Source organism: Poecile atricapillus, chromosome 2 (genome assembly GCF_030490865.1).
Source record: "Poecile atricapillus isolate bPoeAtr1 chromosome 2, bPoeAtr1.hap1, whole genome shotgun sequence".
NCBI lineage: Eukaryota > Metazoa > Chordata > Aves > Passeriformes > Paridae > Poecile > Poecile atricapillus.
In genome coordinates this window covers 128,803,140-128,870,760 of record NC_081250.1, presented here as the reverse complement: position 1 = coordinate 128,870,760, position 67,621 = coordinate 128,803,140, and the positions used below count along the sequence as shown (strand labels likewise).

The 67,621-nt window shown below is 39.1% G+C and overlaps 2 protein-coding genes across 2 annotated transcripts in view; one reads left to right on the top strand and one right to left on the bottom strand.

Annotated features, from left to right (window-relative positions):
• The window catches only part of C2H8orf88 (chromosome 2 C8orf88 homolog), a 10,039-nt gene extending 3,823 nt beyond the window's left edge, over positions 1 to 6,216 (top strand). The window contains exons 4-6 of the mRNA XM_058831148.1: positions 767 to 851; positions 4,297 to 4,403; positions 6,106 to 6,216. Of these exons, the coding sequence (XP_058687131.1) occupies positions 767 to 851; positions 4,297 to 4,403; positions 6,106 to 6,144 (231 nt within the window). The 3' untranslated portion in view covers positions 6,145 to 6,216. The remainder of the gene's footprint in view (positions 1 to 766; positions 852 to 4,296; positions 4,404 to 6,105) is intronic.
• Positions 6,217 to 7,624: 1,408 nt separating this feature from the next.
• Positions 7,625 to 62,958, bottom strand: NECAB1 (N-terminal EF-hand calcium binding protein 1). The gene is given in 13 exon segments (XM_058831147.1): positions 7,625 to 7,718; positions 11,500 to 11,577; positions 13,551 to 13,666; positions 14,996 to 15,049; positions 19,175 to 19,251; positions 21,652 to 21,764; positions 22,977 to 23,113; positions 35,794 to 35,853; positions 35,856 to 35,893; positions 38,261 to 38,286; positions 50,746 to 50,854; positions 60,170 to 60,235; positions 62,940 to 62,958. Coding segments are annotated over 13 exon segments (915 nt in total). The 3' UTR covers positions 7,625 to 7,696.
• Positions 62,959 to 67,621: the final 4,663 nt, after the last annotated feature.

Below are 67,621 nucleotides of genomic sequence, written 5' to 3'. Positions count from 1 at the left end.
TATTCAGTTTCATCAGTGTTTAGCTACATGTAGCTGCATATTACATTTGTTTGATATAAGTATAGATGTATTTTTTATATTTTTTAAATGTCTTCTTTAATATTGTATATGGAAAAGAAATTTTAATAATAGTTTTGACCATGAACTGTTTCATGGGTACCCCAAATATCATCTGAATAGTCTCCTGTCTTGATGAGCAATTTTCAGTTCTTTCCCACTTCCCATCTGACTCAGAGTGATGTTAATATTCCTCAAACCTGTACTGCCTTTTCAGAGCTAAGACAAGCTCTTGAGGATAAACTGCTTTTCAACTTTCCAAAACATGTTCTTCAAGGTTTTGGCAACTGGAAAAAACTTGGCATTATACTGTGGATATTGGGTCTTGGTGCTTATGAAGCAAACCTTTTTGCTAAGTGGGAGAATCCAAGTCCATCCTTTGGTCTTAAGGAAAGTCCTTCCTGCTTGTATTATTCCCGAATGTAGCTTGTGACTGTGTTCTAGGTGGGATAATAGAAAAGGAGGGGATAAATGTGTTTATTTTAAAAACCAGCTGTAGCACTGTAAAATTCTGTGTAAAAAATGTCTCTCCAGTATGTTCAGATGTATTGTTTCATCAAACTATTTCCTTATTGTTTGCAATCAAGAGTTATATTCTACAGGTTCAAATTAATCTGTGCTACAACTGTTACTTTTAACTAAGAAACATATATCCTTGTTTTAATATGCTTTAAGGAAATAAGCTTCATCACTTTCCTTCCTATTTTAGTCATCTGAAATGACTGAAGTGAAAATCTTAACTCAAACTGTGATGCTCTGTCAACCAAAACAACATGAATCAGGAGCAAAAAAAGGTAAAATACTGCATGGGGAGCTGTGTCAGGATTGTATTTTCTGGATGGAAGACAACTGAACTTTGAAGTGATGTGGGCTGCACTTTATGGTTTCTGATCAGCTAGCACATTGATATTTTGGAGAATATGAAACTTTTCTACTTTTCACATAACATTCTAGGGAGTGTAAAAGGTGTAAAATTTGACCATAACTGTGGTGGAAAACTGGTAGACTTGCTTTCATATTGGGGTATAACTGTCTTAAAAAAACCCAAACAAAACAAACAAAACAAACAAATAAAAAACCACAACCAACCCCCTGAGAAAACAGACCCCAAACATAAAAAAAATTCTTCACACAAAATCCTGGGTTTGTACAGATCACCTGTGTGTGTAGAAGTATGGATTTGATTTGCATCCTTTAGCCTGTTGCAGGGCTTAGTTGTAGCATACAGACGAATGTAATCAAGTTAAGAACTCAGCATTTTGGCTTTCTTGTAAAATAATAGTATTTGGGTGGTTAGATATTAATTAAATTTTTATTATTATTAATTTGGTTTATTGTTAATTTTTATTATTATCCTGAATGATTTGTTTTCGTGTCAGTACTGTCCTTAAGGTTAGCTTCTAATGCCTTTCTCTCTGTGATGCCTGCCACTGTACTCGTAGAGAATTGGTAGTTTAACCAAGTCAAAATTTTACTCCTTTTTTTCTTCATTAAGGGATAATCTCAGATTTCAAATGCATTCTCACAGTACTTCCTGCTTCTTACCTAATTCTTCATTCTTAAATATATCACAGAAACTGCATCAGTGACCCAGGTTAGGTCACCAGTTTATTGAGAGTTTCTTTATTTTGTCCATGTCTGCCTGTAATCAGGCATCCATCTGTAATCTCCAGTCCTTAAGTAATCTCTGAAGATGTGGTTTGTTCTTTTGCTCTTCGTACTCAAAATTTGAAAGAATTATATTAAGTTTTAATGAGGCTTTTGTATTTTTGTCAGTCTTAGGTTCCCATCTCTCAGGCTCTCGAGCATTAGTTCTGTTCTGTTATGTGTTACTGACTTGAAAATAAGTCTTCCATGTATCTCCTTTCGAACTCAGGTTCATTTCTTCTATTTTTGATCTTGATAAATAGAAGAGAGTTCTGGTTTTTGGATCTAGTTAGGTGACAGACTTGTCAAGTTCTATTTGTCTGGTGGTGTCTTTCTGATGCTTTCTCATAAATTCTGCTTGTGGTGGGTAGAGATTGTTTTGTTGTACAAGATCTTAAGCAGGTTCTCATCAGATCCTAGTCTCTTGCATAAGCCGTCTCTTCGGATCGTTTTCAGTGGTTAATTGCTCCGTGATGCCTCCCTGAGTCTATTCCACAATTCTCTGCACTGCTGAACTTTTTATCACACTTTTTTTCAAAGGGCTTTTGTTTGTTTGCTGATTGTTGTAATATTTCCTTCAGAGTTACACAGCTTTAGAGGTCCTACAATTCAGCTACTGCTTACAAACAAGTATTTTGTTTTCTTCTTTTCCTAGCACAGTAAAATTTCTTCTAGAACTCTGTTTATGTTCAGCTGTACTTCAAGTTCCAGATAATAATTTCCATTTGATATCTCTTCAGTGGTATTGTGCTTTGAATTATCTGTCTCTGCAGTTCTTAAGTGCAGCATGGGGTTCCCATGGGCCCACTTCTTGAGCTTTTCCAGGTCTCTCTGGATGATATCCTGTCCTTCAGGTGTGTCAACCACACCACTCATCTTGGTGTTACCTGCAAGTTTGCTGAGAATGCAGTTCATCCCACTGTCTGTCATTGATGAAGACACTCAACAGTACTGGTCCAAATTAGAAACTCTGAGGGATACCACTCATCATTCACTGATCTACATCCAGACATGACCACTACTCCTTGGATCATAATATGGTTGGGGTTGAAGAGGCCTAAAACATCATCAGGTTCTACCCCCTGCCATGGGCAGGGACACCTGCCATGTTACTCAAAGCCCCACCCAGCATGATGCTGAACACTCCCAGGGATTGGGCATCCATAACTTCTTTGTGCAGCCTTTTCAAGTGCCTTACCATCCTCACAGTAAAGAATTTCATTTTCATATCTAACCTAAACCTGCTGTCCCTCAGCTTAAGGCCATTCCCCCTTTTCCTATCACTACATGCCTCTGAAAAGTTCCCCTCTCTATCCTTCTTGTAGGCCTCCATTAGATACTGGAAGGCTGCCCCAAAGTCTCCCAAAAGCCTTCTCTTCTCCAGGCTGACCAACTATCTAAGCCTGTCTTCATAGGATAGGTGTTTCAACCTTGTGATCAACTTAGGGACTCTGCTCTGGACTTGTTCCAACATGAGATCAGGTGCAACTATGCAACCAGTTCCTCACCCCGTGAACAGTCCCCCAATCTAATCCACATCTCTCCAATTTAGAGAGAAGGATGTTGTGGGGCATTGTGTCAGAGGCCTTACAGAAGTCATCATCTTCATAGGTTTTTTAATAAAGGAGAGGAAACTACAAGCCATAAGTTTTACAGTATTCTTTATTCTTTAAACTGTTTTTTTCAAAGTTACTCACATGCCCTCCCTTAGGTTCACAAGTTACTGCATTGTTTGTGTTCAAAGGCAGGAGAAAATTCATGTCATAGTTGGTATCAGCCTCTTTCTTTTCAACATTTTGCAGTATGAGAAACAAAAACTGTTGTCCATCAAGTGACAATCTTGTAGGAATCCCATCATTCCTCAAGGAATAAGTTTTGTCGTCATCAAGGACCAGAGATAAAGTTTGTTCCTTCTTTGCCTAATTCCTTTTCTCTTGCTTCTTCTCTTGTTTGAGAATATCAGTTTAAATACAGACTTTGCTAGAAATACTATATCGGAAGCTGTGACATAGTAGAAATAGTGCTATAAGCTCAAATGAGAAACCTACATGTTCTGAGCAAAGGCTCTGACTGTTGATTCAGTGTAATCCCTCAAAAGTATTTCACTGCTATAAATCTGTTTGCCATTTTACATGCAGCAGATCTCATCATTCCTTCTAGGTGTTGAAAGACATTTAACTTACTAGCTCCAAGAAAGGAGACAGTTATCTGTTATCTGTCCCTCTGAAATAGGTGCCACTTTGGAGTGAGTTATAAACATGTTTTCTTGTGGGTTTCAAGACCAGTTTGTGGTGTTTCTGCTAATTAGAACAAGATATAGGGAGTCTGTCTGGTGTATGGTTGGATTCACCTTTTTTCTTCTTTTGTGTAGATTGTGTCAGTTTGATACAGTTAAAGTGAAATGCTCTGTAATTTACTTCAAATTTTCCTGATGCAAGATAAGACCTAAATCACTCCTGTTTTTAAAACTGATTTTTAAATTCCACGTGTAGTATTTCTACCATTTTATAAGTAACCAAATAATTTTTCTGAATTCCCAATCTTAATCCCTTAAACAAGAATGTTGAACTTAGTGATTTTGTGTATTCACAGAAAGGATCCAATACAGCAGAGATTTCCTTCTGAAGCTTTCAAATGTTTCTCTCTCTCAGAAGAAACCAGAGTTTCTTCCTGATCACCCAATTGTACTTGAAAAGCCAGTAAGTGCATTTTTTTGTAGTAAATGAAGTTATAAAATCATCCATGGAGGTTTTGATAAGCCATTTGAAAGGAAACATTTTCCTTCAAACTGGCCTGCTGAAAACCTTCAAAGGACAGATTGTTCAGTTCAGCACAACTTTTGTATGTAACTTCGCTGCTTGGTATTTAACATCTTACCCTGGGTACTCCTTTACCATATAAAGGAAAAGGGGTTTTGTTTACAGGAAGAAGATCAGATATACTTCCACGTTTTCAAAAGAAAAGAGAGCAATCTTGATAAATTTTCAGCACGGTAAAAGTCTTAATCCATGTTTGAATTGTTTATGCATCAGTGTCCACTACAAAACCATTAATGAGCTCATTGCAGTTTGTATTATCGTTATCTTTGGTCTTTGGTTTTGGGGAGAAATTAATACAAGTGAATGATGAATGTGAAGGATATCCATGTGTGCTACCTTAATTTTTGTGATGAAAGAATCCTAAAATACTTCATACACTAAGAGAAAACTGGATCACATTCTAGATTCCAAGTGTGGGAAAGTCTTCTGCGTAAACATCATATCAAATTAGGCTACATACTAGGTTGCTTTTGAGATCATTGAGATGTAGTCCTGTTAGAAATAGGATTCCTGTTATGGAAAAGTGTGTCCACACAATGATTGTGTAGGCCACATTTGGAGGCATTTTTAAACTTTTAAAATTTCTGTCCTTTGAAGAAACAAAAATTAACTATCATAGGACCATAATCAGCTTTCCCTGATCTTGCTTTTTGTCTTTCTATTTACCCTCAAGATGAAAGCTTTATTTGTTTGAAAACCTGATTTCAGATTCAGAAGTCTTAGCTCTTTAATTTCCTAATTTCCTAAGGAAATTTCCTAATTTCCTTTTAAAGTTTAATTTCCTTTAATTTCCTAACTTTCCCCCTCTCCTACCACCTGTATTTCTAAGAGTGGCAAATTTTGATGATCTGTTTGCTTTCAGATGTTTACATTCCTAGGAAAAGGGAGGGTCCCTACAGAAATCAGTGAGATCACCTAGTTCCTCCAAAATTCCAGCCTGTTGACTGATCACATCATCTATTTTCCTGCACAGAAACCAGAGGGATTGATGAGATGCATGTGTAAATTAAATGAATTATGCTTGAAAGTGTCAGAAGGTGGCCTGCAAATAAATTTCTAATGATAGACAATCATACAGCATCAGTGAGCTTGTATTTTGGAGCGGGTGGTTTTCAACAGTTTGCTGCTGAACTGGGTATTCAGGCAGTTCATGCTTAAGACTTTCCTAGTTCTGAATTTTTGAAGCCACTGCTGAAATATGTGCCCATTTATGAGTAAAAGTTGTATTTTCAGATGAAGAAAACTTCCTAGAATGACTTGTACCAGGGAGATGCAGTTTTTACAGTTGATGGACTGTGGACTGCATTTGTCCCACAGGACACTGGGGTTTTTTGAGATGTGGCGATCAGGGCTACCAGTACTTAGCTCAGCATTTGAACATATGTTACTGTGTTGACACACAATAAGAAAATTTTAGATGAAGTCTCTGTGATTAATGAAAATAGAACTGTTTGGCATAATTAAAAAAAAAACTCAATTGTGGAATGTACATGGAGTAGAAAAGAGTTACAAGCAAACTGAAATGAAAACTTGAAGTGATCTATTATAGCTGAAGTAATTTGAGGGTTGGTTTGTCTTACAGGTAAAGAACAAACCTTTCATTGACATCTGTAAGAAGTGACATGTTGTTTGGAGGATCCGAAGTCCATAAATGAGGGAGCTACATTTGATGTAGGTCTTCAAGATTTTTGCAGGTACTTGGGTGCCTGCAGATGGAAGTACGACCCTGTGAAACGTATGAAAATGCCTGTTTCTTCCTGTAATTGCCTGAATGCTTTAAGAGACAAACCTTTAATTTGTAATACCTGAAATGGTAATATGATTAAAGTGAAAATAAATAATTTTACATATTGGTATGGCAGAATTTTGTCATTGAATTGTTTCTGTTATGTAGCCATATATTTGCTTAACCATAAATTCTAAATAAACACTTGACTGGCACTTTTTGCTTGCTCCCAACTCCCTTCCTCAGAAGTAAATATGGAACAGTGAATACTGGCTGTGTCAAATCTCAGATGTCTTAGGGTATCTACTCCTTCGTTTTTGGGGTTTGTTTGATGAAACTTGATTTGCTACTTCTTAATTTGAAATCTTCATCTTGACACAAGATATTCCTTAATATTTTGTGGATACTTTTGAAGGTATGAAGTCTCTTACTAGTAATAGTTTCACTAACAAGAGAAATTTTCTCTCATCCTGGATCAGAACAGGAGACCTGCCTAAGCATTGCATTCCTTAAATTGGAAGGGTCTCATAAGGATCATCAAAGTCCAACTCCTGGCCTTGTATAGTGCCATCCCCAAGAATCACACCATGTGCCTGAGAGCATTGTCCAAATGCTTCTTGAACTCTTGGTGCTGTGACCGCTTCCCTGGGGAGCCTGTTCCAATGTCCAACCACCCTCTAGGTGAAGAACTTTTCCCTGATAATCCAACTTGCCTGCTCCCCTGACACAGTTTGATGCCATTCCCTTGGGTCACTCGTCATTGTCACCAAAGAGAAGAGATGGGTACCCATCCTTTCTCTTCTCCTCATGAGGACATTGCAGACTGCAGTAAGATCTCCCCTCGGTCTCCTCCAGGCTGAACCAACCAAGTGACCTCAGCTGCACCTTGTATGGCTTCCCCTGTAGGCCCTTCATCATCCTCATGGCCCTTCTTTGGACACTTAAATAGCTTTATCTCTCTTGTATACTGTTGTGCCCAGAACTGCCCCCAGCACTCAAGCTGAGGCTGCCCCAGTGCTGAGCAGGGCAGGACAATCCCCTCCCTTGCCCAGCTGGCCACGCTGTGCCTGATGTACCCCAGGACAGGAGACCACAGCAGCATTAAGTAATGGTTGTTTATTAATGCAGTAATAAAACCTTTCACAAATATTTAGTCATACATTCATAACATACTTTTCTGTGACAGTTTGAACTGTTACAAAAATAAATAGTTTTTCATATTTGTCTTTCAGTTTTTAGAATGCATCATTTCACTGAACTAGTCACAAGAAGAAAAGGGAATAAATGTACAATTTTCCAGATTTTAGAATGGATAAAGTTGAAAAGATCCCATCCATAATAACAAACATTATCACATCATAAATTCACCTGTACACTGCAATATGAATGTTAGTGTAATGAAAGATAATACAACATTAACGTTACTTGGAGCCACGGCTTCTAGTTGTTATTGGGGACCCACCACGATGCTGAAAGAGCAGAATTTATTTGTTTGTTAACATAAATTTCACTTCTTTTTTTACTTTTGGTAAAAATTCTAAATAAAATACCTATAATGTGTATAATGAAACATTCATTTATATATGCAGCTAATACTGGTGAGAAAAAAATACTCAGAATACTGGGAGAACTGGGTGTAAGTGGTGGGAAGGTGGCTTTATCACAAGAATTATATCTCCTTTAGATAATATCCAAAGAAACATTAACGTGTTACAGGTATGGCTGCATAGAATTAAATGCCCAGACCCCTGAGAGCAAACTAAATAAATCCTCAGTCCTGTGCTGCTGCGTGTGTCAGTTCTTAAGACAAGTACTATGTTCCCTGGGTGGTTATGTTAGCTTTAATGACTTGCTTTCCTGGTGACATTATTCAAATCTGATGGGTCTTTTATACAACTCTAGGAATTAATAGCTTTTTGTCCTCAAAAGTAAGAGAATTGATGGACTTGTAAAATGTCATTCACATAAAAAGTTCTGTAATCACCAGCTCATAGGCAATGCTGGGGTGAAACCAATCTGTGTTTCTTCCCCACAATCTCTAGCCTTTGGCCTTTTGAAATGGAATCTTATGCAGAGAGGAACCACAAGATTTATGGAGAGAGAGATGGGAAGGAAGGAAGGAAGGAAGGAAGGGAATTGTGACTGCATCTGAGATGCTAAATGCCCTTAGTAGAGGGGTGTTCTAGACTACATAGATTTCACACTACACAAATTCATTTGCAGAACTTAATTTCTTAGGTATGTATCCATAAATGCTTCCATTAATGCTATTTAATAAAAATTATTATTAATGAAGAATAAATATGAGAAAACACTCAAGAGTCCTACCTGAAGTCAGGCTATCAGCCTAGTAGTCTATAACATCAGTGGATTAATGCATTTCAGCCCCCCAAAATGCCCAATTTAACTATTTATTTAATGGGTTATAGTGTTATAAGTGTTCACTGGTTCCCCCTTAGCTTGTTTTCTTTGCCCAAAGATTCTCTAGAGTCCTCAAGTCCAGATATTGTGTAGAAATGAGACATTCACTGAATATGAACTGAGTGATTCATTCCACCCTGGTAGATTGGCTGAAGCAACTGGGTGAGTTAACAGGTGTGTGAGTGGTTAGAATAGCTTGTGGTTCCTCTTAACTGATGGCAAATTAATTTTCTTTAGGATAATACTGTGTCATGGTGAGAACTTATCTTCCTGATTCATTTCTTGGCCACATAAGTATCCTTACTGATTTTAGTTAATTGGTAAAGACTTACGGGTTGTTAACTGAATGAATCAGATTCAGATTACAATTTGCAATTGATTCAGTTCTTAGCTATCCAGATGTGTAAAAGAAGTTTGGAAGTTTAGCTAGGGTAAATTTATTTTTAGAATAGAGCCTATCTGTGTTCTATTTGCAGATAGGTTTAGGGTTTTTTCCTTCTGTTTTTAGTGATATCACTTTATGGTGTCTAAAATTCTTTTGTAAAGTGTACTGGTGGCATTGCAGCCATCATTTTTTACTTCAATGTCATTTTCTGTCTTTCAAATACAAATATGATTTGTCCAGATCAGTTGTGGGAAGCTCTTTCCATGAAACAGAGTTCAAGTCATTGCACAGATTTCTAAATTACAGGTAATGTATAAAATTGTACAAAGAACTGTGAATGCATTAATTCCCATTGCCTCTCCCCCCACAACCCCAGCAAGGAGTGCACAGTGAGAAATGCTGTTTCTATGGTAACTGTCTGCAAGGACAAAGTGCTGCAGACTGAAATCCTTCTTAGCAGGCAGAGTAAATGCTTTAATGAATACTTGGAATCCAATTTCAGACACTTCCATACTTAGGCATGTAAAAATTATGTTTACATTTTATGTTAATTGTACTTTACCTGTGAGTAAACCACCCTGGAACACTGATGGATCATGTGCAGTCTCTTGGACACAAAGAGTTTTGGAAAAAGGCTTCATTGTTTCCTGCAATCAAGTTTGTCTTAAATCCAGCAGCATCCCAGTAAGATACAAGATTTACAGAGATACTTGTCATTAATTTCCGTCTCCTGATTCTGCAGGAATCCCTGGCATATAACTTTGTGTCCACATCAGGCTTATAAGGTGTGAATATGTCTTGGCTGGTTTCTTTTAAGGACAAACCCTGGGTACAGGACTACTTTTATTTTTCTATTGAGTGGGGTTTTAATATTTTAAATTTAGTCTGCACTCAGACATAGAAACTTAGGACTTCATTGTAATAGATCTGTGTTCCCTAATATAAAATAAAAAAAAATAAATTACTGTCCTCTCTTTATAAGTATGCGACTGATGCTTTCTTTGTTTCATCCTGCACCTGCACTGTGTCTTCTAACTCTTATTTCTAGGAGAAAGATGTGGCATGCTTATTGCTTTGTATTAAGAATAATAATTTGGAATCTTTACCACCTTGCTTTCTTTTAACATAGCAGGAAGTGTGTACAAGTTGGTTAGTAAATATTAATTATTCGTAATTAAGGCTCCCTTAAATGTAAGTAGGAATAAATTGAAGTCTTAATCAGAAAGCACTTTTTTCCTTGAAAAGCTTAAATGCTGTCTCTTTTATCATTCACAATAGTATTGTTTATTCTAGATATTTTCTTAAATAGTGTATGTTAGTGTTACTTCACACTGTGTGAAAGCACTTCTCCTTGCTGATGCATTTTATATTTATGTGGTTAAAATAAAAACATTTGGAATCCTTTTCTCCTCTACACTTTACCAAAGACGATCTGAATAAGGGTGACATTATGCAGTGGTCTTGCGGCTCAATTTATTTTTTAATGCGCATTAGAAATTTCACAATTAATGCTGTACAGAGATTCTGTGCTTCAAAAGTTAAAGTTATAGTGGGAGAAGAGAGCAGGTAAGCTATGAAGTGCCTGAATGTTATATTAAACACAGGTTTTCTTCTGTGCAGCTCACTGTCAGTCTGATGCTCATCTCTTGGTTGTGACCCAGTACAGTGCTGACATGGGTTGCCAGTGTTCTTGAGTCTTTGTGATAGGAAACCCAATAAAACTGGGTTGTGTTTGAAAGGAAGGCAGCAAAGCTGCAAGAGACTTCTCCATCTCCCTAAGAGCAGGTTCTCTCTACGGATTTGGGATCATGGGGTTGGTTTAAGTGTTTTAGCTAAATGTAGATAAGGACAATCCTTTTGTCCCTACTAAATTTCTTAGTCATCTGCTTGATGGAGGCAAGAATTCAGCTGGTAGGATGTTTAATAATTTCTATTTTGGTCCCAAAAGAGATGCTCTGGGAGTCTGTTGGATGGGTTCCTTTGATGTGGATTGGGAAGTATTGGGAGAGCTCCCAATAACTACTTGCATGCTGAAGTGTGCTGTGGGCTGGCACATCTTCTGTTTCAATAATTGTCTATTTTTATTTCTTCTTTACCATGAAACTGGTGATATTGTTTTCTTCCTGGTTTTCTGTCTCTGATGAACTAACATCCACCTAATGCTTTATCTTTATGTACTCACTTTCAGACTTTTTCGAATAATCACCATTGTCTTTCTGGCATTTTCATTTATGTTTCAGTATATACAAGTCTTTTGCAGCTAAAGTATTGTTCTGAAGTATGAATTGTGACATGTTTAGCAAAAGATCTATTAGCAGTATTTAAAGTAATTTGTACTCAGTCCTTCTACACAATTGATTTCTAACCTTCAAAACTTCATGTATTACCAAAAAAAAAAAAAAAAAAAAAGAGAGAAAGCTACCCTTTAAAGTCCTGACACTTACCTATTCCAGGCATTGCTGTTTTCCCAGAACTCATAAACAATGAAGTGGAAATTACTTGTAAGCTTCTGTATGGAAACACTAAAAATTTCACAATAAAACTAATTTAATGAAAAACAAAGTTATTTGACATACACATTTTGCTCCTAACTGCTTATGAGTAGGAACAAATGCAGTGATTTAAAAAAAACCAAACCCCTAGAACAAAAAAACCAAAACAAAACCAATCCAATTAATAAACTTAACAAATGAGTGATCATAGTGAACATATACTGCAAATTATCTGAGTTTTTAAAAATAAAGCCCTTGTATATTTATTTTTATTAATTAATATTTTTTATGAAATTAATTTTTTATATTCCTCCAACAGCAAAATTTCTCTAAGCAAATGCTAAACACAAAACTAATCAAACAGCTGTTCAGGGAAGTTCATCTAATAAGTTAAACATTTGTATGAGAGATGCATCAAAGTGTCATAGAATTTAGGTGCTTTGAAAGCAAATGGAGTAAATGAAGTATATGTATAATGGAGTATAAAGCCAGATAGGCTGATATGTGTTGCAGTTACACTTTTTAAATAATATTTAGTGTACTAGTTACTTGTTCTTAACTCAAGTAAGAGTTTCTCAAGAATGAAAAATGACCCACAGAATATCTATTGATCTTCTATACAGAATCATCCTGCTTATTATCCTGAGCATAAAGGCTTTATAGCCTGGAGGGTACTTATTCATTTGGGTACTCAAATTAGCGTTTAGATAAATAGCACAGAACGTATATATACAGATTTTTCCATATGCCCAAGTGTGAGATTGCTGACCTCACTAATGATGTGCTTGAAAACTGGTCACAGCTTATGCTTCAGAATGTAGTCAGCAATGTTTTATGATTTCTTGGTTTTCTTCTGCTGTATGTGAAAGTGCATGGTAAAATGGCAAAAATATCAAAAGCTGTTGGAAAAAAGCAAGTTGCTGTCAATTACAGCTACAGCAAAACCCATCCATTAGGTGGCATAACAGGCTTGCAAGCCTGTAAGCTTGGGAAAGAAACTTTCTGCCACCGTTTGTTAACTTGTACTCTGAAGTCATGTAATCTCTCTTCCCTGACAAGTCTGCAGTCACTACAGTGTTTTGCTGGATGTTCATTTCTGGGAGGAGGCTGGGAGGACTTCTCACTGGGGATTTTTCCATCTCTTGGCCAACAAGAGAATTTTATTTTCCTCATCAGTACGCCTTAACATGTGAACCACTACAGAAAGATCACTCTTCTTCCAACTTAATTTTTCTGGTCTATGTGAACACTATTGATACAATCCTAAATGTGATAATCTCATAGCAATAAGACTCATAAATTAGGTGCGTGATAGGCAGTCTTTGAAACCCTTGAATATATAGGAAGATTGTGTATTATGTACACATTACAAAAATATTTTTCCATAATGGTCTGTAGTATGTATGATAGTAGGTCTCTCCACTGTGTTAAATTCAGAAACTAAGTACAGTGGTGAACCACTAAAATTTATTCTTAACCCAGCCCTAATGATTTATTAATTCTAAAAGGAGCAAAGCAAAAACATAGTTTCATTGAAAATTTTGCTTTTTAATTTTTCTAATTCTTTATTATGAATTGAAATTTTACAATGACAGCCTAAAGGGAAGATTCTGAAAGCTTTCAAGCAGAGAACTGGCAAACAAGTTGATAAGTTGCTCCTTCGCCAGGTGAGCACAAATGAAGCATGGCAAATGAGTTTTCCAATAAAGAGTATCAGCCTAGGAGCTTCCAGAAGTCATGGGCTGATGACCTGCAGAGCTAACAAGCCTGAAAAGGTTGTTTAGCATCTTTGGGATGTACTGTCATTTTGTGATAGGACCTAAAGTCTGCACATTTTGACATCTCTTTCTAGTTCTAGGTGTCTTTGAAAAGCTCCATCTTACACATGCACATAACCCAGCAAGAAAGGTGTCATAGGTACCCTCTTCATAAATAATCCGAGTTATTAGGGAAAAAAGACTCCATTTTTTCCTTCAGCCCAAAGACAATAACATTGTACTTACTGCAAGCAGCCACCTTGAGCAGAAGCACATTCCACGTACTGCTTCAGAGCAAGACGGAATTCCTCCACTTTTTCTTCTATCACCAACATTTGATGCTGAACGATCATTATGTGCTGCTACAAAACCATTACAATATTACTGAATATTACTGCCACATCTTCCTCTGAATTCCTTGTACTTTTAACTCAGAGAAGTCTATCATGAAACAATACAAACCACAATCATAAAAGAAAACACACAAAAGTTCCCTTGAAGTTTGAAGTCCCTGTTCTAGTGATTTGGAAGTGGAGAAGTAGAAATGCTCAAGCATGGCTTTTATGTCTAGGCATGAGTGTCCACTTCAGACAGTTGACCTAACTCTGGAGGAATCTTTTCAGAAGAGGGCAAAGCAAAGAGATGTTCAGTAATAAAGTCAGTGTGTTTCCTTGGATGAATCTGTCTGCCAGCAGCTGTGAGGTTTGGGATAGGAGCATATCCCCACAGTCTGCACTGGATGCATTGTTGTTTTGTTAAGGGGCTTTGGTAGTTTTTACCTTTTGGAGCCCTGACCCTCACCTGAGTGAGATGCCTGATAGCCCATGTTAAGTGATGAAAAGAGAGGGGGGTTTCCCTCCATAATTCTGCAGGAAAATGAACAGCCTTTATAAAAGGGCTATGGAAACAGTCAGCAGTGCAGAAGACCTACTTATCCTGAATTAGTATAATTATCATTTAGCTCTTTCAAGTAGTTTATTTATTGATTAATCTGTTGAAGCTTGTCAACTTTACTAATGGAATATTTAAAGCAATTATATAAGCATTCTCATAATGCATAATCTCATTAAAAAAAATCTAATGCAACTCCTGTGATTAAATAATTTTTTCACGTGTATTTGATTTGCATTTTGTTAGGTTCAAATGAAAGAATGTTAGGTTTGTGAATTTAGGAATGCTAGTATATCAATCTTGGGACATAAACTTGTTTAACAGTAAGTCTATTTTTGGTCAAAATTTTGCTTTTGTAGGTTGTAGTGAGCACGAGATATTCTTCCATTTTTCCTCATAAGATTTCCTATAGCAGTTTTGGGAGGGAGGCTGTACAACAATGGTTAAAGCATGCATGCAGCACTTGGAGCAGAGAAGCTACCACACCACAAACATTGCTGACAAATTTGAAAAATCTTATTAATGACACATTTTTCTCCTTATGTGTGTTAAGGTTTTGGTTCACTCCAGCCTTTGAAAACAATACAAAAAATTAATATAAAAGCTTTTGCCCACATATTCTAATTTTTTTCTGTTGCCTTTTGCACAGTGTATTCTGCTAACTAAAATGGATTCTTATCACTGGAAAAAGTGAGGATAAAGATTTTTTAAATTATTTTTTAACAAAAGAGACCAGGTGTGGTCTCAATGCCTGGTGTTTAAAATAAAATGTCAAAATCATTATCTTGAACAGTACTTACAGATTTTGCATTTTCTTCCAAAACTTCCTCTTCAAGCGGCTGAAGCTTTAGGTCCTTTGAGGCAATTGAAAATAAAATAGGAATTGTAAGAAGAGTCAATACTACAGCTGTGTTCCGCTCTTACATTTTTAACAAAGTATTCCAATAACTAGATTCTGTTCTACCTCAAGAAATTAAATCCCTTCTTTATTAGTTTTAAGTCAAACACAAGTGTTTACAAGATCTTGCATGACTCAGTGGTTAATTCCAGCCTAGGCTGTCTTGTAAAGTTTTATTTACAGTGCTTGATTTTTTCATTTTAACAAATCTGCTTGCTCCCTAAATGTATGTTGGACTTAATGGAGAAAAGACAGTCATCCTCTCAAATTGTCACATGGGCTGTGGAAATGAGCAAGAATGGTAATTTGAAATGAACTATCAGCTACTATTTTGCAATCATAAAACTTTACACAGAAGAAACTTCCCTGCAGGGAATCTGTGGTTGCAAGGGGCTGTTTTCTAGCATTGAAAGAGAATGATGGTCCAAGTCAGGTTTCTGAACTGCTGCCCTTGCTGTGAGGACAGGCTGGGCAGCAGCAAAGAGCTGTGTCTGTGAGTACACCTGGTACATGAACTGGATGTGCACTTCAGGAATCAGTGATTCACACAAACACCAGCCACTAGCACACACAAAATCATTCTTTACTTGCCAGGCACATGGCACATGCAGTACCTCCTGACCCAGTGCCATTATGATATTCTGAAAAATACCCATATGCCTGAAAAAACCCTGCAGATTGATTTGCAATAAGCAGCTGGAGCAAAACACACTCTGTTAGTCATGCTTCACTTCTCACTGAACACAGTTCTTGTGCAACAAAGAGAAAAATTTTCTTCCCCTCCCAGTGTGGGGGAGGGTTGATTAAGCTCAGGTAGCAGCTGTTCTGCCAGCACAGATGCTGTACTCTCTGAAGAGCCAACAAGAGATGTGCAGGTAGAATTCAAATGAACAGAGCACCTCCACCAGCAGCAGGTGGCAGAGCAAGGCAGGACTGAAGTATTCAGAAACTGCTGTGTAGTTAAAGTCATGAAAAGTGTGTGTGAAGGGAAAGACAGACAGCTTTATTGTCAGTGCAGACACTTTGGATTAAAAGACCAAGTGAAAAATGTGTATTCCTGAAGTGAGAGTTCACTTTCACTGCCATTTTTTTCCTCAGGAAACATATGAAAAAGAGAGGAAAGGAATGACTCAAGGAAGTACTGAAAAGTTTCTTTAAATGTAGCAAGAAAATAATTGTTTTCTTTGCCAGTATATGTAAATTTAGAACTAGAGTGAAAATAGACAAATTTCAGGACTGATTCGTGATCAAATTCCCCTTTGACAGAACACAGCAGAAGACTTAGTGAGCACTGAATCTACCCTTCATCAGGTAGTTTTCCAGTAGGAACACTGACCGATAAGGTGCTAGCCCTCTTTAGGAGTTAAAACTAATCTCTGGTAGTTCTGCAGTAATGTTGTATTGTCAGGCAGAGCGTGGCTACACAGATGGGGTGGGTCTGCACAGGCAGCCTGGGTGACCCCCAAGCGTGTGAGCACTGGCACATGATCCCCATCTGTGTGGAAGGAGAGCTCGTGGCTGGTTGGCTTGGCTCTTGAGCCTGGTGGAAGTAGCCCAGTGCAGAACAGAGGTCCTGCCAGCCCTGTACCATGCAGCCTGGAAATAAAAATGATGCAGCTCAGAGCTAGGGCTTTAAAATGCTTCTGCAATCCTACTTCACCTCAGCTCAGTAGTGGTGGCTTCTGAAATTGCTTTTTAGCGGGGTTGTGCAATCCTTTCTAATCTGTTTCAGGGCAAAGTCAAAAAGAGGGGTTTTAGTAGCTGCTGAAAGGCAGCTGATATTTAATGCCTCTCACAGTCTGACATGGCTGTGAGATACAAAGTCAAGCAGATGCAAAGTTAGGCAGGGGTGGATATAGGTTGTTAGACTTATGTAATTGCTACGTTTTATTAATCAAGCTTTATATTGACAAGGTGGTAATTATGGGAGGTCTATGTCCTGCCACTGTTTGCTTTTGGCACCAAGTTCCTTTTCAGACTGAGGTTCTCTGCCATTTTTCTGTAGGACATTTGATCATCTTATAACATCCTTGTTGTAAGTTAATTTACCACAAAATGTTTGTCTGTTTTCTGTAACATTTGCATTGCATTATTGCTGTGTGCCAGGTTTATTTATTTTTTAAGTAACATTCTTTTAAATGTTTTCTTTTGGCATCAGGCCATCAGTCATGTGGCACCTGTGGCAGGGCTGTGAGCTGCTGTTTCCAAAGCAGAGCAGGGAATAAAGCCAGACTTACCTTTCATAGTGGACTTTGACATTTCAAAATCCAATTTATATCTATTCAGAAAAAGATCAAGTTGCTACTAAAACGTCATTAATGTGGCAGCTGCTGTGTAACTGCCTTTTCCCTGCAGAAATGACCTCCAGGGGGAAATGGTTGGAATAGAGGCTCGCGGGTATTCCCTGGCCAGAGCTTACTGGACTGAGCAGACCATGAGGAGCTGTGGAGCGTGGCAGGGAGCAGGGTGAGAAGCTGACAGAAGTCATGGACAGTGCCACAAGGAATGGCCAGATTTCATGGCTGGTTAAGGAGAAGTGATGCGAGAGCCTGTCAGACTGCAGGGATAACCAAAGGGCATGCTGGGCTCCTTTAGGAGCAAGGCCAGCAGTGCTGGGGGTGACCATATGCAGCTAATCAGTAATAAGGCTGAGATAACAGAAATACCAAACTGGGACCAAGGGGAGAAAAGTAATTAGGGGCAGTTTTTCATTTGTGAGGGAGGAATGGCAGAGAAATGTCAGTATGCTTCTCTTGCTGAGCCCTGTGCCAAGTCACCACCATTTATTGGGGTTTTTTTGTTAAATCCTTACTTAACTATTTTCTGTGTGTGTAGCTTGCTACTGGACTCAAGTTGGACTAGTGGTTGAGTAACAGGAGACATTTTTGTGCCATGACCCAAGGTCTGAGCCAGTGCCTGGGTAAGGAGCATGGGTCTAACCACGAATACTAGATGATAATATTCATGGGGGAATATCCCAATCAGCTAGAATGAAAGAACAGGATCAGGCAGTTTCATGTCCCTGTGAGTGCTGCCTGTGTGTGGGTGCTGGTGAAGAGACCCATGCCAATGTCTTTGGAGTACAGGCAGTCTCACTGCTGGTGAGCACTGACCTGTAGGAATAGAATTGGCTGCACTGGGACTGGAGCTACTCCTGGGTCTGAGAACACTTCAACCCAAAACCTCACCTCTAGTGGACAAGGAGAAAGAAACATCCTGGGTCTCAAAATCCACTGAATTCAGCCACTCCCCTAGTGCCTACCTGAAATTGTCTGTCTGTCCTTCAATAGGGAAACTTAATGCAGAGAAAAACTCAGGAATTTACAACCTTACTTAACAACCTACAACCTTTACCTCTGCTGCTCTTTCTTCTCCAAAAAAAAAAAAAAAAAGTCATCACACATAGATTATAAAACAGCTTTTGAACACCAGGGTAGCAATCAACTCTGAATAATAATCAAGAAGAATAGATAGTTTCTGTACTGACAGATGTGGCTCAGGATTTTACAAGCACTGGGAAGCCCTGGCATTGCTGCATCAGATGGGTTCTTTGTCAGACTCCTGGAGGACTCTGCTTTGGTGTGGGAATCACAGGTGGTTGCTGGGCTCTGGGGGCTGCTGCAGCCAGCTCCCAAGAAGGGTTTGCATCAGATTCTGGTTGAACTGTATTGACAAGGAAAGCAGTTTAATCTTTATAAATGAGTATTCTCTGATGGGAAAGGAGGAAACAAAACTTTCTGTCAAGTTTTCATGGGAAAGTTTGGAGAGGAAGAGATCGGATCCTAAAAGGGGAAGGTTGCAGCATGTTCCCCCAAACAAGTGTAACTAAACACATTAACATCCTCCAGTCATAAAATAATACATTTTTTCACATCTTTATGAATCTGTGGTGATGGCAGGAGGAAAAGGAAGCATGTAAAAACAATGTCAGGAGTAGGAAAGAGGAAGGTGGAAGAAAAATGTAGGCGTTTAATGGGTGTTAGCTCTCTTAGGTAATGTTGCTGGGGCACTGAAAATATTTATGTTTTAAGGATTTCTTTAGTGAAAGTGAAAGAAGAAACAGGTGAAAAAGCCCACACACCTTCTTTTCCAGTCTATCAATTAGCTTCTGGAGTCTGTTTATCTGAATCACCCATTGGCTGTCTTCCTCAATCCAACCTTTGGAAAATATAAACGATAAACATTTATGAAATGTTACTAAGTGGCTGGTAGGCAGTATTATTATTACTGTATTTTATATTTAAAAATAAATTACTCTGCAATTTATTTGGCTTCTCAAAGATTATGCTGCAACTAATAAAATGTTCATTTAGGTGAAACTAAAGGAAAGCTTGATTTGACTCTATGAATTATTTTATTTCTGGTTAAGATACAATTGAAATCCAATACAAAATGAAAAATACATTCTAGATTAATGGTGGTGCTTTTGAAATCATGCTGGTAATGGGAGAAAGTTCTCCATCTCTACAGCAGGTATATTCCTGTCTGTGTAGTGAGCTGATCATAGAATCATAGAATGGTTTTTCTTGGGACTATAAAGATCACCTAATTTCAACTCCCATGCCATGGGAAGGGAATCTTCCAATAGATCAGACTGCTCAGTGCCCCATCCAACGCAATCTGATGTCATATAGCAAGGGTGGAGCTAGAAGGTGTTGTATTAGACAGGGACAAGCATCTGGGCTATGAAGATGGTGAAGGGTCTTGAGGGGAAGCTATGAGGAGCAGCTGAGGTCACTTGGCTCAGTTTGGAGAAGACTGAAGGGAGATCTTATTGCAGTCTGCAATGTCCTCATGAGGAGAAGAAAAGGGACAGGTACCCATCTCCTCTCTCTGGTGACAGTGACAAGTGACCCAAGGGAATGGCATCAAACTGTGTCAGGGGAGCAGGCAAGTTGGATTATCAGGGAAAAGTTCTTCACCTAGAGGGTGGTTGGACATTGGAACAGGCTCCCCAGGGAAGCGGTCACAGCACCAAGAGTTCAAGAAGCATTTGGACAATGCTCTCAGGCACATGGTGTGATTCTTGGGGATGGCACTATACAGGGCCAGGAGTTGGACTTTGATGATCCTTATGAGACCCTTCTAACTCAGGATGTTCTGTGATTCTGTCCCTCTAATGTCTCTGGAAAATTCTGCTTTCCTAAAGTCTCATGAAAATTGTATGCCAAATGAAAAGGACAATACTCCAGAAAACAAATATGCAAAGCAGTTCCTTACATCAGCCACCATATAAATGTGTACATAAGTGATTATTTTAAGGAGAGAAGAAGGCTATTTATCAGAAATGGAAGATTTTTCAACAAATACTATTGTTAGCACATCCATTAATGCTTTCATTTCCCAGGTGAGAGTTCTTGTGGCACTTGTATATATTTAGACCAAACAAAGAAATCCTGATGCTGAGAACATACCACAGCTGTGTCTGTAGAGGAGGCAGGCTGTTGCCTTACCTGAACAAGTACATAAGAAATGAAGCTGAAGAAATGCTGGCCTGAGCCTTGAGTGCATATGCACGGCACAGTGTTAGTGTGCATGTGGGCAGCAGGCAGTAATCAGGAAGACCAAGTGCCAAGACAAACACAAATCTTGTGTAGGAAAGTAGACAGCTGTCAGCTATCAGTAAGGCTGTGGAGGAAAATGTTAGCTCTTTACACCAATACAGTAAGTGGATTTGGTAAAGCTTGCATTTATTTGGGTTTCTTCTGAATTAGGAGTGCAGCTACAAGGCTCTGTGACCTTCCTCGTTAGGAACAACATCAGCTCACAAGAGAGCAAACATCATCCTGCATCACTGCTCTGATGAACAGCATCATTTGGTGAGTGGCAGGAAGTGAGTCATGAGTCTGAGTGATAGGAAGGTCCTCAGGAGAGGCTTTAAAAGGAGGAGGTCAGCACATGGCTGCAAGTGGTCAAGAAGTAAGCTAGACCTATTACATATTTTGTTGTTTCAGTCATCTTCATGCCTTGACTCTGGGATGTGCCACTAAGCACAGAGATGTCTTCACTGCAGCCTCATGATTAATATCACTGCTTCCAAAGGATCCCATTTACCAAAGCAGAAATGCTGCTGCAGCTTTTTTTTTTTTTTTTTTTTTTTTGCATTATCTTAAATGAAATATTCTTTTCTTTCAGGTTTTGTATTTTCTCATTCTGTTTATTATTTATTTCCCTCAGCTGAGATATGAGTCATGGCTCATGAGAGAAATCGGTTGTATATAAGTTATGGCCTTCACCTTTTCATTTGTATCTGCAGGCAATAAAGATTACCTAAAAAATGCTGATTCAATCCAAAACACACAGTTTGTGTGTGTTAATTTAAACAATTAAGGTTTTATCTCTTATAATTTCAGAACTATGGATATGCATTATTTTTACTCGTTTCCTCAGTTTTCAGCTAATAACTTCTATATTAAATTGAAGTAGTCTTCTGTCAGTAAAGTATCTCAGTTAATTACATGTCTAAATTAAATTTTTAAGAGGAAGATATATGTATATTTTTCTGCATATGTGTGTATGCATATCTTTTCAATATCTTTAAAATGTGAAATACCATACCTGTACTAGAATAAGGGTTATTTGATGACAGGCTGTTGTTCCTCTGAAGCCTTTGAGCTAAGCATTTTCCTGGCCTCTGAACTGAGAGAACTTCTGCTTTTGTTGGATCTTTTCTGCACAGAAACACAGAAGACTTCCGAAGGAAAAATATGTGGCTGAGCTCTTCTCTCTCTTTTCTCAAAAATTGTGCTTCTATGTTCCATTTTGAATTAAATAAAAAGGAATACCTATTGAGAGCACTGAATTATTTTCTGGATTTTCACTATTAACCATTAGTTTTGATTAGATCATTAAAGAAGTTAAAAGGAAAAAAAAGAGGAGAGTTAAACTGGCATGAACCTAAATCTTTGAGGGACACAAATCTCAATGTTAGTATCTGCCCATGATGTGGTTCTGACTTGACCTAAGTAATCATTCACAGTTTCTTCATTCACAAGAGTTTGGTAGCATCACTGCAGAACTGGCATGAATAGAGGTACATGGACACTGTGAATGCTTGGTGTACCCTCAGACTTTCAAAACCTGCTTGATTCATACAGTCAAGATGTTGGCACAGACCCACAGGGTATTACTCCTGTACTTCAGGGACCTCAAACCCAACAGCTAAACAAACAAGAAAATGACATTTGCAACAGAAAGGTCTTAAGATCTTCTTTGTCCATAAAATACAACAGTCTGTATTTTGCTTTCCCTATTGTCTTTAGCACACTGAGGGAAAAATCCATATAGTCAAGTAACTTTTCAAAAATATTTTGATCCTTGATTCTACAAACCCTCATCATGGAGATCATTGTACTAAATTCAGCTAAAACCCTTGGATGGATGAAGGCTACGCAGGTGATTGAGAGTTTATAGAGCTAGATGTTAACCAACATTATGGCCATATATTCTAGGAAGATGTGACAAGCAAAAGCCCGGCTATTTCTTCTTTTAACATGGAGATCACTGTTCATAAAAAAACAAAACATAAAGCTGGAAAAAACAAACAATACAGTCAGTCATTTTAGTAATTTCAGAGCTTTTCATATTGTAGTGGTTTGGTTTCTACATTTGATAATAAACTGCCCATGGATTTAAAAAGAAGTTATCAGAGCCTAGCATGTACCAAAATTATTGTCTTACAGGCAGCCCACCATATGACCATCTGGACATTCAATTTCAGGAAAACTCCTATTAGTGGATTCTTATAGGGAATAAAAAGCGTATCCTTGTTTTTCCTGTTACTCCCCATATCAGATTTCTGGGTGAAATGTGAAGCAGTCATGGAGGTTTGCAGTGACCTCACTCCTCACCCCCTTCCCTCAGCTGAGGAGGGGTTTGCTCACCTCTCTTGCCGGGTCTGCTCCTCTGTGGTTTCCATGGCACACTCCAAGGAGCTCTGGAGGGATTGCAGCTGGTTCAGTGTCTCCCTCAAAAGAAAGCGAGTCACAAACTGCTCCAAGTTGGAAGCTTCCTGATAGTCCTAAGAATTACATGAAAAAAACCCCAAAAGGTCAGGCTTTGCTCACTAAGTTAGAAATACACGAGGGAAGGTTCAGACTCCATTCAGAAGGGAAGCAGGTTGGGTGTTTCCATGTTTATACATGTAAACCAAGTAAGCAACCTTTGTTGACAGACAAAAAAACCTCTGAATTTCCAGGTGTAGACACAACTCCCACTCAAACTGAGAGGCCCAAGTACACAGTGACACAGCACAGTTTCTACTCAAAAAGACCCTTTTCTTTACATCATTAACTCCAGTTGATGGCAGCACCACATTACTTCTGAAGTGTGGAATAGACAAAATAAGATTGACAGCTGCAGAACTGAATTTAAAGTTTTAATTCAGACACACTCTTGTGAAAATGTGTTTCTCAAGCCCAGTGGCCTCAGACACTGATTATGAGTCTTTGAACAGGGCACATGTTTAGGATACTCCCCTGAATAATCCCACTAGCACTTGGCTGAAGGACTGTGCAAGAGAGTTTGCCTTCTGAATTTAACACTCTTTGACTGATTTTTGTTCCTTTAACTTGTTTAATTATTTTGAAACAATATATCTGTTGGGAAGGTACAATTAGAAAGTAATTAAAAATATGACTCTTTAGCCAGAAAGGCTAAGGAAGAAATACAAATGATAGCACGGTTTGAATAATTCAAAGAAACCAGTCTGGTATGCCAGAACACATTCTTTCCCCCAGTAAAACTAAGCTGAGACCCCTCTTCCCAGCCTTATAAGCCAAGGTCTGAAGGACCCTGAGATAACTAAAAATATGCAAAACCAGTGATTTCTATAGGTTGCACACAAATGTTACTGTATTTGTATACTTAGAAAGATTGGTTAGTGAAGGAATAGAATATTCAATGTAAAAGTTATATAAGTAATTGTAAAAGAGAGTTCTCTCTCTTGGTGTCTCTTGGCTCTCTTAGCCCTCCAGGTTCTCTTAGCTCTTGGCTCTCTCTTAGCCCTCTTAGCTCTCTTGACTCTCTTGCTACACTCTCTCCCTTTTTTCCCGGCTCTCTCACTTCTGTTCTGTTACTCTCTTTCTTAGCAATCTTAAAGTCTTGAGCTCATGTATTCCTATTTTACCCCCTTTTGTATTATTCTCTCTAAGCCCGCTTTGAGCTCTATCTGCTGGCTCACAGCAGGCTCTCTCTTTCTCTCTCTCCCACGCCCTGAAATAAACTTCTAACACCTAACTCGATTATAGAGGTCTTTGCCATGTCTCAGACCTGTGTCCACCCCGAAGCATCTCCTACAGATATCTGTATATTTCACAATTTCATTAAATGCATCTAAATGTTATTTAAACTAGAGTTTGTTTATTATAAAAGTTTTCACCTATACTTAGCAATTTGTAGTGGTTCTTTGAATAATGACATTTCCAATGTATTGTATGTATAAAAATTATTTATGCTTTTTGTTTGTTTGTTTTGGGTTTTTTTTTTTGTGTAGATAATTTAAGAAACCAATTTTTATGCCTGTTCTCTCCCTGGCCCAATGAGTAATATTTCCATGGCTGGGGTAAAATTTGACATTTCTGGCTAGCCCAGATCTGCAAAAACCCACTGTGTTCCCTTCCAACCATGCCCATTATGTGATTTTATGAATTGGCAGCTCTGTGGTAATATGTAGGTGATGCTTTACAATAATATAAACACCCTCTTTCTTTTTTTCTCAGAGAGGCTAGAACAGACCCCTGGAGCCTCTGCTTACTGTGTTGAGGTCACATCAGGATCAGAGATAGAAAACAGATTTACATCTCTTAAGCTCTGAATGAATTTGTTGGCTGCTCACTTAGCTGATCTTGAAAACCTTTGGGAATAATTCTGTCTAAAACAAGTTCATAGAATAGGAAGTACCCTCAACAAGAGATTTCTTTAGTCACCACATGTGAAGAGAGATGATAGTGCCCTACCTCCAAGCTTTAAAGAAGACCTGTCACTTCAACGATGTTGCCTCCTGCACTATCTGAGAACCCATTTGAGTGTTTTTGGTAATGCATGTGGATATTTTTAAGGTATTCCATGTTCTTTCCAATGTGAATTACAGCTGAAATGCCTTTCTGATTTTTAGACTTCTCTTAGAATGTTTCCATATATGTCTTTGCAATGAGAACACAAATACAAGGTGTTTTGAAATTCAAATGTTAAATGAAAGATTGTCAGATAATAGCTTTAAAAACGTTTTGCTCTCAAATGAGTGCAATCTTTTCACAATATATGTTAGTAAGTTAGTTCTTGTTGGAAGACTTCTGCCACAGGAATCTCAGTGGTGATGTTAAATGCCCCCATGAATCATCAGAAGCTGTTTATGTAGCCAGAAGCTTCATGGTCTTCTACATTTACTTCTTCTGACTGCAGATTAATCAGCTGTGAGTCACTTTCCAGCAAATAATTTTTCATTGGTGCAATTTTAAAATAGATGCTCAAGAGAGATTGTCTGTCTACCTGAGGGACTCACACCAGTCTATAAATAATGTTTATGTCAACCATTTTAAGACTGCTTAATCTTTTTGTGCAATAGGAAAGCTGTTATTTTATTATTCTTCTAAACTGTCTCCATTGTAATTGATTTAAAACTTCAGTGAACTTGACAGATCATTTAATTTCCAAGTTTTGATTCTCTGGCATGTTAGAAGAGCATGTGTGAATCTGTTCAGCATGGACAGATAATTAAAAACCTTCAGTAGAAATCAAAGGTATATATTTTTTTTTTTTCAGCTTTTGTCATTGCTCTTAGAAATAAGTGAACAAATCATCCTAGATTTGACCATTTTTTTAAAGTTTTTGAACTGTGTTGTAAAATTCTGGGCATCCATAAAGTAAATGTTGCAGATATGTCCATATTGCTTTCTGCTGACACTCATGGTAAATCATTATGAATTACAACATAAATGTACATCAGTATTGTTTCAATTTGTAAACTGCTCAGGTGGGCTCTCACAGATGGATTATTTTATCATATAAACATTAGCTGTGTAATACTTGCTGCTGTCTGAGGCTACTGCTTTCTAACTCCTTCAGAAAAAAAAAAAAAAACACCTAAAAAATTTTCCTGCATCTGAAAGTTAATATGATTTTTTTCATTAGAACTACTCCTAGTTTTTGCATTGCACTGGGATTTAGTCTTTTTTTTCTTTATATTCCTGTCCCATAATTTCTATATTTGAAGGCTTCCCTATGGAAGAGGACCTTGTGAGCTTTGGATTTGTCTTAGAGTTCCCTTATCAGATTTACAGAGCTATTCTTGTGAAGATGGGAAAGGTAGGCAGGATGCTAATATCATTTGTGGCAGTCTAGAACTATCAAAGATTGTTTCCTTATGTATATTTAACCCAAATATTAGTGCTTACAAGTATTCTATGTGTAATTACTTAACTCTCTTAATGTACACAGTTGAGCAAATAACAAATTATTTACTGTTTTCTTTAAAGAATTGCTGAGTTGAGAAATTTTGAGCTGACAGCAATGTTGGGCAGTGAAAAATAACTACTACCTGTCTTCCTAGAGTTCTTCAGAGATCACAGAAGAAGGTATTCAGCATATATAAATGATCTGAATAATTGTAATTTAAGTCATGGAGGGAAAAATATTGTCCATTACAATTCAATTTAAACCTCAAGCCCAGCTCTCAGCACTGAGGAAAAGTACCTTATCTTGTATTTTACTAAAGGCACACGGGCGCAACTTTTTTGTATCAAATTTATTAATATATTATAATTAATTCATCAAATTAATTAAAATAAATCTTATTTTATTTTTATTAATTAATATGGTATTATTATATGTTATTATATTTTATTTTAAATTATTATATTTTATTTTAAATTATTACATCTTATCATATTATATAATAATGTTAAATTAATCAAAAAATAAATTTTATTTATTTATTTACTTATTTGATATTATTTATTTAATATACTATTTATTAAGTTTATACTATGGTAGAATCAGCTTGAGTGGCATGCCCAGCATTTGTATTGCCAGTGCATCATGCCACCAATCAGTAAAGGTACCCAAGGGTGGTGTCTGTACATAAACTAGAAAAATGGCCCATTTCTTGAATGTCATTAGCTGTAAGTTGCTGCTCATTAGCATTCACATTATACTGCACCACAGACTGGGCAGTCCAGATGAAACAAGTCTGTGTTAACATATTGTTCTGCTTGTTAGTTTTACTGAGTGTGAATGAATGAGGGTAATTTTCCACTTCTTCCTCATCAAGAGGCAACTGTGACCTTTGTGAGCAGCAAAGATTTGTGTTTTCTTTAATGCAACTGAAAATGTACATAATTAGTGATTTTGCTGTGGAAAAGGTCACCGTGGTCTTTAAAAGTGTCTAAAAGCTATCTTTAAAAGTGCAGAAGATGCCCTCCTTTTATAATGGCAGAGGAGGCAGGGTTTAGGAATCTCCTAGTCCCCATCTCAGGGTTACCAAGGTTCAGCAACTCTTGATCCTCTCAGTCTCTGGTGCCAGCCTCAGCCCCTCCCCTGGGTGACTTGACTGTGCTGTTCAATTTATCAGAAGAGCAGCTCCTTGAGATGGACAAAGGAGTAGGACACTTCTTACTGATATATTACTTAGCAATTATTCTGTTTCCTATCTGTATGTCATATTAAACATAATTTCACAAAAATATTTATGCTTATATTTACAGAAAATACCCTCAAGTCAACTGAACAGGAGTTATCACTGAGTATAACTCAGTAAGGAATAATCCCTTTAAATTTCCCTTTATTATGGAATGTCTCCTGCCCTGTATGTTTAGATCCCAAATAAGAGGGACAATGCCCTGGGTTACAGCTTTAAACTGAAGATATATAATTAGTCAGAATAACTTCATTAAAATTAAATCCCTAAGATCTAATTCTTCAGACTGCAGGAAAAAATCAAAACAGCATCAGAATAAAATCATAATTTCACCAGAAGCCATATTAAGAGATGCTCAATGTATTGACATCACACAAATGTAACCTTTACAGCATCCTCACTGTAAAAGTGATCAAAGGCAGGATGTGCCCAATTATTAGATTCATGAATATGGTACAAGTTTTACAAGTTTACCCAAGTACTATATTTAGAATAAATTATGTGTTTAAATTCTACATAGAGAATTGGAACTGTGACAATTTCTACAAACCATCTGCAGTGATGACATACCAGCAATGAAATAAAATAGGCAGTCATGGCTGTTTAGCAAGAAGATTGTCACACATTTGTAATAGCATCTCTCAGAACAGTCTATCACTCCTGTACAGGGACTACTGAAGGAGCAATTGTCGTTGCAATAATAGTACGCACAAAATCCATGCATGGATAAAAAGTAGCTCCTATTTAAGTGCTATTAGGTGCATCACATAGCTTAGAGACAAGGAACTGTTTTGGCTGTGTTTGATATTAGCAGGTAGCAGGGAAATGTGTAATGCCTTTCCTCCAGGGAGAAGTTTGCAACAATACATAGAAAACATCAAAGCCACTGGAGGTTTTGATAGTTATCAAGAGGAGAATGGCTAGCTCAGTGTTTATTTTTCTGCTGTGAAGTAATTTCTATTTAGAGGTATGAATATTAAATTAAGGGGGTTTTCATTTTATCTTTATTTCTGACTAAACACATCTTCTCTGCTACTGGCAAAAATTTCAGCATTGTGTTTTTCTGACCCAGTAGGTATAAAACTTCCACAAGAAAAGATCAAAGAAATTCCCAAGAGTTTTCATTATTCTGATAAGGAGCTAGAAGAAAAAAGGCATGAATCTCTGGAATATCCTTGCATGACTCCTCCAAATTAATTGCTTGCAGCTTTTTCAATTTATCTTAGTTTGATTTGACTTGCACTAAGAGTCACAATTTTAAAAATAAACAAAAATAAAAATTCCAAACCGTTAATTTAATAATGTTCCCAGATAAAAATAGCATTTCTTCATGGGGTCCTTTCTGCCTTGCAGCAGCTTGGAACTGGTGATATATTTAGCATTATCACCAGTGTTCCTCTCTTCAGTTGTGAGACAGTCAGTTCAGCTATTGACTGGGCCAGGCTTCTCAAGGAAGTGATGGAATCATCATCTTTGGAGGTATTTAAAAGATGTGTAGATGTGGCACTTGGGGACACGGTTGAGTGATGGATTTGGCAGTGTCAGGAGGTTAATGGTTGGACTTAATGAATTTAAAGATTTTTTTCCAATTTGAATGATTCCAAGCCTTAATGATTCTATGATTTTGTGATTGACAGTAAAAAAATTAGCTATAAATCTAAAGGAACAAATGAACTGTTTTCCAAGTCAGTGCATGCAAATTAATACTCAGGATAAACTGAGAAGTACCTGTTATTCTTGTGCAGCAGCTGTTCATTGCATTAATTCTGTGAAAGGTGCATTTGTAAAAAGTGCAATTACAAAAGAACAAGATTAGATTCTGTGAAAAATGTTAATAAATTCTAACCTCATGGAAAAATGGCCGCTAGCCAATTTAACACAGTTTTTGTGAGAACAAAAAAGCAATTTAAAACTTTATTTTTGCTCAAACAGAATGTTAGTTGTGGAACACCATTGTCAACAAATGCTTATCTAACTTTCTTCCAGATAATTTGTTTTGAGCTAAAATTTACATAAATGCTACTGTTACTGTTAGTCAAATATGCAAGTAAGAAAAATCTAGGTATTCTGGTTTATAATGACTATCAACCCTCAAGATTGCAATGATTTACATAATTACCATAAATGCACCATCACTAAATTTCAAGCCCTGTTACTCTCTCAGCTCCTATAATCTTCTCTTTTATTTTACTAGCCCATATTTTTAGATTATTCAAGTAATAATAAGGCTACACTGAATTTGCTTAGCTTTGGGGTTTTTGAGCAAAGCAGAAAAATGAATGATTTCATAGAAGCAGATAACTGAACTTGCTGTGTTGATCCAGCACCTTGCTGTTGCACAACACACACTCCCCTTTCTATGTTTTTGCAAGCAACATGTGAAAAGAAGTTAGGGGTTTTTTCCTCAAAAAATACTTGGGAGGCTATTTGAGAACTTTGTAGCTCCACTTAAGAATTGTCTTGTTTTCATCCTAAAAGTAATGCTTGTGTCTTGCATATGTAAACGCTGCATGAAAACCAGTCTTAAATAAACCAGTTTTGATCACTGCTGCTCAAATGCATTTTGCTAGTTCACCTAGTCTGGTCCCTTGCTATCACAGATAGATTGTTAAGTATCTTTCATAAAAGACCTGTAAAGGAGGGAAGAAAGTCCCTCTAAAGCAAAGAATCAGAATTTTACAGAGTTCTGAAAAGGTGAAAATTTGTAGTGTCCCATCCGTCTTTTCCTGTGCTGTCTTCCATTCCTTTCCATGCAAGCCTGCTGTGCTTTTGTCTCCAAAAGAGCTGTACCACAGTAATTACAGGAGCAGTGTGCACTCAGAGGTCATCACTTTGAAAAAGTGTGCATTAACTGCTGTAGCCGAAGCACCTTCTGGCATTAATCTGTGGAAGAAAGAAGTGTTTTCCATTGGCTGTTCAAAAATCCTGCCCAGGTCTATCCAGGAGATTGCTGTTGTGTTTTAGTCATTGGATTTACACTTGAGATAAAAAGTTATATCAGGTCAAACTGCGCTCTTACTCACTGGATCAAAGTTTCACCTTTATTAGCAGTGTTAACTGTAAAAAAAAAACGTAAAAAAAAGTTTCAGGTGTTTTCTTTTTTTTTTTTTTTTTTTCTCCTTAGAATCTATAGCACTATTTCCTTTTGAAATTAAATGAAATTTGATTTCCTTTTTGAAAGTAATAAATATAACCAATATAATCTAAGTAGCAGCTCGGATATGAAGCTTATTGTTGCTGGAGACTGGATCACATTTACAAAAGCTGTGATGGTCTTAAGTCACTTTTGAGGTAGGTCCCAGGCTGAGTGAGCGTGAGTGCTAAACAGACCCTGCACTTGCAAGGAAAAGAAACAACTACATGCTCAGCTGGTGTTGCTCTCCTGAGGAAGCAGCTCTGCCACACTCAGTGATTCCCAGTCCCCACCACTTTACCATTGTGCCAGTGCAAACAGTCTCAACTCCAGCTGTTGCTCCAGTAAGTTAAGAGCTGATATTCTCTATGTCAAGACCATTGTCAGTGCCACAACAGACTTGTGAGGCTCAAGCCAACAGGCACTGAAATCATGGAGCAGGGAGTGTGTGCCATCCTGAAATCCCCCTGGCACAGTCACTTGGCCACCAGCCCTCCGTGGTTAGACTTTACCAATACAAACTGAAGGCAGGAGTCAGGCAGAGAGGGGAGTGCTCTTCAGCCAATGAAAAAGTGAACTTCAAATGGATGCAAAGACTTATAAAAGATACTGTAGGATCAGGGTAAGCATCACCAGCTCTTCCTCTGAGAGATGGCTCCTCTGGGGTAAAAACCCTTCAAAGGGTTCAGTGCTATTCAAGTATCTAAACTGGAGTTGGTGCCCTACAAAGACCCGCCTGGTGTCCAGCTGCTGCCCCAGGAGGAGGTCTCATCCTGCCCCTGGGTCTCCTAGAGGTCCTTTGTGCTATTTGTCAGGCCTGTGGAGACATCTTGGACATCTTTGAATATCCCAGATCTTCTAAAATATCTTTAGATAACTGTTTAAACCCCTAAATATTTTTATATTGTCAATTTAATTTCATATGGAAATTAGATTTTTGGTGATTAAATGGGCCTTTGCTACCTTTATTGAGTACAAAATAGCTCCCCACCAGCAGAAAGTTACATTTGCAATAAACTATAGTAATACCAGAAATAAAAATTATAGAGCAAAGTCTTGTTCTTACCAAATAGCTGACAAAGAGCAACAATCTTACAGCTTGGTAACTTAGGGAGGACATGTTCTTTAATATCTAAGTTTCTGATTTTTAATATTCACGAATCAATAGAACTGAGATGTCAAGCACTTTAAGCAAATGGTCTATTTTTATCTATCTACATCATTACTCAGTGACAGATTTTATTTTCAGAACTGTGGGTTGCAAAATGTTTCTTAATTATATTTATTTGTGACTGCAAGCTAGAGAATGTAATAAAAATGCAGCTTGCTGAAAGTGTTATGTTCACGTGGGTAATAAAAAAGATTAAGTATTTTAACTAAATGTGCTTTATAAAAGATGTCAGGAAAAAAAGGCCTAAAGAATGCATTTGTAAAGTTTTTCTGAGTTTTTAACTTTTAATGCTTCCTGTATATAAAATGAAGAAATGCAATAAACAGAACTATCCAGATAGTACTTTGATCTGGAAAACATCAACTTGGCAGGTGCAAGAAAACAAAGGAACACCAAAGATTGACCTGTCCTCACTACTCCAGCATAAGCAACTCCCCCAAACTCTCCATCCTAAGGAGAGAAATGATCAAATATCAAATGCCACAAATCCCTCTAAAACTCCTCAGATGTTTTTCCTTCCTGCTGAAAGGATAAAACAGGGAAAACCATACCAAAACAGAAAGACTGCAGCTCCCCAACCATCTTCTGGTTAGATGGGGTTTGTATTGAAGTATATTTCTTGTAAATGCAACTCAGTCTTTTCCCTGCTGAAACATGTTCATGGAGAAATTGATTTCTCTGCATTTTTAGCTTATCACCCTTCCATCAAGCAATGGAGCATGAAAGGTTCCTACACTCTCAAGGGCTTCCTGTCTTCCCAGGTGCTGTTTGGTTTGGTTGGCAGGAGGAATCTGGCCCCAGAACAGTGAAAGGAAGTCAAAGCTTCTTGAACTGCACACTGGAATATTTTCTGCCAGAGATGATGATGGTTTCACTTTCAGATAGCAGAGGACTGGAAGGCTGGAGAAAATTCAGTTTAAGAAAGCTGTGCTGACAGCTCTTTCAAGCTACAGACAGCAATAAAAAACCCAGAAATCATGCTGAAATTGCCTTGCAGGAGCAAGGCTCCTGCTAATCTGTGGGGAAAAATATTTAGACATGGAAATCGTTTGGAGCAATGGGGACAATCTTGTTGATCTTGAAGAGTTTTTCTAGGGCTTCAATTCTGCAGCTGCCTCTTGTGAAAAGTACTTACTGAATATGGGCAACTTTATCTAATAGGGATTTTCTATAGGAAAGACTAAGTGGTGGTTTTTTTTGTCTGATTCTAAAATCAATGAAAGTACCAAGTTGCTCCTTTCCCTACTAAGTATTTCAGAATAAATGAGCTCTCCACCTGAAGTGGAACACACTCTGGAGAAGTGTAGCAGAGACTGATGGTTAGAAGTGCTGAGTTTTCTTTAATCCACAAAGTCAGAGGGGATGGAAAGCTCATGGCAACTCTGAGGGCTAGGACTGTAATCAGTTCTATGCTTTGCAGGGTAGAGTTCAGATTCAATCTCCTCAGTTTTTACTCTTCCTTTTTTAATAGGACAAGTTAGTCCTTGGAAATTTAGTCTGAGTCATTGGAAACTGACTCAGCCACTGTAGATACACCTTGTACTGGTGGGTCTTGTAGTGTAGGTCGTCAATTCCAGGCTTCTTTTCTATATATGAATTTTCCAACTAGGGCATCACTTAGAAGACAATCATCAGTGCTGCTAGTAAGCGGCTGTTCAAGGGACTCAGTGGCTGCAGTGGCAGAATGGTGACCAAGTTTCATGCTGCACTAGGAGAGCAAACCCAGGTCTTGCCTGGGATGCATGTCAATGGCCATTTAAAACCAGACCAACCATTTCTGAACACCTGTTTGCATGAGCAAGAATCATCTTGAGCTGTGAGCTGCCTCACATCTTGGACATCATCCACTATGCTACCTCAGTGTGCTAATTAACCTTTGCTGCACCTCCAGCTCTGATTTTAGATGGCTGTAGTCCAGATTTTAGACCACAAACTTAAGTAAAACTTGAATTATTTAAGAATTTTAATATTTGCATTCCAGGTATTTATCAGGTAATGAGATCGCATAACATATCTGTTTCCTGAGAACTGAGTTCTTGTTGAAAACAATCCAAATTTTGAATTGAAAATTTAATTTCCATACAAAGCTGTAGTGGCTGAGCATATCCTTGGCAGAAAGCTCTATTTTAGAATATTTGAAAAACACCTTTTTTGTTTGACCATGTTCACACACAGTTTCTATTAAATGGAATTTAAAGTGCTTTTCTAGTATTAGCCTTGCTCTTTTTCTGCCATCTCTAACAAATAGTCAGCTGAAGGATTCCTGAAAGATGGAAAACCCATTAGGCTTGAATCTTCAGTTAAGAAAATAAAATTCAAAGAAATTGTGATTTGATTATATTTTAGATGGGTTCTTCAAATAGACAAATGAAGCACTTATTAATATTGCAGATTTTCTTGTCCATATTTCTAGTCAGGCCAGCACATATATTTTTTAATCTCATTACTCTGCTAGGACTCCTCCTTGTAATTAACTTCTGAAGTAATTTTTAAATACTGTCTTATTTACTTCAAGTTGTTGTGAGAAGATGTTCTGCCCTTCAGCAGCAGTATTTTACACACATGGGTATTTTTTAAAAAAGTGCAATCTGTTGCTTTTTAATATCCAGCTCAACAAGACAGTGAGTCAGTGCCCATTCACTTCATTAGGAGTGGAAGATGCAGAGCATGAATGAAGAGACATTCAGCTTCCTGGTTCAAGCTGTAAATAAATAAGCTACACTTTTGGGTTTTTATTTTGGCAGGTTATGTAAAATGTGTGAGTACTTTACTCCTGCAAACACCCAAATACCAAAGATAGCAGCTTCACTGAAGAAGCACAGCTTTCCCCACATTGATCTCTCCACTGATTGACTGAAAAAGAAAAACAACCCAGGGTTTTTTGACCCTGAATCTCACTGAATAATTTTGGCTGAAATTTCTGAAAACCAGATGACTAACCTGGTGTGGATCTGTGGCTGGGTTTGGAGGATCTGAGTTCACTTACCTGTTTTGTTCTTTCCCTCACCTTTTGAAGCTGTTCCACCTTGCACAGGATATTTAAGCGTTCAGCCAGGGAGGAGGAGTGAATCACCCAGCATATCCAGGCACTTTTGGCCAGGCATAGAGCTGGGATGTGGTCTGAGCACGGGAGCAGTGCTATAATGAATTGAGTGCCAGGTGGATTGACTGCCTGTCGTGTCCTGCAGCACAGCCGCATTGCCAGTCAGATGTGCAGGTGGAGAAACCAACCTTCCTCCCCTGAGAAACCTCTCCTCCCTCCAGGGTAAAGGTCCCCATGCTGTGCTGGTGGGAAACAGCCCTGACACCTCCTCTTGGCAGGCTCTGTGACCACTGCTTTTCTTTAAAGTGCTCCAAATGGAAATGAAATCTTGCTCTTGGCCAGGAGGTTTTGCTCAGCCCACCACGTTAATTTTTCAGATTTGGTCTGTTTCCAAATGCTGCTGCTGATACTTACCCATGTTTGGCAGAGGACATAGAACCCTCTTTGTACAACAATGCAAAGAACATCCTTCAGACCATTCACTGAGACAAATTTGTCTCTGTGAATCACATATCCAGACTGTAATACTTCGCAGACAAGACTTTAAAGATTTCCTATACAACCATTTTGACAAACCTTTTCTTACTGGATTTTGCTACAAACATGTATATTTGGAAGAACTTAAATATGAATTAGTAAACTCAGATAAGAAAACTACCAAAAATACTCCAAACAAACAAAATATACAATGTAAAGGAAATTTCACAGTTTTTACTTACTTTCTTTGTTTTGTCCATTGCCTTCATTATGGTTATGTTTAAGTCTTCCAAGACAGAGAGAGAACGTTTTCATATTCTCCTAAATGCTTTGAAAAATAATCTGAAAGAAGAAAAAATCCCCTATCAAATGGCCTACAAATGGCTTGAAAACCAATATTTTGTTAAATATCAGCTTTATCAAGTCTGAATTCAGTTATGGCATTATTGAATATCTAAATACAAAATGAAAGGAATTACAATGAAAATAATAATTTTGTTTTTAAATTTTGTACTTTTCCTCTGCAAAATCTTTCCTGGTGTACTTAAAATATCTAAATCAGTATCTCAAAACATTTTCTTTCCATAAATGAGTTGCCAAATTCACAAAAAATGTAAATATCAATTTGACAGCTGAAGCAAACTTATTTCCAAAATATCTACATCTTCTCTGTAAACTGAAATTGTAGTCTCATTTTAGTCTAGTTTAGTCTTCAATTACTAGCAGGAAATGAAGTTTTCATATGTATGTGGTGAATTTGAATATATTGATACAAAAATGAATAATTCTGGTAAAGCCCTTAGAGGAGATAATATCAAGTGGGGCTGTTGTGAGCCAGGTTTGGTTGAGAGAGGTTGTTTCTCTGAGACATGAAGAGACCATGAGTTGGGACTTCTAGTCCCAGGTGCTGAGATATTTTCAACAAATATGATGCATGCAAAATTGATTTTAATGAAAATCATGGAAATAGCAAATTTCAGGGTGTCTCAAAGGAAAGAATTTCTTAACAGAAAGAGCTGATGTAAAATCAGAGGGATTACAGCAAGAGGAGGAAGCAAAGCTGGGAAATCATGACTCGAGTTCCCATTTTGTTGATGTGGTGAAATACAATAGAGGGAAGCACAGGAAGGAAGCAGTGTGAAAAAAATAAACAGAATTTGGTTAAAGCTTAGAGATGGTGTTAGACAAGGCATTTAGACATCACCTGGAAGAGCACAAAAATCAGCATCTAAATGGCAGACAGGAAGAACAAGATTAGATAGAAGCTTTTTGAAATAATAAATAGCAACTCTTTGGAGCTTTAAGAGGTCATCATGAGCTTCTCAGCTGAATCATGAAAACAGAAGTTGCCAGGAAGACTGTGATATGACCTGGTATTGCTGAGAGGATGAAAGAAATTATTTAGAATGAAAATATTATTATATAATTATTATTATATAATTATATAAAATAATATTATGAATCATATTATGAATTAATACCCTGGATGTTTTTTAGCTTTATTTCTGATATGAACTGATATAACTCAGAAAGACCTGTATATCACAAGCTTAAATATGGATTGAGTAAATTCAGTACCAGATTCATAGCAGCAACATTTGAAAGATTTAAAAGGCATTTGAAGCAGCCTGTATTTAATTAAAACAAGCAATAAACAGAGCCAGTGCTGGACTGACACCCCCCAGCCAGCAAGCCTGTACACCTCCAGTGCAACATCAACTGCAGTAAATCCCTTGGGGGGATTTACAAAACCACCTCTCTTCCTTAGCCAGGTTTACACAGTTTTGGCCAGCAGAAGATGTCACAGCCCAGCTCACTTCAGATGAGCCTCTTGTCATCTATTTATAAGCCACAGGGTGAGGTGTCTTTTGGTGGGTTCTTGGCCATGTCACCCTGTGAGTGAGTAAACAAGCTGGTATTCAACTTGACAGTATGTTCAGCTTTTAAAGGTCTTCAGCATTGTTGAGCATTGGAAAGCTTATCAGGCTGCCATGTTTCACTCAGAAATTGGCTGGTATTGACAAGTGTGATTTTTTTCTGACATTTTGTGGGGAAACCTGCAAAAATATTTGTAAATTGTTTTCTGCTGCAGGAAGCACTCCTAAATCAGGCGCTGTAAGATAAGCTGGAGAGCAAACAGGGTGCTGGGGAAATGACTCACAGCTCAGAATGCGGTACAGAAATGGGTAATTGGACCAAAATCTAGGCCTTGCAGGAGTTTTATTGTGACAAAGGATCAGAGAACTTGTCAAACTTACTGTTCTCCCTGGCTCAAGTAGGAGGAAAGTAGTGAATTTTCTTTTAGTGGGGTATATGAGAAGCGTTGAATTGAGAAACTAACTAGAAAAAGTATCTCACACTAAAGGGAAATAAAATGCAAGTCATCTATCTATCTATCTATCTATCTATCTATCTATCTATCTATCTATCTATCATCTATCTATCTATCTATGTCAGAACAGATCTTGAATCTCAGAGAGTGTGAAATACTGATTAGGAAAAATATTTTCAAAGTAAATTCTGCACAGAGGGGATAACAGAGTCTGAAAAGATTATAAACCATCTGCATTTTCTCAGGAGTTCTCTGAGTAGAAATTATTTTCTGTTTGAGCTACAAAGATTAAACAGAAAAAAAAAATCACATTGCATGTTTATTTGCACAGGGCTGCTGCAGGCATAGATTATGTTCTTACCCAAAAAAGAACTTACCACAGAGCTCTTCTGTGTCAAGATTTCTGGAAAGAGTATAAATGGTTAGTGAGGTTAGTAATGTTTTTGTTGTTGTTGTATTGGTAAATAGTGCAACTCAAATATTAGCCTGAGTGGGATATGAAGCCCCCCTGCTTGGGCTGCAGCAGGAGCTGCAAGTGCCTGGCTCTTGCTGGCCTTGCTGTGCTGCCTTAGGGCAGAAGGCTGCAGTCTTTCTGAAGCTGGTTGCAGGTGCAGCCTCCCATCCTGAGCACGTTCCCACTGGCACCTTCCTGCTCACTGCAAACTCACTCTGAAGCTCAGCCTTTGTGCATCATGGTGCAGTCACTGCTCCCCAGGCCCTACACATTTGGCTTCAGTTCTGGCAGGAATCCATCTAAACATCAGAAATGGTTGGTTTGGGGTTTTTTCTCCACCTTTTTGCCAATACTCCTCTTCTGTGGCTGTCATACTCACAGCAAGGCTCAAAGAGCCTTCCATGCTAAAGAAGAAAAAACCCAGTAACTTTCTCCTGTTTGCAATCCTTGCTGTGCAAGAGTGTGCTGTGTGTACAGAGTGTACAGGAGGAGGATAAAACCAGACATAGCCCATGAGCACACAATTCCTAAGACTTTCTGGCCATGCAAGGCCATTTCACCACCACTAACTCTGGCAAAATTAGTGAGGGGAAAAGTATAGATGTACTGCCATATTCCCCTGCCAACATTGTATAAATGCATAAATGCAGGGAAGTATTTTATTCAATTCAAACCTGTTTGCTTGAAGCAGATTTCATCTTGATCAACTTTAAAGTGATTTTTCTCTCATAAGCAAGATCTGAATGGTTAAAAGAAGAAAAAAAAATTGACCTACAGCTCGTTACTGAAAGTTAGCATATTGCCTTTCTTCCAAGGAGGAAAAGAAACAAAGTATTAAAGAAACTTAAAAGCATGAATGTCCTCTTTGAATCTTGCTGAGGGTGAATGCATGGCTGACTGCACTTAGCATTTTTTCACTTATCTTTTTAATGGAATTTTTTAATTGACCTTTTAATAAAACGATGGCACAGTGCTACCTTAAAATCACTTTCTCCACTGCTAACTTCCATACATCTGGCTTTTATTTCACAAAGGAGATAAACTGATAGAAATCCTGGATTATCACAAACTTGCATACTGAGAACTATAAAGACCTCTGAACACTTTTAATTGATAATGCAAATGAGATTTTCACACAACATTTATTAATTGAAGGTGATGCTTATCTCCATTCAAACTTGCCAAGTTAGATGGCTGCAGGTGAAACTTGCTGATTTCTCCAAGGACCTTGGTGGCAGGTTTAAAGGAATTCACAGACTTTAAGAACAGGTGCTGAAGTTGTGAAACTCAGCTCTTAGGTAAACAAACTATGTGATGGGGAAAAGTGTCTGCAACTCCTTAAGGCTGTTTACCAGTATCTATGATCAAATGTGTCTGACCAGCACTTCTGCAGTTCAGTAGTCCATTTTGGAACAGTCCAGATGTTCACCTCTTAAATGCAAACTGAAACCCTGAAAGCTGGAAAATTGCCTGAGTCAAAGAGCCTTGCCAGGATATGATGTGGTTAAATGACAGGAGTTAGCTTTATAATGCCTACTCTTTTTTCATCATCCCTGAATTTTCTGCTCCTTACCATCATCTGCCCTAATGACTTATTGTAAAAGACACTTCTGCATTTCTTAGTGCACAGCTTGATAACTGTGTTTGAAACAGCCTTTCACATTGTTAACCAGTCAAATTCTTACTCCCTTTTCAAATTTTATATTTAAATCCATTCTGGTCTGTGTACTTTTGTACCATGTTAGTGACATAGCGAGTGGCTCAGAGGCTTTCAGCATCCCTGTTTTCAACAGGCTGTTTGTGCTATTGACAGGAGGGTCACAGCTGCAAATGGACTGTCAGTGAAAATGGAAGAGTATTCAGGTTCTGAATCCATTTTCAGTTAGAATTGGGCACCTGAATAACCAGAAAATATTATCAAAAACATTTTTTGCAGCCTGCAAAAAAACCCACAGAAAAGATATTAAGAGCATGGATTTCTGTCTAGAACACTCAGTATTTCCTTATGTTATAAATACCCTTGGAAGCTTCAACGTTCTTGGCATCCTGTTTGAAGGGAATGCTGTTCTAGGCAGGGAAGCTATAATTTTGTGTCAGTGATTATTTCGTTCTCTCGGAAATAATGACATGCCACTTCAAAAACAGTTGTGAACAAACCTAGGAATTCTTTTTCTGCATACAAACAATTTTGAGGCCTCTGCAAGATGCTACAGAAATAATTAAAGAAGTCTGGCAAGTGTTTGATAGTACAGCAGTGAGGTGCACACCAGAGGACTGTTTCTGTAACTCAGTACTCAGGTTTGCAGCAGGCACCTGTTCCTCATTTCAGTGGGTACATATGCCAAGGATGCTTCTGCTTAGACCCATAATCTGGCAATGCTGAACATGTTATTAACAATATTTGATGGATGACTCACATCCAGCCACTAGCCTCCACTCATGATAAGCAACCAAAGAACAGGGTGAGGCAAATGCACTCACATCACGTCAGAATGTAAATTTTCAATTTGCTTTCTGACTACTACATGCAGTTCTTCTACCTGTCCATATCTAAAATGTTCTCTGCCTAAAAAACATGAGCTATTTTTAAAGGACTATTACACTGAGAAGTCTTGATCACTGAAAAGTTGATCATATTTATTGGTCAGTGACAGAAAAATAATAAAATTTACTTGAATGAACAGTGGCAAAAATGCTTATTTGTGGTACCTCTGGAAGAAGTCCAAAAGTGGTCCAAAACATCTGTGCTCTTGTTCTGGCCACTACAGTTGGCTGTGGACTGGGGGCAGCCAGGGAGGAGAGGTTAAAGCTATTCCACTCATCCACTGCTGCGGGTCCATGGATCCATCCACTGACCTGACACACACTGTTCTATGGTACAAAAGGCACCTCTAGGAAGAGAAACCAGCAGAAGATCTACATATTTTCCCTGGACCACAAGAAAAGGCAATATCTTACAGAGCATGGAGTCTGAAATATAAAGCAGTTACTTTATTGAAGAATTCAATACTATATGAAAGACTTTATGAACTAACTTAATTTAGGCAAATCATTGCCATGAATTACAACTGGGGAAGGATAACACTTTTTCAGATCTCTCTTCATTCTCAGATAGGAGAAAGATTTATTTCAAAAGCTTGAACTAACTATCTTTTCAGTCCCATTTGCATGACTATTTTAGGGATGAAAATTTGAAGCTAGTATCACTTATTGTTAAGTAGGAGCATATTATCTTTGAGCAAAAGGAATTAAGCGTTACTTAAACTGTGAAAGGGTAACTGAGAAGGCATCCGTGGACAATCTCAGCCAAGAAGGTCTCTGCAACAAGAAAGCTGTGTACCATCTCACTTTAAGTCAGCAAAGTGAGGAAGTGTCCTATGTGTGCATTTCCATTTTTCTGCCTCACAGCTGCTTTGCAACAGCAAACAACACCTTTTATTCAGGTTTGTTCAAGGTTTCTTACCAGTGGAGGCAAAACTGCTTCCAGTAGGATGCAGTGCTGCAAGAAGGTCAGGCCTCTGCCTCTGGTCACAGAAAAGGGAGAGGAGGAAGAGGGGGCAGAAGTGGGACAAAGCTTCTGTCCTGGGGGAGACAAACTTCCTGCAGCCCTGAGGACACTGCTGCTCTTCAGTCTCAGATCCAATCTGGACTGTGCACCCTCTGGGCTCCCAAAAGCAGCAGCCAGCTTGGCTCTCTGGGCTCTGACATTGGCAGTGAGGTCACAGCTATTTTGCTATCTCACATTTTGCCTCACTAAATAATTACCTAGTTTGCTTAGCTCCTGGCTAAGTAATAACTTCAGAATCATCACTTACTGCTCTGCCTGTGACAAGACTGAAGGAGAAAATAAAGGTGTTTTTTTTTTCCTGACTAAGAACTCATCTGAAAAAACAACCCTCTAGTTGTTTGCATTCAGCAGTGATTCACAGAGATGACAACATAGCTGACAAGTCACCTTAATCATCTCAGCTATAACAGCTTTCATGTTGGTAAAAGAGGTTTAATAATACTATTATAACTTGTGGTGTATAAAATTTGTAGAGCACTTTACAAGGGCTGCAGAGCTATGTTTTTTTTGCAGTCTATATGACACAAACCCAAATGAGGGAACGAGATGCGGCATCACGGTGACTCTTTTGCCACAGAGATCAAATTTCAGAGTTTTCACCCCATAGGAGGGGATAATGTTTCAATTTCTGGTTTTGTCACAAAATGATTTTTTTTTAAAAAACAAAACCCTTTTATTCTTAGACAAAATAAAATGTTTACTTTGGTTACTTACACTGCTTGGAAATGCACAGGAGCAGGCAATTCCAAAATGCCAGAAATCAAATGAACAAGGCAGAAGGTCAGCTTTGCTGAACAGTTATCTTCTTTTGGAAAAGGAAGGTGTATGCCTAGTGTAAGCAAGGTTAGGTGACCTGGAAGAATACAGAGATGCAGCTTGCCAGTGTAGGGAGAAAATTCATATAGCCAAAGATCAACTGGAGTTGAAGCTGCCCAGAAATGTGTGAGAAAATAAAAGGATATTTTAAATATATTAATGTAAAAAGGCAGCATAGAAATAACATCAGCCTGTTACAGGATGAGGATGGGCACCTCACAAACAGGGACATGGACAAGGCAGAGATGTTTAATGCATTCTTTTGCTCTGTCTTCAACACAAATGAAGGACCAAGGGCATCTCAGTGCCCTGAGCTGGAGGACCATGGCTGTGAGAATGTTTGACTCCCAGTAGACCATGAAATTTTGTGAGATCTGCAGCTTCAGCTGGATCCCTACAAATCTATGGGGTCTGGTGGGACTCATCTAAGAATCCTCAGATCTATCTGATGTCATTGTAACACCTCTGTAGGTGAGTTTTGTGTGGTGTTAAAACTCTTGTGGTTCTCTGGGAAAGCCAGATTATGGAAAGGTGTCCGAGGCTGCAACGCAAGATGTAACCAGAAGTATATATTCTATTACCAGCTGTTAAAACCAGGTGGGACAGTGTTCTTTATCTCTTCCATGACCCATCCTCTGTCCAGGGGGATCTCTCCTGTTAATGGGCCATTGCATGAGTCTCACTGCAGGACTGATTAAAATCACATCATCCCATCGTGAGATGCTCCACCCAGGGGGAGGAGCCAAGCATTCCTACCTGGGTATAATCTGAGATATAGAACACCACAGCAGCCTTTCTCCACTGGATTCCCAGAGGAGAGACCAGACCCATCTACGCCACCACTGAACCTTCAGAGGAAAACTACACCCTTCTACAGGATCACTGCTTCAATAAAACCACATCTGACACGCCATGACTGCAGCCACCATTTAATCAGACTGCTACCAACACCCTGACCAACAGGGAGTCAGGTTGTATTCTGACTCTGTCAATGGTTTTTGCACTACTGCATTTTATTTTAATTTTCCTACTAAGTTGTAGGGGGTTTTTTTAATTATTATTATTTCTTCATACTAGTAAGGAACTGTTATTCCTACTCCCATATCTTTGCCTGAGAGCCTCTAAATTTCAAAATTTTAATAATTCAGAGGGAGGGGGTTTACATTTTCCATTTCAAGGGAGGGTCCTGCCTTCCTTAGCAGACTCCTGTCTTTTCAAATGAGGACAAAGGGACCAGGTCTCCAAACTACACCTTCCATTAGGCAATGAGCTTACTGCGGGAAAGCCAGTGTTGTCTACTGCAGAACTGAAATTAAGCACTTTAAGTTCAGTTCCATTTAGTTACAGGCAACTGAAAATAGTCATTACTGTTTGATTTTTTTGCTCTGAGAGATTGCCATTTGTTTCTGCAGAAAGCTGATTTTCCCATTAAAAATAACCACTCATATGGAAAATTTCCAAGCAAAACAGAATTTTATTTGCAGCTTGTCTGTCTGAGCAGAGGATCTGCTAGCATCAGAATTTTGTAAATCATTCTTGGTGAACTTGTTTTTATCAGTTGTGAAATACTAAAACAGTAAAACAATTGCCTCACTCTGAACAGTATCTTGCTTTTGTCTATGTGCTTCATTTCCAAACTGATTTCTATAACTATGGTCTTGAGAAATCTGTGTTAAAACCAATAGGTGCAATTACATGTCTTGGATATTAGCAAACACATCTTTTTGATGCCAGTGCTGCACTGTGTGCCTGAAATTCTAATTTAATCTAAAAGAACCAGATTTAAAAAAAATTGTCAAATCGCAATATATTATTTTCCTCTTGCAAGTTTGAATTTAAAAATTCCATTTAAAAATAATTACTCACCTGCAGTTCACCTAATTAAGGATCCTGTTTTTATGTCATATTGTTCTTAACATTTTTTTTACTTTCTTGTTTTGCTTAAAAGATAATTTTATTCTGTGTACTTGTATTGATCTGTAAAAGATCAGCAATAGCATGAGACTGAAATATGCCTTCCAGATAAAACAAAAGGAAACTGTCCAAGGCAGAGATAATTAGTACACTTAGAATACCCTTAAACTACTGACAACTTGTCATTATTTAACATTATTATTTAACATTATTATTTAACATTATTATTAACATTATTGTTTACAACCAGAACCTTGAAGGAAGCATTCTGGCCCATATAAACGTCTTCCATTTTAGTTTCAGCCCAGCACAGTACTGGGCTCCAGGCTCACGGATTCCCACAGCTGCAAGGATTGCTAACCAGCCTCTTACTCTCAACATCCAATTGTCACTTTCTGGAGTTTGCTGCTAGGGCAGATGATCTCAGCATTTCTCTTTTGACCCAGGGTTGGAACTAGGGCTCTGTTAATGAAGACCTGGGCAGGTGGGAGGAAGGTTTATTCACTTTGGGGATGAGTCCTAAATGTAGATGCCCATATGTGCACTGGCTGTCCAACCTCCCCTGCCAGGCAAAGGAGCCCCAGTGTATTCAGTGGGGTTGAGAGGGTTTAATAGACCAGCTAGGAGGAAACTCAGAAGTAATTTGATATAACACAGGCATCTAGTGTTGCTTCAAATGCTCTGGCATTCTCCCACCACCCATGTCCCAACTACTTCTCCTGTGTTATCCTTTCCACCTTGGGCTGATTTTCAAATGTGAGCATCTTAAATGGCTAATGCCTGGGCAACTGAGCTGAAGCCCAAGTGAACAGGATCACATCTCAGGTGCCAGTGACTTCCCTGCCCATGAGGGAGCCTCAGACACCCTGCTGACACACAGGCCATGCAAGTGTAGATGTGTCTCCACACTGCCATGTCCCATCCCTCCATCTGCTGTGCATGCAGGATGACACACTCCCAAAATGCCCAGCATAATCTCAGTGCTGCAGGGGCCCAAGGCTCTCAGTTCCTCACCAAACTCATCCCTGGCTTGTGGACAGTTTAACTTATGTCACACACAAAGATTTAATGGGGCCTCCCTAGCTTTGGGAGGTTACCTGTGCCCCAGGCCCTCAATAGTTCTAGCATCCCTCCTACCTTGTAACTAGGGTCCTGACTAAGGACTTCATTTTACCAATGAGTAAAGAGAGAAAAATAAGTCTGATTATTCCCCACAGACTCCTGTGAGTCAGTAACCAGTGAAGCATTTATTGCACTATCTCTCCAGCAGACAGTCTGCTGTGCTGCAGACTAAATCCCCTTGAGACCTTCTGTATATTTCCTAGTTTGTAACTTAGCCAAATATTCTCATTATCTTCTGACACCTTTTCCCAGAGGATGCCATTATGCTAAAACAATTTCCAAGTAAGTCGTGAGTGTGCGGAAGGAAGGGTGAAGCATAAAAGGGAGGTTACATTTGCAATGACTGTTGTGAAGACTTATTCGCTAAACCATTAACCATGTGAAGGATTGCTTGCTCTGCTGAAACACAAACTCATCAGACCTGACATTAAAATTAAGTAGGAGATAATTTACCAAAGGAATGAGTTCTAACAGTCTGCACCCCTTAAACCACTAATTTCAAACTTTTTCCTGTATATTTCTCTCCATGTATAAAAAGACCTGTGCTTCTAGTACCTTTCTCTACTTTCAGAACAATTATTCATGCAAACAGCACATGCAAACGAAACAGCTGTATTTCTGCAGAGCTTCCTCAACTGCTTCAACACTGTTTTACATGAAGGATGTTTTGCATTCAGTTAATAACCAGAATGCTCTGAGACAGCAGAGTACGTGGGTCTTCAGCTCCAAAATTACTTCAGCTCCAAACCTGCAGACCATGACCCTCCTCATCAGCACAAAGAAAGTGTTCTGATGTCTTTCCAGCACTTGCATTTGCTCCAACACCCTTCCCATTGCACCCATCAGTCCTGCAGAGCCTCACTGAGCACTGTAATTTTTACTATTTTTGTTCTTCCTCTGAGCTTGGAGCTCAGACTGGGGGAGGAGAGAGATGTGAAGAACCACACTGGGTTTCCTTCACCCTCACAAACCTCCAAAAAGGTTAACTCAGATTTCCAAATAGAGTGCATTGAGATTTTTTTTTAAGTGTTAGGGCAAGTACTGACCAGGCCCAAACTGACATTACATGTATAACATGGGTGTCATGTCAATTATATGTCAGATCAGGACACAAAGATAAGCTCTTGCCCTTCTCTGCTCACAGACATGCACTCATGTTGGTCTAACTCTTACCCTGGAGGCCTGGCTGTGTAAGAAACTGTGGGGATCAAAGAAACCTTTGCCCCCTAATAACTTAAAAAGAGCCTAAGATGTTGCCCAGATGCTTAAAGTGTGTTTATACTGGGGCTACCTGCAAAATGCTTAAACCATTATGAAAAAGTGGAGGAGGATCACTGTACAAACTCCAGGTTGAAGCTTAAGTCACTGCTCTTGATTTCTTGCCTATATTTGTTTGGTTGTGAGATTTTTAAGGGTCTTTAAATACAAGACATTACTTTGAGGTAGAAGAAGATTCATGCTAGGAAGCAAGAACCTGGAGATGTGGCTGTAACAGCCTAGACCCGATTTCTTCTGCATCAATGCAAAGCCTTTCCTTCCACTGGCAGAGGGAGGGCATCTGAGTGTGGACCCTCTGTAACTGCTTCTTTACACTATTTAATGGCATGTGATTGCCCAAAGGTTTCATGAGATCCTGGAAAGCACAAATAGAAGTGACTCTCAGTGGCACTGATGCCTAATTGGCTTTCAGCTTCACTCTGCAGTCATGACAATACTGGGAAATGCACTAACAGGTTAACTTAATGGTTGACTGCTACCCCACTGAAACAGTCACTTTGTACTAATTACATGCCAGGAATGCTCACTGTATGGCCTAATCAAAGCTTACCTTCTAGAAAGGCAAAATATCATAGCAGTACTAAAATTTGGAAAAATGAATTCCTTTTTGCATGGATACAGTACTTCACTACTTCACTTTGCATGGATACACTCTCTCATTTGGTTGTCTTATGCATTTGTTTCTGGCTGTATCCAAAGGAAAAAGGAAGGGAAGTTAAAAAATTTAGGCAATCAATTTGTACACTGTGTCTATAGTGGTACTTATTTAATATTTCAAATGTTATAAAAAGGTAAGGTAGATTTTTTTTAAAAATAGAAAGAAAAAATAGTACACATGTAAGTACATTCATAAACTGCAAAATATATGTCCAAGTTATGTACTGAGGAAATACCCTTAGCTAATGCAAATTTTCAGTAAAAGCAATGATCTGTCCTGAATGAATAACCTGTACTTTAGGGTCTAGAAATAATCCAGTAATAATAAACTCCTGTGTCTTGAAAACTTTATGTGGCAGTAACTAACTCTTACTCATCTCTTTTTACTGCTGACTATGCACTAATTGACTCTTTTTTTACTTTGTGAGAAGAGAACATCTGACTGCTTCAAATACCAAGGTGCAGAGATCCTAGTCAGGCAGACACAACCTGATTTACTGGGAAGTTAAATCCTCTGTTATTTGCTCTATTATCACGTTGGAAATGGTAGTTACTCATTTCAGCAGTCTTCCACAGCCTATCTGCTTTTGACAAGCATGTTGCATTAGCTTGGATTGGTCTTTTTAAAAGTTAATTATCTAAATCTCACTTCAACAAGACTGACATTAGGGCCTGTGTAATAGTGGGGTTTAATACCTGCTTAGTTTAGTTCCCTTAGAAGTGTTAAGCCAGTATAAGTCTTTCATGTTTTGAATATTTTATTGAAAAATTGCTGCAGCATAGATGAGAAGGGAATTCAAATTTCCTGAGTTTGTGGTCCAAGGCCACATCCCCTTTCACATCTTCTGGCTTTAAAGTACAAAGACTTGTGCACACAAACAGTGAGGTTTTGAATGCTGGCAGAGCTAAAGGGTGTAACACAGGTGAAAACAACCCAAAGTCTGCTCTTGTAACAAGCTGGTTACGAAATCTTGAGATACTCCAAGAAATGAACTAAGGGATCATGACATGCTTCGCTAGACATCTGTCCTGGGCATTTATGTGTAGTGTAAATCACTGCATAATCTCAATACTTAGGAAATATTTCTGGGATAGGGAGCTACTGTCTGTTATTTGTATATAGTGAAGTGAAGCAGAGAGAAGATAAAAGATTTTCCCAGAGTTTGACAGTGTCTGCATTTTAACTGGATAAGAGAGAGACAAAAGAATCTGCACAAATCTCCCACTAGCTACAAAACAGAGCAGAGTTTTTTGCCCTTCCCTACAGAAAACCATCTATAAAATACTTCTGATTTGCATAATTTACATTTCATTCCCCTGGATAATTTGGAAGTGGAACCATCTAAAAATAGATGGTTTGGGGTTTGCTTGATATGTACATGATTCTCCTAATGCTTGCATTAAAACGCTTCCCGAGGTTCAATGAACATTTTGCTTCTTTTCTTAGCTAGCTTAATTTGAGACATTTTACATAACCTGCCCATTTCAGGAAATGCCAGTGAGTAAAGTTTTTGCCTCATTATATCTGCTCCATGTGATGTTTTTTTTGAAAACTATGCTAGCAAGGAAATTATATTCTACTGTCCAAGCAGTCTCTCTTTGCTATATCCATCTGATGTTTGGCCTGTGACATCTTGCTGACAGGTTTCTCAAAAGCTTACAAAGGGGTAAGGGAAAGCCTTTAAAATGTATTTGCCTCTGTTAAATATCAGGCCTGGTAGAATACTTTTCAGCTGCAAAGTCACCCTAAAGCCTTTTATCAGTTAAAGACTCCATGAAAAAAAAAAACCACTCAAAAAGCTTCTTGTTGCTGTTTTAATCCAAGTTTCAAGTACATTTTCTTATCCATATCTAGGTTCTCCTCCTGTAACAAATGTTAATCCATCAGTACAGAGCACCCTTTCTTCTGGTTCAAAAAGGTAATTTAGTAGCTTGTATTAATCTTCCACCTGCTTCATTCCCTGAAATACATGAAAACTGAACCCTTCCCAGTATGTATTCTGCAACTTTTGTGCCTAGATTTTTGCCAGGCTTTTTATGGACAGTGAGAATGATCTCTCTCTCAGATGGCTGCTATGACAGTTTAATTACCTATTTTCAGTTAATAGCAGCAGCATTCAACAATTGCATCAATTCTTCATGTGTGCCTATCTACCAGGAGGAAAAACATAATGTTATCCTCACTCTTCTACATATTTTTCAGATTTATATATTCTCTGTTAAAGAGAATATATGGTGTACAAATAATTAAAATAAAAATAAAAATATTTTGCAAATTAAAAAAGCTTTACAAATAAAAAAAAAAAGAAAAATAGATGTGATGACTCCCCCTCCCTGTCTCCATAACCCCATCCTGATAAAGGACGATAAAGCCTTTTTACTCCCCACAAGTCCAACAGATTTAGTACCATTTCTTCTGCTTACTTTTGGCACAAACTCTAAACTCTTGTGAATTCTAAAAAATTACATTTAATTTGATTCTATTTCCCACAAAAGCTGGGAGCTGTTCCTCCCCAGAAGCAGACTTTGCATTTCTCCTTGCTAAGCTTCATGAAGTTCCTGTCAGCTTACTTCCCTGTGGCCTTGTTAAACCCAACCATAATGGGAATGTCCCAAGGGACCACACCAGCACAAGTACCATGTCACCAGACAGGATGGCTTTTTCAACTCTTAACTATACATATAATTGCTTCATTTATTTTATTTCCTTCTCAACATCTGCTCCAAGTATTCATCTCGGTATGACTCAGTGGAATTGAGAATTGAGGATTCTTTTTTAAGCCTGAAGGAGGCCATAGTTCCTTTTCTTTCCTTGGTGGGGGAATACAGCATCCATATTCCACCCTGTGTTCTCAGTACCCAAATTGAATTTATTTGAACATGCAAATATTTCAACAAGTTTTCAAAACACTTCACTTGTACGGTTTATAGCCATTTGACACACACATCAAGCAGCTTTCTACATAAACCTGTTTCCTAAAATCAGCCTGAGGTCTGTTTTCCATTCACAGGCACAGAAAGTTGCACTGGATTTGTAAGAAGAGGGCACTTACTCAGTATTGTGTGGATCAATGCTGCGAAAAAGTTCATGCAGTTCTTCTCCACTCAGAACTCCATCAGCAAAGTAAGCTTTGAATTCATCAAAAGACAGTTTCCCATCATCTGAAACAATGAAGAAATGGAAATTTCATTCTCTTTTTTCCTTGTTTACTTAATGCAGTTGAAGAGGAAAGTATTAAAAACCACTAGGTCTTCAGCTTAAATGTAGAAATTTTACATCTCAAATGCAAGACGGATAATCAGCAAACAAAAGTCAAATAAAGATTCACCTTTTCTTTATCATAAGAAATTTTAAGGATTAAACTCTAGTTAAGTAATAATTTATATCTAAATTGATTGAGCCTTTGCATGATGCATAAAGAATATTTTTATAGCCTAGCACTTCATAACTCTTTTCTAGGTAGCACGAAATTTAAGTTCACGTTTCTTTCCCTTCCTTCAGTAACATACTGAATCCCTCAGAGGGCACTAAAAAATTGTAGAGGATAAGACTGAGATATCCTAAGCATCAGACTAATCTACAATGTATTGTGACTTAATTTTATAGTGATGAAGAATGTATTATAAAAGTAGTATCTAAATATTGTAACTGCATGCAGTACTACTGCAGACAGATTTGAAGAGTAGAGCTGAGAAGTGTCCTTCTGCTTTTACTTGCTATTATTTAATAATTTTTTTGACTGGGACATATGGCTTCAGATATCTTGAAGAGTTTCAAAATTGTCCAAATTAATTGTCTGTTTTAACAAAACCATTTTGAAATGTTTAATATGAAAAGACAGACTGTAGCTGGAGATGATCATCATAGCAATCAAAATAAAATGTCAAGATCTTCAAGAGCCAGAAACTGAGATGGCACAAAACTGCAATGATTACCTAGGTGAGAATCTAAATACCTTTGCCACTTGGCTCTGGTTACAGAGAAGGAATATCAAATACTGAGTGTATTGCACTGAGTGTTCTCACAGCTATGCTCCCTTTGGCTCTTACAGATACAGTCAATTGCTTAATCAAACCACCTCTGCAGCTTTATCTTTAGCTGGCAAAGCTGATTTGCATGCAAGTTATACACATACTCAAGAAACTAGTGACTTTTGGCAACTTTCCTGAGACAAACATATGAGTTTACCCATAGAACAGCCTGGGGTATGGCACAAAATATTAAACAAGTGTACAGTCCTTCAGGATCATTGGCATTATCTCAATCCAGAAAATCACTGATCCACCAACAAATTGTGTACTTTAGCTATTTTCTTTAAATTTTTGTCATCCAAGAGCAGACATTGCTCAATGATCAAAATGAACATTTTGCTTCATTTCTGTTTATTCTTAATAACATTCTGAATGTTATTGATATTGAGTGACAGATCACTGAGATTGTTTCTGGCAAAACACAAGGGCTTTTGAACTTGTTTGATACTTATAGACTTCATACAGTTACTTTTACTAAAAAAAGGCTCTTATTATCCAGAGCATTTCTCTGATTTTGTACGAGAGCAACTGTTTTGCCAGGGCAGCTGGGGAGGGCTCTACTACTGGTGACCATCCTTGTGCTTCCTCAGTGCCCAGATGAAGCTCAGACCCAACGCTAAACAAGTGCTCCCTGTGCTGTTAAACTGAAAATGCATTTGCCTAGACAGCTGATTTGTGGTTTTGTTTCTTTTTTTTTTTTGTTTTTATTTTATTTTTAATTTTTTAAAAAAAAAAAATTTCCCCCAAGTGTCAAGAATAGCTTTTATTTTAAAGGTTGTGTCATGTGTCCTCAGCACCACTGCCCTGGGCACACCTCACTGCACTTGGAGTGCCCAGATAAACACTATCTGGTTTAAGTGCTACAGAGGAGCTGAGCAAAAACCTCTATTAGAGAGCCTTCAATCCTTGCCACTGGCAAAGTGACAGGGGAAGGATGAGTAATGAAAGGCAAACTTCTCTGAAGCTATGCATCCATCAGGGAAATCAAACTTCAGCTGTATTTGCCTTGGCAATGTTATTTAAGAAGCTGTTTTGCCAGACTTGCTTGCTTTTGTCTGTCTTCTCTGGCATCTTTCAAAAGAAGGGCTTCTTCATAAACAGGCACAGTTGCCTGTTCTCCTTTGTCTCCCAGATGGCAGACAAATAAATAAAATGAAAATATAAACAATAAAATTAATCTCCCCATGTTGCACTTGCAAATTTAGGAATAGATTCACACAGTGGTTTACAGGAGCCTTCCTTCAGGTTACAATTGCATTCTCACATTTATTTCAGTAAAATTCCCCTGTCTATTGAACAGATGTTTTTCTGTGTAAAATATGCCAAGGGATATCCCCCAGCCAGTCTGCTACAGAAACACTAATATAATCTCCAGGATATGCTTTGGATAGCTGATGACTTCAGCACAGAACAGCATTTCTGACAGGAAAGTTGCACACACTCTCTGAGCTGAAAAGTGGTTTCAGCAAGTCAAAAAGCATCAAGTGAATAATGGACAAGGGCACAAATATATTTGGAGCTTTTGTGCACAAAGACAATTGCAAATGGTGAGACTACAGCCACTGAAGGAAGTTACAGTGATGTAGAGAAGAAGGATGTCTCACAGATGATGCCAGCAAATGCTAGAGGACAGCTAAACCACTTCCACTGTCCCCTGTTTTGGGCATCCTGTTAGGATTGTGAGCCTTTCTTAGCAGTTTAAAAAACCAGTATTTTCATAGCAGGGACCACATCAGGTGGAACTCCTATGGCTGAATGGCATCCCTAGGGCTTATGGCACTTGGAAATGCCACGTGTAAGAGTTTTTGGAAATCAGAGAGGAAAGCCACACTTGGCTAAAGCTCATCCTGGGGTTCACCTTAGAAGGATGTGATTTGGAAAGTTGAGCCCTCAGCACTGTCTTGGCCCAACCAGACCGTGTCCAGCCTGCCTCCAGCCTGGCAATACGCCCACCACCAGGGCAGTGAGGTTGTTTAGGGTCTGGGGCTCTGTGAGCACAGATCTCTGCCCTTGTAGGCCAACAATTAGCAGAGGAAGAAGAGATAACAAGTGAAACCAAAAAATAGAATTTCCTGTGGCAGAAAGTCTTTATTCACCAGGAAGATACAACAGGGACTAGGAAATGACAGTGCCCAAACTGAAGCAGTCACTTCTGCTGTGGGAAAGCCAAGGGCCAAAACACAGCCCCCTCTTACAATTCTTGATGGGAGCTCAGTTTCTAAATTTCTTGTGGGTATTGTGACAGCCCTTTATGGATTTTTGAATCCATCTGCCTTTATAGAACCTAAAGGGAAGTCAGTGAAGATGTGGGTCTTCCTCCCAGCTCACCTTGTCCTGGGGACCTGCTGTGGGATTTGCCCTTTGGAATGAACTGACAGTCCCCACTTGCTGTAAAAGGTTTGGATCAGATTACTTGAGTGCTATAAGATATTGCCCCATACACAGAGAAACAAGGTAGTGTGTGGGGGATACATCACAACAGACATAGATAGATGCAAAAAGATGAAACCCACATGATTTATTGGCACATGGCACACAGCTGGAATCAGATCAAGAAAGAGCTGCCAAAATAACGAATTTCAGTTTGCCAAAGCGAGCACGCTAGTAATATCCACTAGGTCTCAGTCATAAGGGGTTGCATCAGAAAAAGCATAGACATAGGTAAAGATTTAAAAGTCTAGGCAAATGCACTAAGCTTTTATTGATTCCGATCTGTATTGTATGTTGACATAATCAGAAACAAGGATTTTGAGCCATTATTGAGCATTTGTTATGCTGAAAAAGTTTATCACAAGCAATTCCAAGGCTAACAGGGAGAAGGTTTAGGTTTTCCCTATTGAAATATTTTTAGGGATCTGGAGCAGAGTCAAGCCCCGAAGCACTTGAAGGACCTGGGGGTGGGATGGGAATCCCACCCCAGGCTGAGCCTGGGCTCTGAAACAGGATGTAGGGTGATGTCTGCAGTGGATCCAGATGGTGGGGAAGCAAACAGCACTGTGGTGAGAGTCCATGGGATGTACTCCAAGGGTTTTGCCTTACTAATCCATTCACTGAGTAACTTGGGAGCTTAAATCAGGCATGCTACAGCAGAGATTTTTTGTCCTCTGTCTTCTGTTTAGAAAATGTGCTCTGCAAAGTCATTCAGTAAGTCTGTAACTCAAACAAGGCCACTTTGGGCCACTCAGACCTGGCTCTTCTGGGTATCGTGGTGTATAGGGCTTCCCCAAGGGATTCCTGAACACTGCTGTTTTTCTCCAGGAAGGTCACACAAGGGATGTGTCACCCTGTCGTGCTGTGACCTCTCTGGCAGTCCAAATGGAGGGGAGAGCCTGTGCACTGATGCAGGTGCGCATTGAGAACCTTTTGGGACAGTCTCTGGGCTAGCTGAAGACCTCATGAGATGTCAGGATGTTATAGCCCCAGGTTATGATATACTGGCCTAGATAAAAAATGCTGAAATCAAGGACTTGGCATTCTTTGCTTTGGTATAACTCAAAAATTTTTCTTGGAAAAAAGTTTAACTCACTAAGTGGCAATTTTGAGAGCCTGCAGGCCAACTCTGACAGTTCACTTTAGGGAAGACTCAAGAGGTCCCGTTCCCAAAGTGCTTTCTCTGCCTCTCAGAGGCATATTCCCTCGATCCTCTGGCACAATATAAACTAGCAGTCTGGTAAAAAAGCTAGAGCCACTGAGAAGTCACAGTCTGAGAACTGCTGCAGTGAGGAAGCTTTCAACCTGCCAGAGCTCACCTACAGACACATAAGCCCACATGGATGGTAGAACTCACCTGAAAAGTCAGTGTTTTTTCTGCAATGGCACTGTCAATAAATAATGAATAGGAAAACACCCATTCTGATCTCTGCAAAACTGACTCTGGAATAGGCATTGCAAGATTTCCTCCTGATGATCATCCAGGTGCAGTTCAGAGGAGTTTGGGTTATCTTCTGGAAATCTTGTTGGGTCACTCAAAAGCCTATAATGTGAGAATCAATCACTTTGGTCACTGACACCAGTGAAAGGGACAGGCTGCTAGTGCTGCACTTACACTTATTTTAAAGAATCCTTTATTTATGACCCACAGTTTTTGTTTGGCATGGTTTTACACAGTTTGTTTGCCGGGTTTTAGAGCTGGGCTGAAATCCCCAGATATTTTAATCAACATACTGCATTTATTATCACAATAATTTATATAGTTTCAGAATTCTACATTTAAAAGACTGGTGTCCCTGCTCTGTATCATGGACATCAGGGCTACTGAATGAAGGTATATGTCAGAATGCAAAGATTAGTCTCACCTGACTATTTTTCATTTTACAGATCCTAGTTCAAATACGGCAAAAAAATATATATGTTTTTAGGAGGGAAAAAATCTTTCAGTGAGTGCTTGTTTGAAATGTCAGAGGAAAAAAAATAAACCAGACATAAATGCAGTGATTCTGACATTAATAATATTCTGTAGCAAGTCTGCTGGTTGTTTGATATTCAGGTTTGTCAATCTATGGAGCTTTAGTCTTTTGTTTAGTCAGTTTTTAAATTTTTTCCTCATTTGTTTGCAGTCATTCCTGACTGCCTGAAGCATACTGTTTACAGTATTCTTTATGGTTCAGGCTTTTTGGGTTTTTACAAAAATATCCATTTCTGTAGCAGATACTACCAATGATGTTTTCATTGGTAACTTAGCCAATCTTCCTCTTAGGAGCTTTAACAATGTTTGAGGTATAGGTTTTACTTGGTGCTTTTTATAACAGCTGACTTGTATTAGCAAATCAATGAAAGCATCTATATACAAACCATCTTTTCCAAACCTGTCATATTAGAGCTGCCCTCCTTAGGGCTTAGAGGTATCCATGAGCCTGGGGGCAGGAGGTGTTAAATTTGGAACAAGGCCATAATCCAATACCACTTTGAATTTTGTGGAGGACAGAGAATTTTGTATCCCCCAGGAGGTCCTCCTCCTGGGGGACAGGGCGGGGAGTCACTCCCTCCAGGTTTGACTGGGTGGACACTGAAAAGTACCAAGGGGAGTCTCAGACACCAGAGCATGCCATGTTTCCAGAGCAGGAGAGGAGATCCAGAGCTGCAGATTACAGACAGACTCTGGTAAAAGACAAAGGCAGTAGTCCTCTTTCCCAGGGGGACAGAAGAGAAATGACCCCTACCACAATGCCAGCAAAGGCAGGGCACTTTTCTCTAGTTATTTTGTGGTGCTCCTTGCCTTTGCTCTGTGTTGAACCATCTGTGTTGAGGCACCTTCCCCATGCTGAAGGAAGACTGCTACAAGATCAAGGGTTGCATTCTCAGTAGATTATTACCTTTTTTTTCTTTTTTTCCCATCTATTTTGAAGTCAGGCTGTTTGTGATTTGATTACTGCAATGTAGTCTGTATTTGAAATTCCATTCCCATGCTAAGAGGAGGGAATTCTGGTAGGAGACAATTCTAATTGGGCACATGTCAGAGCTGCATGGTCAGGAGAGGCCCCTGGGTGACATCCACCACCAACTGATATAATTTCAGTCGACTGCAGGTCACTGCAAGGCTAATGGGTGCCCCATTTTATCAGGAGATAAAAGATACCTCATGCAAACAAGCACATACAGGTGCTGCATTCACACATATGTGAGGCAACCACTGTTGCCTGTGAGATGGGGGAAGTAAAAATTTGGTTTTGGTTAGGAAAGACTGCATTTGGCAGTTCCAGTTTATCATTTTTCTTTGCTCCCTCCGTTGCAGGCTTGGGGTAAAATTTTACTTTTTGAGAGGAATTTAATGAATTTGATTTTGTTTTAAGCAGCAAAAGAAATTAAACAAATTAATTCCTTTTAGCTGTTTTTTTTTTTTCAGATTAGTTCTGTGTGAAATCCACATGTTTCCTTTGAGCACATGTTGTTCTATAAAGTAAACCTGACCAAAATTTCATTTTGACATACAGACCTGAAACTTCTGCTTTCCAAAAAGGTCAATCTGCAGCATGTCACCTTTGCAAAATTGATTTTTTTCCCTTCAGGATTTTCTGTTGCTTTTCTCAATATTATGAACTATATAGATCTTAAAAATCCTTCCCTATGCCTCGTTCTCCCATTAAAAAAATCACATGACCTTTTCATTTATGGGAGATGTATGGATTGGCTCCACACAAAGCAGAGCTGCACAGCCTTGAAGTAAGAATTATAGACAGAGTTTATGAAGCTGGTCCTCTCAAGGAATCTCTGCATAGCTGATATTTCCAGAAACAGGACAGTAACAGAATGATATATGTACCTCAGCTGGCAAAGAAAGAAGTCATTTGTATGACTTCATTCACATGCTAAAGGACCTTCTTAACTGAACACAGACACCATAAATTATTGTAACATTTTTGAATACCAGCAGTTCAGTGGAATTTCTTGGCTGTTTAGATCTCCCATTTTATACTGCCTTTGCAAGAAGATTTGTCTTTCCTTGCAGTGGAAGGGTTACCTGAAGTCCCATAGTCCATGAATTCATAGTAAAAATGCTTATACAGTACTCCTATTTATCACCTCGATCCACTTTTTGATGTTTTTTAGCTTGTTGTCTAGCAAGAATCTAGTAAAGTTTTGACAATGTTTTCTCTGAAGGTATTTTAATCTCACAAATGGAATTAATACAGCAGAGAAGGTTCTATTAAAAGTATATGGGAGAATTTAACAGGGCTGTGTCATGGACAGTAATGTAGCATTTGTTACTGAAAGGCAATAGTTGGTTTCCTGTAGCACAGAAAGATGACTCTGAAAGTGTAAGTAGACCTGTCATTAACCAAAGCTAATAATTTATGGTGACAACAGTGTAAACATTTTCAGTAAGTGGTCACATATCCAATAACCTTTCTGAAAATGTACTTAACTTTACAGTCTTGAAACAAATCTCCTTATCAATGTGGCACAAGCCTGTGCATTGCTGGATTAGGAAAGTGGAAGTCCCATGGGCAATTGATGGTTGAGCAAACACAATTAAGGCCTAAAAGCTGAAATAATTTCCAGTTCATGGACTTTAATTAATAGAACTGAAGTGACTGAACTTAGCCACTTTTCTCTGTCAATAATATGTTGTAAAGAATCCATATACAGGTAGGAATACCAGTGACCAAAGTCTCTGGGGCTGATATGGTTTTGTATTGTTCTGGAACATGCAGATTTATCGCTGATACTGAGAGATGTTCCCACTATTTTCATAGCAATATATGGTAATGAGTTGTGAGGAAACCCAGATGAGGACTGAAGTGTTCCTAACCACTGCAGTACAGCGGATCCAGCGGGGCTGGGACAGCATGAGCACAAACTCCTGGCCAGGGACACAAAGCTCTAGGGTCTCTTTTTGACTCCAGGGGAGTGATGAGTTCTGCTCAGTGCCATGTGCTCTGACCCTCATCAATCTTCAGGGCAGATACACATACATTATTCCAAACACCACAAAGAGGTCTGAGAGGGATGCAACAGAGCTTTGCTGTGGTTAGCTGGTAACTAAGCTAGAGATACACCACTGAAGGTGCACGAACCTCCCCATGCCAGCCCTCACCTTGGAATTCACCTTGCACCATCACTGCCCATGCAAACCACTGGCAAGCTGACTGAGGGAGATAACAAAGAAAGCACCACCAAAAAACTCTTCACAGTGATGGATTCTGTGGCTTCTGAGCTCTCTAAAGGAGCTTACCATGGTCTTGTGGGAAGTGCCAGCTGCTGCACATGAGCTGGGGCAGGAATAGCAAGCAGAAGGTGAGATTGATATGGAGGTGAGATTTCTCTCTCAGCAACAGTAAACTGTTATTCAACATGCCCAGTTATACCACCAAATTGTACAGTAGCCACTTTCTGTCCAAGAGTTCTTCCTTTTAAGTTATTATCACTGATTTTCTCAATGGTATTAGTTTGCCTTCTCTTTATTGAATTCACACAGTATCTGCTTTCTGAGGATTGACTGGACTGGGGATTACTTGTCAGAGTTAAACCTGTCTGATCTGTGGGTTTGACACTGTTCAATGCTTCTCTTGTTAATAAAAAACTTATGACTTATGTGCTACAATATGTGAGTTGGATTCAAGGGCTTATTCTTCCTACTGACACACTGAACAAATACAAAACCAAGTCTGGTTTCTGGATGTAATCTACTGTGTTTTTAAAAAGTAGTGAGATGGAGCTACTAACAAGTATTTCAAACCTTCTCGAGTCAGTGTCACTAGAAAACACCCGCATGCGCCCAAAGTGCAAATCAAACACAAATGTCAAATTGTGAAAGCAAAAGATCTGTCCTTAAAGAAGAGATCAGAGCACAACATAATACATGGCATTGAATCTGCAGGAAACATAAAATGACATAAGAGTTGTCTGGTTTTTCTGTTAGGATGTTTAAAACATGACTTAAAATGCTGAAATAATGATGGATTCTTTTTTCCAACGGAAGGGAGCAAGACATGTGAGCAATCTTACCAATCTTGTCTGCTCTTCTTAATAACTAAACAGAAAGAGAGACAGAAAGAACACAGTCAATTTCTTCTTTTGTATGGGTTAATAACAAACAATGCTTTTCTTAGTACACATTTAGTTTGGGCTCTACATCATATTTTCACAAAACTGCATAAAACTTTAAAGTTCTTAACGTGTCTCCATCCTTCCCTCGGAGTATTGCTCTTTTTTAACTCCTCCCTTGTTGTGTGCAATAAAAACCAAGACCATAACAGGAACCAGCTTTATTTTCTAGTTTGCTTATGGATTACAGGGATGATGTTCAGGTACAAAACCTGACAGCATATGGCTACCATGATACTGGATTCAGGTTTGAGATGGGTGGCTTAAAGAAGCAGAGCAAGAATGATGGCTGGGAGGATGTGCTGAGCATCTGAGCTGGTGAGAAAGACTCATGGTTTGTGTGGGTGCAGGAAGCAAAGGGATAAGTCAGGAAAGGAGCTGCATGGCACGAAGGGATCAGACTCAGTGTCACAGGCTACTTCAGCCTGAACTGCAAGGGGGAGTCATCTAGGAAATGCTGCAGCAAGAGCTGGAAAGGGAAGAAAGCAAATCTTCCAAATGTGGTATCTGTTGCTACTGTGAATATCAGTGAAGTGTTTCAAAATGGACGCATATATTTGTGAGAACTGACAGCAGTGGAAACACTCTCTGGTTTATTAAAATGTTAGTAGCATTTAAACAGCTTCTCCAGCATGTGCCATGACTGCTCTGCTCCTACAAGTGAAACCAGACAAGATGGATCCAAGTGTCAGGCTCTGCTGGAGCACCTTCATGACTATTTTGTGTAGGGTGGGGTTGGCAGGGAACCAGCAGAGTTGTGACCCACATCCAGGACTTCCCAGGTGGTTTCTAAGCTGAACTTTGCATTGGCCCAGATTTACAGCACATAAAATATGAAATAGACTTGGTGAGATGACATTTTTCCCTCCCTATTTATCCAAATAAATCGTACACTCAGTTTTCAGTTTTCAATATAAGGATTGGACTTTTGAAGGGATGTAGCACTGGAGTTTAAATCAAATAGAAATCTCATGACCATGGGTCAAGTGGCAAAAGTTCCTGCATAAGTAATTTTAAAAATTGATGTAAAATAAATTATTTCATGTATTTATTATTTTTTAAATTATTTAAAGTTTATATTAATTTGTTTTAATTAATTAACCCCCCTGCCCCCAACCTTAAGGAAATATTAAAATTCTTTAGACACTTGAAAGGGAGTTTGACAGAAGACCAGGGAGGAGGTGGCTTTTCAATCATTTATCACTCTCATTAGGTCTCTTTCTCTGGAGAGAGATTATTTATAAGAGCATTTATTGACAGGACAATGGGGAATGGCTTCAAAATGAAAAAGAATAGGTTTAGATTAGATGTTAGGAGAAAAATCTTTACTATATGGGTGCTGAGGCACTGGTACAGGTGGCCCAGGGAGGTTGTGGATGGCAGTGCTCAAGGCCAGGTTGGATGAAGCTCTGAGCAATCTGGTCTAGTGGAAGGTGTCCCTGCCAGTGGCAGTGGGTTTAGAACTGGATGGTTTTTAGGGTCCTTTCCAACCATTACATGCCATTTTATTATTCTAGAATCCTGTTCTCCATTTGGATCAGGACCTCAATGCCTGCTCTTTCTGTGTAGCCTTACAACAACCCTCTTGTTGCCTGCTCTAATTTAAATGTGTTTATATAGGTGGGGGTACTTCACTGAGGAGTAATCATACACCTACACACCCTCAAATATCTAAAATATCCTTAACATGAATGTACTCTCACAGCAGGAAGGGCCCCCAGGGTCCAGTCCCTGCTTTGAAGCAGGCATGGTTTGGATTTAAAATTTTCCTCCAGATATATAAGAAGAATCACTGAAACAGCCTCCCTCCTGTTCACAGGTTTGTGAGGGGTATCTGCTTTCCTATAAATATGAACCTGGTGCTGGTTTAAGAAAATGCTAAAAATTAAACAAACAATTTTATTTTGAATTATCTTTTCTACTTTAGTGAAATCAAAAGTTTTCAGTTTATCAGACAATCTACCATGTGCAGTTTCCTAACCCAGTGTCCTGAGTTAAACTGGGGAGTTGGCTCCATTTAATGTTTTTTAACTCTTTCCCAGCAACTTAGATTTTTCTTCTGTTTTTGTGATGCACGACTGTAATTCTCCCATTTCTTTTACAAGTGGTATCTCTGAGACAAAAAAAAAAAATCTAAAAAAATCTGCATTTTCAAAATACACTTGAATTGAAATAATAGAAGACAACAGAGTGTCTAATTTAAATGATTTCCTGTGGAGGCTAGAGAAAACAAGAGATGAGGGTTGCTGGAAATTTGGGGAAATGTTGGGGCAGTTGAAGTGGGCATATTAGAGAAAACATCTAGATAAAGATTCCTTTAATACAGGACATGCCACTTTCAGCTGATATTGTGAAATAACACCAGTACAAGAGCTGGATCAGAGTTGTAGTAGAGTAGGTCCCAAGAATTGTAGGTCTCACCAAGGTCAGGGGCTACTTTGAAGAGCTTTGGGTGGGAGCTTGCCTTTTACGAGGATTTTCCTTGGAACAAAGAAATGCTCTGTGTGGTGCAAATTTAGACAAAAAAACTTTACAGCTGCACCTTGCAAGATGCTGAGCCCTGGTGACAGTCTAGCACAGCATCTCTCAGGGATTGCATGGCCAGATGCACATCAGGGCACCTCCCTGGGCTCATCCTCAAAGGACTGAGGGGTTCAGGATTCTCACTGACTTGAGCACCTCAAATTCATCACGGTCTAAAGGGATGGGAAGAACCTGCATGGTTAGTGAAAAAAAAAACACTTTTATAGGGTGAGAAACTCTTGAGAAAAGCACCCTCCTCTCCCCGTCCCAATAAAAACAATAATATTTGAAGCAATTTATTTGGAAAGTTGACTGTTTTCACCCAGAACCTCTCCTAGCCACCCCCAAACACTGAGTTGCTCTCCTCACACATGCAGTCATTAAAGTAAAAGGGGAAGAGGAAAGGGGAAAAGGAAAAGATAAGGGGAAGGGGAAGAGGAAAGGGGAAAGGGGGAAGATCCACAGCCTCTCTGGGCTTCACCCCCTTTCACCGAGGGAGGAGGTAACAGCTCAAAGAAAGAAAAAAAAAAAAAAAAAAAAAAAGAAAAATAATAAAAGGGGGGAGGGAGGGAAGTATGGAGAGAAAAAAGGACAAGAGAAAAAGGCAGAACACGACAAGCCACTCTCAGCCGCCCTGTGCGGGAGGATGGGCTTCGCTCCGGGGTGTCGCGTACTCACATTGCGGAAGATGCGCAGCCCCCGCTCCGCCGCCATCCGCCCGCCTCAGCCTCCGCAGCTCCCCCAGAGCCTGCCCGGGGCCGGGCCCGGCTCCCTGCCCGGACCTGCCCTGCGGGGACCGAGCCGCCCGCCCCGCCCGGAACCCGCCCCAGCGAGAGCCGGAGCGGGGCGGCCGCGGCTGCTGCTGCCCGGCGGGCCGGGAGCGACACGCACCCTGGAGCACCCTCAGAGCCTGCTCTGGCCACACTCGCTTTCTCTCCGTGAAAGAAACTTGGGTCTCGCGATCTGTCAGGCCACCTTTGCAACCTCGTTTCGGCTGCCTTCCCCTTCAGCACGGTCACTTTTGGGAGATCTTCCTCAAGGAAGCGGCGGGACGCCGGAGCGGAGATGCGGAGGGGTGATGGGGCGGCTCTGTGCTTCCACCGCGCCGCGGGGACCGACCGCGCTCGGGCTGGGCAATGAGATGCTTGAACACGATGGATCGCTCCCAGCGGCCTGGCCAAGCACCGGGGCAGCGGGGATAGCGCTGGTGCTCCTGCAAGGAAGCGAGCGGGGAGCTGCGGGATGGGGCAGAGCGGGCTGCGGGCGAGGACAGCAGAGAAAAAGGGTCCCAGGGTGAGGGAGAAGGAAAGCAGCACTGGGGGCAGCTCCCTCCGTGTTATTTCAGACCCGTGCCAAGGGGTTATTGCATGGACGTCTATGCAATAGACCTTTAACAGGGGCTTTGACTTTGTGCTCGCACCACACACCACGAGCAGACGGCAATTATATATCATATATTACAAAGGTGTTATACATTATATACTACAGTTATTGATTACTATATATGATACTATGCTTCTTAACAAATACTAAAGTGAAGTTTTTGTTTCAAAACACCTTAATGGATAAAAAGTCTCAGCCGCAGGCTTGAAATTTTCTGCTTCTCTCACCTCCCTTTCTGCATTTCAGAGGAAAACCTTAGAGGACTGATAATTGGAAAGACAAGGTATTTCACAGGGTGAGCAATTTTTATCTCAATTCATAAAGATGGCTTGAAAAAGAGATGGAAAGATCATCTCAGGCTATTTTCACTTTTTAATAACACTGAAAGGCTTTTATTTAATCTGATTTTTATGATGGAAGTATGAGAATATATTTTTTTTCCAGAGAGAGGAAAGAAGAAAAGATTCCAAAGGTTGTTCCAAGAGCCAGGAGGGTGAGTGGAAATAAGACCAAGTTTATTTAGGCTATAGAGGGGCTTGTTTCTCTTAACTTTTATAACAACAACATTAATAATTTACGTATTTAACTTTTTTCACTAATTTCTAGCTTGGAATAAAAAGACCTTTGATGAAGAACCAGTATCTTTCCTTTTTGATTAGGCTTAACATTCACTAAGAATATTTTGTTTGTCTAGAGAAATCTTCAAAATTGTAAGAAAAAGTATTGTGCCATCTTGATATTTTTAGGGTAAAAATTAAAACATAAGAATCAAAAATGTCTCATAGGACTTTTATTATATGAGAAAGTTGTGAATAGAGTATATGTGAAATTCCCTGATGATAGTTTTTATACCACTTTAAAATTACCTGAAGCAATATCTCTATTTTAACTACACATGCAGAACCACAGCTCTGAATTTTACTAGGTTCCATATTAATTCAATGATCTCCCTCTGTCTCTGAGCAAGAAGATGTCAGGGGAGGGGAGCACAGGCAGGGCTTTGTTACCTGCCCAGGTGAGGTTAGCAAAGGTCAGCACGCAGTGACATGCAGCCACAGACCTGTGCTGCTCACCATCTATTACAAGAAATAAAAGTTGTTTTGTGTGTGCCTGAGGATAAAATCTAAAAGAGCCTGTTTTTTTTCTTCCTGTGTGTCAAATAATTAAACTTTTATTTAGAAACCAGCTACCTAACCAGTAGATCATTAGAAACCATCAACTTCACCGCATTGCTCATGTGAAATGGTCAGCCAGTGTGTAATGATTTTGCCCTTTAATCTGGGAAAAGCAAACAAATGAAAGCTGGCAGCAAGAGCCACCTACCACTTACTGTGCAATGAACTGTGATGTGCAACAAGAGCCATCAATGCTGAGACAGATAAACAGCAAAACTTCCTTTTTACCGAGGAAATGCAAGCAGTCCAAGTATCTGATCGAGTTGCTAAACCACTCCATGATTCCACACTCTGTGTGTGTGACTTCTAACTGACAGGAAAAACACTATGTAATGCTTATGTCAAAATAGAACCTTTCTAGCAGAGGAACAGTACTATTTGCACTTGGCTAAGGGAATGGATCTGCTTTATGGTCTGTTTTTCTCACTGCAGGAGCTGACTGGTATGTATTCAAAGGGTCAGTATTATACAGAGTCCCCCTTCAGTTTTCAAAACTTGTTTTGTCATGATTTGATCATCTGGTCTGTTGCTCTGTAGGCCAGCCCCAAACCAGCCTCGGGTTTGGGTACTCAAATGCTGTGCCTGTAGTTGCTCCCTCCTAACTTTTCTTGGCCATAAAGTAACACAGAAAATTCAGATTTAGTATGCTTGTTGCCATGTCTTGTAATATGAGCAAAAACAGAAGAAGCAAGAGGCCACCTTTCTTTTCCTTCACTTTGTGTCTCACACAGGGACTAATCTGACCCAAGTGAGAACCCAGTATCTTTAGAGCTTGGTGTTCTTAGGAATTGGACTCTGATGATGAAAAAGTCTTCCCCTATAACATATTGTGCCAGTGGAAGCAAGGGTAGATGTTTGAAATCCCAGGAGTGTTGGTGTGCCTGGAAAACCATTAGGTCAGCCACCTATGCAGGAGCGTGTGGCTGGGTATGGTTCATCAGATGAAAATCATCTCAAGGTTCCCAACTCTGGGAGTTGTCTTTATCCTCACTGTGATCCCTCCTGGAACAAGGCCTGGCTGCTCCCTTTGCTATCCTGCCCTCCTCCTTTCCTTCTGGTCCCATATCCACTAGGGGTGAAAGGAAAGCCGGACAAAGGCCGGAGCCTCAGGAGCAGTTCAATGGCAAACCGGTGCACACAACAGGGATAAACATCAGCAGGTGAGCCTGAATGCAGTCTGCATGGTTTGGAACTCTTTCCTAAACCACCAGGAAAACAAATATAATGTAAATTTATTTACATTACTCGTCGTGAGAGACTGAGATGTTAGTGGTTAATGACTCGATCAGCCATGTGTGGAGGCAGCAGGGTGCTTTACTGAGGCTGGGTTTGCACCCCCTGGCCGAGGAGGAGGAGGGAGGGCACCCAGCAGCGACTATGGGTGATGTCGAGAAAAAGCCTGCTGTGAGACTGGATGGATAAGGCAGATATCTACTCATAAGAGCTAAGAAAAAGAATTAAGGAGAGGATCCAAGCATAAGGGTCAGAAGCAAAACAATGTGAAAGCACAGTGAAAATTTTGTACTTTTATTCTTTGTATTTGCAACATTCCCCCTCCCCCCCACCAAAAAAAAAAAAAAGTTAGAAGAAAACTGCTATAGTCAGTCTGCAGCTAGAATGATTTCATAATGTCCTTGTTCTGTCCAGGACAGAGTTAATTTTTTGCAGTAGCTGGGAGGGGGCATGGCTAAGGCACTGAGGTTATTCTGAACCACATGTTATTGCTGGGGGCAGGGGAAAAGGACACTTGTACAGAGAGAAGGGATTGCTTCCAAGCGAGAAAACATGGTGTTTTCTATTATTTGGGTTTTTTTTTTTTCCCCCATGTGAATTGTTTCTTTTCTTATAACCTCTGACATTGGTATTGCTGCTCTTACTGCTCCTGTTCTTATCTCATTTCTTTTTCCAGTAAATTTTTCTTACCTTAATCCATGATCTTTGCTTTTTGTACCTCTGATTCCCATGCCATCCCAGTGAATTGGGAAGGGGAAAGGCAAAGGGGAACGGGTCTGTGGTTTGGAGAGCCTGGGAGGAGACAGTGAATTGGAAGTACCCTTTGTAAGCCATGACATATATTTAATCCAAACCCAAAGAAGTTCAGTTAACAGTAGCTGCCAGGCTCAGATATAAGCAATGGTCCTGCCTGAGCAGTCCACACACCCCTGCTCTGCTCCCCCTAAGAGGGGAAAACATCATAAGATTATTGGTATTGCAAAGCTTTAGTCATTAGTTGTTTATCAAGCCTGGAAGAACACTTTCCCACACAGCTGAA